At 43.9% G+C, this 68,892-nt stretch overlaps 8 protein-coding genes and 1 long non-coding RNA gene across 11 annotated transcripts; 5 read left to right on the top strand and 4 right to left on the bottom strand.

Moving 5' to 3' along the window:
• The first annotated feature begins 1,230 nt into the window (after positions 1-1,230).
• Positions 1,231-1,569, top strand: LOC136449796 (L-type lectin-domain containing receptor kinase VIII.2-like). Its single transcript, XM_066449994.1, has one exon. It carries the CDS (start codon positions 1,284-1,286, stop codon positions 1,557-1,559), a length of 276 nt encoding a protein of 91 aa, XP_066306091.1. The 5' UTR covers positions 1,231-1,283; the 3' UTR covers positions 1,560-1,569.
• Positions 1,570-3,599: 2,030 nt separating this feature from the next.
• Positions 3,600-7,203, bottom strand: LOC136449786 (catalase isozyme C). The gene is made up of 6 exons (XM_066449976.1): positions 6,981-7,203; positions 6,803-6,899; positions 4,489-5,633; positions 4,297-4,364; positions 4,108-4,201; positions 3,600-3,981 (listed from the first exon to the last, which is right to left on the bottom strand). The coding sequence occupies exons 1-6, from the start codon at positions 6,993-6,995 to the stop codon at positions 3,922-3,924; spliced, it is 1,479 nt and encodes a 492-aa protein (XP_066306073.1). The 5' UTR covers positions 6,996-7,203; the 3' UTR covers positions 3,600-3,921.
• Positions 7,204-8,364: 1,161 nt separating this feature from the next.
• Positions 8,365-12,268, bottom strand: LOC136508648 (large ribosomal subunit protein uL18z). 2 transcript variants are annotated; one of them, XM_066503389.1, is made up of 9 exons: positions 12,175-12,267; positions 10,384-10,456; positions 10,202-10,293; positions 9,971-10,097; positions 9,800-9,879; positions 9,592-9,708; positions 9,126-9,260; positions 8,788-8,957; positions 8,365-8,641 (listed from the first exon to the last, which is right to left on the bottom strand). In XM_066503389.1, exons 1-9 carry the CDS (start codon positions 12,178-12,180, stop codon positions 8,530-8,532), a joined length of 912 nt encoding a protein of 303 aa, XP_066359486.1. In that variant the 5' UTR covers positions 12,181-12,267; the 3' UTR covers positions 8,365-8,529. The 2 variants fall into 2 exon arrangements, with proteins under 2 accessions (XP_066359486.1, XP_066359491.1); XM_066503394.1 differs by lacking the exons at positions 9,800-9,879; positions 9,971-10,097 and having other exon boundaries at positions 10,211-10,293; positions 12,175-12,268.
• A 1,346-nt stretch (positions 12,269-13,614) lies between these two features.
• LOC136449780 (ubiquitin domain-containing protein DSK2a-like) lies at positions 13,615-18,274 on the bottom strand. Its single transcript, XM_066449972.1, has 8 exons — positions 17,879-18,274; positions 15,605-16,336; positions 15,136-15,353; positions 14,924-15,037; positions 14,801-14,859; positions 14,619-14,647; positions 14,150-14,233; positions 13,615-14,022 (listed from the first exon to the last, which is right to left on the bottom strand). The coding sequence occupies exons 1-8, from the start codon at positions 18,102-18,104 to the stop codon at positions 13,874-13,876; spliced, it is 1,611 nt and encodes a 536-aa protein (XP_066306069.1). The 5' UTR covers positions 18,105-18,274; the 3' UTR covers positions 13,615-13,873.
• A 2,659-nt stretch (positions 18,275-20,933) lies between these two features.
• On the top strand, positions 20,934-27,495 carry LOC136508633 (uncharacterized). Of its 2 annotated transcripts, XM_066503370.1 has the most exons (14): positions 20,944-21,221; positions 21,347-21,440; positions 21,790-21,900; positions 23,660-23,757; positions 23,848-23,934; positions 24,012-24,148; positions 24,264-24,336; positions 24,441-24,486; positions 24,560-24,669; positions 24,770-24,877; positions 24,980-25,039; positions 25,713-25,774; positions 26,511-26,823; positions 26,944-27,495. In XM_066503370.1, the coding sequence occupies exons 1-14, from the start codon at positions 21,126-21,128 to the stop codon at positions 27,232-27,234; spliced, it is 1,686 nt and encodes a 561-aa protein (XP_066359467.1). In that variant the 5' UTR covers positions 20,944-21,125; the 3' UTR covers positions 27,235-27,495. The 2 variants fall into 2 exon arrangements, with proteins under 2 accessions (XP_066359473.1, XP_066359467.1); XM_066503376.1 differs by lacking the exon at positions 26,944-27,495 and having other exon boundaries at positions 20,934-21,221; positions 26,588-26,787.
• A 2,648-nt stretch (positions 27,496-30,143) lies between these two features.
• LOC136508629 (uncharacterized) lies at positions 30,144-33,333 on the top strand. The gene is made up of 10 exons (XM_066503356.1): positions 30,144-30,348; positions 30,444-30,502; positions 30,604-30,644; positions 30,729-30,760; positions 31,152-31,180; positions 31,562-31,598; positions 31,899-31,955; positions 32,539-32,615; positions 32,890-32,963; positions 33,078-33,333. The coding sequence occupies exons 1-10, from the start codon at positions 30,265-30,267 to the stop codon at positions 33,095-33,097; spliced, it is 510 nt and encodes a 169-aa protein (XP_066359453.1). The 5' UTR covers positions 30,144-30,264; the 3' UTR covers positions 33,098-33,333.
• A 2,809-nt stretch (positions 33,334-36,142) lies between these two features.
• On the top strand, positions 36,143-38,997 carry LOC136508620 (thiol-disulfide oxidoreductase LTO1-like). Its single transcript, XM_066503348.1, has 7 exons — positions 36,143-36,301; positions 36,418-36,694; positions 37,115-37,371; positions 37,464-37,576; positions 37,746-37,893; positions 38,143-38,280; positions 38,530-38,997. The coding sequence occupies exons 1-7, from the start codon at positions 36,206-36,208 to the stop codon at positions 38,623-38,625; spliced, it is 1,125 nt and encodes a 374-aa protein (XP_066359445.1). The 5' UTR covers positions 36,143-36,205; the 3' UTR covers positions 38,626-38,997.
• A 2,048-nt stretch (positions 38,998-41,045) lies between these two features.
• Positions 41,046-42,820, bottom strand: LOC136508614 (probable signal recognition particle 43 kDa protein, chloroplastic). Its single transcript, XM_066503335.1, has one exon. The coding sequence runs from the start codon at positions 42,504-42,506 to the stop codon at positions 41,322-41,324; it is 1,185 nt and encodes a 394-aa protein (XP_066359432.1). The 5' UTR covers positions 42,507-42,820; the 3' UTR covers positions 41,046-41,321.
• Positions 42,821-53,141: 10,321 nt separating this feature from the next.
• Positions 53,142-53,758, top strand: LOC136508608 (uncharacterized). Its single transcript, XR_010772057.1, has 3 exons — positions 53,142-53,247; positions 53,532-53,599; positions 53,686-53,758. It is a non-coding gene; the product is annotated as an uncharacterized lncRNA (long non-coding RNA).
• Positions 53,759-68,892: the final 15,134 nt, after the last annotated feature.

The raw sequence follows: 68,892 nt of genomic DNA, 5'->3' as shown, positions 1-68,892 counted from the left end.
GGCGTTTGGAAGCACATGCCAAGGGGCCGAACGGACCCGACCCATGCCATTTTCCGAGGCGGCGCTTCCCCATCTCTAGTGTCCGGGGGCGCAGCTTCCCCGTGCCGCGCGAGAGTGCGAGACGACGCTCGCTCGCCACCAACTCGCCACCACGAGCGTCCTACCTCCGTACCTCGGCCATGTCTCCAAATAACACAAGTAGCGCGAGGGTATGCGGCCTGGGAATAGATCATCTCCACTCGTTGATGTCTTCTTTATATCCTCTTCATCTCTCCTTTTTGCTTCCATCTCCTTTCGAGTGAGGTTGGTAAAATAAGTCGTTTTAGAAAATGTTTTGGTCAAACACTGTACACTAGGAATATAAATCATGAATAACTTTTAAGTTGCTTAGTTTGAAAATGTGAAAACCATATGAATATATTTGTATTGAAATGTACTTTCATAAAAATATGCATATATCGCTTTCCGATAAATATTTTTAGAGTAAAATGCACCGGATGTCTATTAACTTTCGTTGGGGTGTCATCTAGGTCCATTAACTTTGAAACTGCATTTTTTTGTCCATTAACTTTTAAAATGATTCCCTGTAAGTCCATATTAGACCATATTATTTATTTAACCTTAAATCCAACGTACATTTGCAGGAAACCCATACCTTCAGAACTCGCCGCCTCCTACTAGCGCAGGCGTGCAGCAGAGCAGAAACACTCACTGGTGTGGTGGCTGGCTGCAGTGCGGCCATCTATAAGCAAGCCGCGAGCGCGCGCTAAGCCGTCGAGCCATCACCACCACCGCAAGTCCGCAACCGACAGCTAGCCACACTCCTGCTCACCCCACCCATCTCCCGTCCATCTCTCCCATCTGCTGCAGCTATGGCGTCGCCTCCGCCCGACGTAGACCTGGGCAAGCCCAGCTATGAGATCTCCCTGCTAGAGAGCAAGTTCCTCTTCGGCGGCGCGCCAGGCGTGGGCTTCCCCCGACGCGACGGCGGCGGCCAGCACGATGGGGTACCTGGCGCCCGAGTACCTCCTGACGGGTCGCGCCACCGAGTGCATCGACGTGTTCAGCTTCGGCGCGCTCGCGCTGGAGGTGGCGTGCGGGTGACGGTCGATCGGCGCGACAAATGATGTTGGCAGGTGCTGCAACAACCTGGTGAAGTGGGTATGGAGCCTGCACTGGGAGGCGCGGCTGCTGGAGGCCATGGCCCTGCGGCTGGGTGGGGAGTTCGACGAGGACGAGGCGCGGCGCGTGCTGCTGGTGGGGCTGGCGTGCTGCGGCCCGGGATGCGCGGCGTGGTGCAGGTGCTGGGCGGCGAGGCGGACCCGCCGTTCGTCCCCGCGGCCAGGCCGTCCATGAGCCTCGGCAGCAGCGCCAACAACCAGCAGCCGCTGCTCAGCCTGCAGGACAGCGTGTCGGACTACAACGCCTTGCTGGGGCTCACCGGCCTGTCGGACGACTCGTCGTCCGCCGACTCGCTCAGCTCATCCTCGCTCACCAGCACGCTGCGCAGGGGCGGCCATGACATCGGGTTCAGCAGCACCGCCGGCGACGCTAGGTGACCGGTGGCCGGCGGTAGGTAGCTAGAGTTTGTCTTCTGAATCCTTGCCGATCTCGAACGCGAAAAGAAGAAACACCATATGTATTCATTGACGTACTGGCGGCACACTGCGCTCGAGGTGCAGCTGGAAAGCGTCACGGAGCCGCCAGTCTACGGCCGCCTCGACTCCCGCGGGTTCTTCAGCTTGTACCTCGAGGGCGGCGACCGGAGAGTCGACGTGCTCTCGTTCGACACGTTCGTGGACAACCTCACCGGCGCCTTCCGGCGGATGACGCTCGAAGACGACGGCAACCTCCGCGCGTACTACTGGACCAGCGGATCCAAGACGTGGACGTCGGACTACAGGGCCATCTCAGAGAGGTGCGAGCTGCCGACGCCGTGCGGCGCGTACGGCCTGTGCGTCCCCGGGAAGGCCGAGTGCCAGTGCCTCGACGACAACAGCATGAGTGCCCCCGCCGCCGCCGCACCATCGTGCCACGCCGAGGAGACCGTCGGGTGCGGGTGCTGGCGATCGACGGGTGCGGGCCGGGCCCCAGCGACGCACTGCTGGTGGCGGCCGCGCTCGCGAGGCTGGAGGCGGCGCTGCGGGCACGGGCGGGGGACCCCGACGCGCGCGTGTCCGACTTCTTCGACGCCGCGGCGGGCGTTGGCGCCGGGGGCGTGCTGGCCACGATGCTACTCCTGAAGGGCGACGACGGGCGGGACACCGTGGCGCCACTGCTGGTGCCCTGCTGCGACCTCGCCACTGCGGTCCGTGGACGGGCGGACGGCATGCTGACGCAGCGGAGCTGTTCCGGGGCCGTCGGCTGTCGGACAAGTCGAACCGGGAGAAGCTGGACGCGTTCGCGGCGGAGCTGGTGAAGTTAGGGGGTTTTCTGCAAATATACGTTGGATTTGAGGTTAAATAAATGGCATGGAGCTGCAGTGAACCATTTTAAAAGTTCATGGACCCAAAAATGCAGTTTCAAAGTTGATAGACCTAAATGACACCCCAACGAAAGTTAATGGACATCCGGTGCATTTTACTCATATTTTTATAAAAATGAGAAGTCAAAATTATGATTTAGAGAGTGTGTCGCTGTCAAAACAACTTATTTTACTAACCTGGAGGGAGTATCATATTTACACCAACAAGAAATTTCAACACTCCTGGGCCCTGGCTGACAGCTCCAAGGGTTCGTGCCTATGGATGTGTGCCTAATCCGTACAAACTCGCTTGGTGAAAAAAAAGGTGGTGACTGGTGAGATGATGTCGAAGAGACCAAATGGAGAAGAGGGTCACTGAGGATGACAATGGTGCAAGAGATGGTTCGGAAAGGACGTTATTATGCTTTGGAGAATGGTGGAACAACCAAATTTCAGAGATCGGAAGCGCATATCGCTCGGCCTACCTGATCCAGTTCCCAAGATCTTACAACAGCTTTGATGCCTGTCCGCGGTCCACAGATCTTACAACAGCTTTGATGTCCCGTTCGCTTCTCTTGTAATCCATATTTTTCAACTTATTTTTTCAGTTGAAACAGTATTTTTCTCTCACAATAAATCAGTCGGAACAATGTTTCAGCTTATTTTTTTAACGAAGTGAACGGGGCCTATGTGTCAGGAGCCGGAGACATCGGATCATTTAGGGGTGCATTGCGTCGTCAGTAGAGAGGCCGGTCTGAGAGTTCGGACGCAAAATGCAGTGCAGGTGCCGTCGATCCTGCATCATCAAACTTTCAGAGATTGCTGGGATGCTATGCAACTTTGGCTCCAGTGATCAGTGTAAATAAGACGGCCGGCAGCGCAGTCATCATGTACACAATGTGGAGCATCTGGAAGGAACAGAATACGATAATTTTGGATCACAAACACTCATCGCCAGCACAGGTTCTGGTGGTGAGGACTTAGACCATGGGAAGGCTGGCTTGCTGCCAACCGTCTGTAGAATGGTTTCCTTTTTCTGCATGATATGCTCTTTGAGGAGTTTTTTCCAGCTTGGTACGCTCCTGCCAGCGATTGGTATGTCATGATCCTATGCTACGGATATAACAAAGCAGAATCCTAACAAAGACATGCCATAATTTATTGTATGATGTGTTCTCAATTCAACAAGGTGCACTTACAATAATCCAGTGTAGTATCAGGTGGAGACACGTCTGCAAGTACAGATTATTACATGATGATGACTGATTGGTCGTACAGAAATGAGACAGAACCATATGTTATGTCCTCTTATACAAAGAAGAGACTCAGTATGCATGCAAGAATAATTGGAGCATCAGGTTGGGTGTTGCCGATCGATAAGAGGGATTCGGTTTCAGGCAGTCTTCCTTCCTTCCATGAGCGAAGCAGAGTTCGGTCCCCTGCGCCGTTGTCTGATCTTACATGCTCGGCTTGGCGCTGAGGCGGCTCGCAAGCTTCTGGCCCAGAGATCTGTCGGCCTGCATCCATTGATCAGGCAACCAACGATTCAGAAAACAACTCGGTGAATTCAGTAAGCAACTTATCGTCTGAAACTGAATAAGCTGCAGATTATATAAATTACTACATATATATAAGTACATTACCTGAGACCAGTTGGAGAGCCAGATGCTCCTGATCTCATGGGTGAGGCGGGGGTCAGAGAGCGCGTCGACCCATCTCTTGATGAACCGTTCTTGCCTGCAGATATGATGAGTACAGTCCGGTTCAGTTCAGTAAGCAAACATGCAGTTCAGTGATCAGTAAGAGAGCATTTGATGAATGGATTGCCATACCTGGCTGGGTCCATTGCGCGGTACCTCTCCCCAGGCTGCTTGAAGTTGTTCTCCTTGGCAATCACAGTCTGCACCGACAAACCAACAGGTGATCGAGGGATCATTCAGACTCAGTCAGTGATGGATCGAGTGGACATTACTACAGTCTACATTAGAGTAAAAATGAAATGATGATCACTGAGGATTGGGTACCTTGTCTCGGCGGCCGGTGATGTGGACGGTCGGGATTGGGTACCTGGGCGCGTTCTTGGCAGGGTCGTACCTGGAGGGGAAGTAGTCCACCTCCTCGTCGCGGTGCATGAAGTTCATGAAGCCGTCGTAGTGGTTGTTGTGGTGGGCGCACTTGGGCGCGTTGGCCGGGAGCAGCAGGTAGTTTGGTCCCAGGCGGTGGCGCTGCGTGTCGGAGTAGGAGAAGATCCTGGTCTGCAGCAGCTTGTCGTCGGAGTAGTAGATCCCGGGGACGATGAGTCCCGGGCAGAATGCCAGCTGCTCGTTCTCGGCGAAGAAGTTGTCGATGTTGCGGTTGAGCACCATCCGCCCCACGGGCTGCAGCGGGAACACGTCCTCGGGCCACGTCTTTGTCACGTCCAGCGGGTCGAAGTCGAAGCGGTCCTCGTGCTCGGGGTCCATCGTCTGGATGTAGAGCGTCCACTCCGGGAAGTTGCCCGCCGCGATGGCGTCGGTGAGGTCCTTGGTGGCGTGGCTGTGGTTGGCGCCGCCCACGGCGCCGGCCTCGTCGTCCAGCAGCGACCGGACGCCGCAGGTGGGGCGCCAGTGGAACTTGACGTAGGTGGCCTTGCCGGCGCGGTTGATGAGCGTGTAGGTGTGCACCCCGGAGCCGTCCATGTGGCGGTAGTCGGCGGGGATGCCGACGTCGTCGAAGAGGAAGGTGAACATGTGGAGGCTCTCCGGGTGGTGCGAGAAAAAGTCGAGGATGCGCCAGTTCTCCTGGATATGCGTCTTGGGGTTGGGCTTGAGCGCGTGCACCATGTCCGGGAACTTCATGCCGTCGCGGATGAAGAAGACGGGGAAGTTGTTGCCCACCAGGTCCCAGTTGCCCTCCCGGGTGTAGAACTTGACGGCGAACCCGCGCGGGTCCCGCAGCGTCTCGGGGCTCCCGCGCTCGTGGATCACCGTGGAGAAGCGCACGATCACCGGGGTCTGCACGCCCGGGGCGCGAAGGAAGTCGGCGCACGACAGGTGGGTGATGTCGTGGGTCACCTCGAAGAAGCCCTTGGCGCTGGCGCCCCGGGCGTGCACCACGCGCTCCGGGATCCGCTCACGGTCGAAGTTGGCCAGCTTCTCCACCAGGTGGTAGTCCTCAAGCAGGATGGGACCTGATGATGGTGAACAAATATAGTTAATTAATCCCACTCCCACAGCGCTTCTTCAATTGTTCTTGTTCACCTCAGCTCAGTTATAGTTACGAGACCACTGGACTGCTACATCCGACTGATTGATGATTTGATTCTAAACATGACAAGTACTAGTAGTAGTAGTCAGGACTAAGGTACCGTTTAATTCCCTCCCAAAATACCAAAATTTTTAAGATTCCCCGTCACATCGAATCTTTGGACGCATGCATAAAGTATTAAATATAAATAAAAAATAAAACTAATTACACAGTTTAGACGAAATCTACGAGACAAATCTTTTAAGTCTAATTAGACTATGATTGAACACTAATTGTCAAATAACAACGAAAACTGCTACAGTGTCATTTTGCTAAATTTTTCAGCATCTAAACAGGCGCTAAACTGACATAGTACTCCTGAACTCGAGAATTGGAGGTACAGTGACAATAGTTTACACGGTAAAATTAAAATTCTTCAGTAGAGTATATTCTCTGATTTTTTAATCTTTTCTTTACTGTCTGTCCTTATCAATTATCATAGGAGTAACCAGATACTACCTGGAGCTCAATTAATGATGTACTCAGTAGTACTGTAGCAACGGCTTGCGTCAGTTTGTTTAGGCTTATTTGACTTATAAGCCATGGTTGAAAGTACTATTGGCTAGTTTAGTGTGAGAAAAAAATATTGTTCGTTGACCGAGTGAACATGTGTTCATCTAGTGGTACCGTGCGTGCTCTGCTCTCTGCAGTGTTGCTGATCATTCCTCGTAGTACTCCTACTAAGGCCCCGTTTAGTTGCCAAAAAAATTTGTATAGTAACTGTCACATCGAATCTTACGGCACATGCATGAAGTACTAAATGTAGACGAAAAAAAAAACTAATTACACAGTTGATCGAGAAATCGCGAGACGAAACTTTTGAACCTAATTAGTCCATAATTAGACACTAATTACCAAATACAAATGAAATGCTACAGTGAGCCAAAATCCAAAAATTTTTGGATCTAAACGCACCCTAACTCCTACCGGAATTCCACTACTAGCACTCAGGTGCTACCGAAGTCGAGATTCCAACGCCGCATGCATAGCGACGGCAGCATCGCCAGGGAGCTCTAGCCGGTAGGAACAGACAGCAGCAGCTGCAGCAGTTACCTCGTGCGCCGACGGTGAGGGAGTTATCGTTGTTCCATACGGGCGCGCCGGAGTTGGTGGTCCAGTACGGGGCGTTGAAGGCGCTCGACGGGCGGTGCTGCACGCGACACATCATCAAGACATGAACGACGAACATAAGCAGCCGGTGTGGCTCTGGACTGTGAGGAGCACGGCGTACCTTGTACGGGTCCATGGCGGCGGCGGCGATGGCGAGCTGGGCGGGCGGCGGGGCGGCGTGCAGCGCGTGCGCCGTGCGGGCTACGTACGCGAGGTCAGCCACACACCGCCGGTTATATATCGCGGGAACCGCAGCGCAGCGAGTGGCTCTTGGGGTTTTTGCTCCCGATCCTTCCAGGGCTCGTGCTCGTGTGGGGCTACGGATGCCGACGCGCCTCCGGAGGGGTGGGTGGGTGCGTAGGTTTTTATGGGCCGCGCCTCATCTACACGCTCCCCGGCGAGCCCCGTCCTCCAGAAAAAAAAAAACGTTTTGTTGCCGGAGGTGCTGGGCGTCAAATAGATAAGACAAGCGTAGCCATGGAGCAAACTGCACTACGGCAGGAGCTGGACGTGCCCGGGCCGGGCGTGTGAACGCGATGGGCGCAGGGTATTTTCGCTAAAGCCTCCTGTAGATGCCGTTCACACGAGCGCAGCGCACGGCCACGGGCTGACGGCCCACGGCGACGGCGAGGGGGGGTGTGGGTGCACATGCGCACGGGACGTAAGTAGTAGAGTCTTGTGTGGCCGAACCGCCTACCCAAAAGCCGGAAAAGCACCCTCGGATTTTTCACGACCAAGGCCAATGTGCGGTACAAGTACAACACGGCGCTGTGTTACACGGCTACTTCGCTCAACCAGCGCACCCTTTGGGGGCGTTACCGCGATTTTTTCTCGTTCCGGGACGGTTCGGTGTCACGAATGAATAATGCGCCAAAAGGAGAGATAAAACAACAAAGGAAATACGAGCGTCGTCACACAAGCAACCACAGCTGAGGCCGTTCAGTCCTGCCCATGCTCAACAAGCCTATGCGTATCTCCTCGAACAATGCTTGCGAATTGCGATGTGGGCCGTTACGTGAAAAGAAGGGCTGCCTCCATCACCCCCATCCATCATAGGGTTGCGACTTGCGCGCAAGACGATGGTCATCGGTAAGCAATGCCCAGATTTTTGCACCAGATAAAATCTTCCGAACTCAGCCTCATCCAAACATATCACGCAACCAAAATGATCATTTCGATCGCACCTTGGCGTTGGCATGCGAAGAACAGGCCAAACGGATGAGATCGCCCTTACCTTAGACCCCTGGAAAAACATAACTTGCAAACTCGCCTAGTACATATGGCTCGCTGCATTGGGGGGCTAAACCATTGATAACAATCGAACATAATCTGAACCTGAAAGGCTGCAAGAGGCATTCGACTAAAATACGGAACAGCACATCAATCCACCAGAATACGAAAAGGAAAAAAAAAAAAACATGACAGAAAGCCACAGATTGAATTATCCTGATACTATAAACCAAGGAAGCCATTAAGGGCTGACAAAATCCAGGGGCAAAAAGAGCAACGTCAACAGACACCACATCTTTAGTTAAGATAATCCATCAACTCCATGTCTCCAGCTCCACTCAAACAAAAATGCTTGTTGCAGGACTACAGGGAACAATAAATGCAATTGCGCAAGTTCTGATCTCCAAATAAGATAGCACTACTGTGACGCGACTAGCACTTCACTCGTCATCCTCATCATCATCATCGGCACCGCCAGAGGAGTTGAGGGCGTTGAGCCTTTCCACGAGGCTGGCCTTCCTCTGCTCATAGGTCAACTTCTTGGGATTGTACCTAAAATAAACAAAAGATGTGCATGGGTCAGTGACTCAGTAGCAAGAAAATTATGGAATTAGGTTGGGCAGAAACATTCAATTAGGTTGGGCAGAAACATTCAGATGTAGGCTATATAGAATCATCACTCAGCTAGTAGGGCATACCTCTTGTGCTCCTTTGGTGGCTTCTTTGTTGACTTGGCCATGCTAGGATCAGCACGGATGGCAGCATGGACCTTCTTGTACAGAGCTTCCATTTCATCAGCCTCAATTCCCTTCTTGATGTACTCACTGAAGTGAGCCTGGTACTTCTCGGGCTCCTCATCAGCCAGATTCTGAATAATTCATAAGAATAATAGTACCAATGAGATTTAGTCAGCCCCACCAAATAGAGCACCTGATGTGGGACAGTTACATATTTTTATGAAATAAACTTACAAATTGATATCCAAATCATTACAAGGGAAAAAACTATAATCTGGCAAGCAACATGCACAACTTACCTTCATATACTCAGCAACATGGAGACCATAGATGTACTTGCGGTGGATATCAGCATCCAGCTGCTTATCATCCTTCTTGAAGCCAGCAAACCTCTTATCGCTGTGAGGAATATCCAGACCACCATCCAAAGCTCCCTGCAGCAACAACAAGCATTTTGCGTTAAAAACTTAAAATGCTCTCCATAAAAACATATTCCTTGTAAACATACAACAAAACTATAGTTCAATGAAAATTAGATAAATGGGAATGTCCATTCTTTCAGTGTGGACTCACATACATGTGGAGTTCATTGGAATATTGATGTTATTAAATTCAAGAAGAAAACGGACTAGCTGATAAACATTTATCAAGACTTAAGCAATACTGGGCTCATATAGAAAAACTTCACTTGATGAGCCACCTACAACCAAATCACAACGAAAACATCTCAAGTATACAATCATTCATAATACAGAAGGATTATACCTTCAGGGCACCAAAGACACGGTTTCCAGTGGTAGTCCTAATAAGGCCGACATCCAAGAGTGCACGGAAAGGCCTCCTCCCTTCGGCTGGCTCGACAGAGAAGTCCTCACCAGTGGCCTGAGAACAGAAGATCATCACAAAGTGTCACCCAACGCAATATCAGTAAAACAGCAAACAGAATAAATTTAAACATTTGTTTGAATTTTACCTCAACATTGCCCTCATACTCCTGATCCAAATCACGAATCTTGAGCACACGACGAGCCAAAAGAAGACCAGTGCAGTAGGCTACAAGATGGGGGCAAGGAGTTAACAATACAACATAAATGTGCTTAGTTACAAAAGAGAGTTTACACATTCTTTGCAGACAAAAATATACCTGCAGCATAGTTGGTCAGACCAACTTCTAGACCGTATCGTGGCAGCTCATGGGAATAGGCAGCAGCAAGAACCATATCACCCGCAATACTTGCAGATACGATTTGTGCAGTGATGTCCTTGTTGGTCTAAGGAGATTTATTAAGAGATACAACGCCTCCAATGTTCAATGTGCCAAAAATAATAAGCAGAAAGAAGATCAAAGCACAGAAATAATAAATTTGAAGGATACAAATCGCACAACAAATCGGTATTTGGGCGTATTGTACTTGTTCTTGTCTTGGTTAATCAACCTTATCCTTGCCCTGTAGTCTGTCTTACCAGCTGCAAACAAAAACAATAGAAATGTAGACTATCAAACACACAGCGAAAAGCAAATATAACAAAACCATTGAGAGAGCAAACAAAACATACCGCGCCTTCTCTTGAACTTCACTTGGAAACGCTTGGAGTAAGCATTGGTCTTCTGGGTCTTGACGAACCCCCCCTGGAGACCAGAAAGCACATGAATACACAGGTGCAATTGAATATGAGAAAAAAAAATTATCACTCATCCATACAAGAGAGTTCTCTAAGCTGCCATCAAACATATACAGTAAGTGACTGATAGTAGATCAAACACGCAAACCAAGCAGCAAACATGTCCTTATCAATAGTCACACAGCTAAGTTTACAATATAGATGGCAAAAGCATCCTAATGACATGTGTCTAGGAACCAGTGCCACCTTACTGAAGATAGGTCTAATGGCACTGCAATATGTCTATCAACAAACATTTAACAAAACATCAGCCAAAGTCATCACAGGCATATCAGTAATACTCACTCTAAGTGCTGAGGACCTACTAAACCTAACAATTTAAGCAATTCGAATCCTAGTCAAACCAGGAATGAGACTCATAAACACTCATGGACAGTTAAAATAAATGGTGTAACATGCATTCAACATTAGCTCCCCACCGCATGAACATGAAACCACAAATATACTAGATAGCAGATGCACTAATCACCTAATCAAATGACCTAGCCAGAAGCAGCACGTGCTTTGGCTGGAAGGGTCAGATGCCCTCCCTTCGCCCAAACAATACTTTTGCAAACATCCATTTTAATCCCATAAAGCCTGCAAGCACTTTAGTGCATTTGAGAAGAAAATATAAAGCATACCAAATCTAGTGCCATCAATCTCAGTACAATACAAACAACGGCACTAGGTCACAAATTGCCACAAGGCTCGCCTTGTCACAGTGTTCAGTCAACTCAGCGGCGAACTAATGCTAGTGAAAATTTGAGCACAATTATTTGCTACCATTCAATGCCTAGGACACCTTGTCTTCCTCTCCAGGTGGATCAATGGTGGAACAAGGGTGGCTCTAGATTAGAAAATGGTAAGACAGGCTGCCTTTAGCAGAGGAAACAGTGGATACTTATAGACTAAGTAGCTGTACAATATGTTACTCATCCTAAGGCTAACAGGTCCACATGTCGAGAAGACAGTGGTGAGACATATAAAGATTTGCGTCAAACTTAGAAGCCCAAATTTTGTCGCCCTGTCAGTTTTTTTTTTTTTTTTGAGCCACAAAGAACATGCCACATTCTCTCCTATTGCAATATGTTTGCTTTAGAGCAGAGATCAGCTTGATGTAATCATATTGCACTGTCACCCTACTGAATTTCATTCCATGAATAAGCTGATGGATGCAACCCCAAGGTGCCATGAATTTTCACTTGTTTAGTGCTATCAACATTACAGAATAACTGAATAAGAGTGCAAGCAGAAAGGGAGTGTGTTGGCATTCAGTCTGTTTCCGCTTGTTATGTGCCAAATCCCACATCTGGGATACTGCGCCTCGTCAGCAGCAGAGGCACAGGCACAGGCACCGCACCATACATGGCTTCCACCACCGCTTCTCTCAGCCTCGCCTTCCCTTCCCTCTCCTCCCCCGCTTCCACTGCCCTCCGCTTCTCTCTCCGACGCCGTCGCCGCCTTCAATAAGCTCCACGAGGCTTCCACCGTGCCCATCCCTCAAGATCCCACCTAGCCCCTGGTCGACGAGGACGCCCTACCCCAAAAAGGCTTGCCTAGATTCCCCCACTCTCCCCTAGTGATTAGTGAACAAATCCATCCAACCATACGCTAGATGCAAAGGCACAGACGCAGCAATCTACTGGAGAAGCACGAACGGAGAGGAAGGTTTGGGGCTCTTACCGCCATCTCGGTCGCCTGCTGTGGCTGCGGACGCGGACGCAGCTGCGGCGTCGGCGGCTTCTCCTGGCGGCCGCGAGAGGGTGAGGGCGAAAGGAGGAGAGAAGGGTTTATATGGGCAGCTCCTCGGGCACTTTTACTGGGCCGAGTGGACGGATGGATCGCATGACATCATCGCAGTGGACGGCCAGGATCGGTTGGAGGGTGTAGCGGGGAACATATTCACAGCCATCCAAGCTGTCAATTCTCAAAAGCACCCAACACCAGCAGAAGAAAATCACCTTCAGTCACATTCAAAGGAAAACTGTATTTTGGACCATGATCCCCTAGCTTTATTCTCGAATTGTTAATTATCCTGTTCGCAGATCGGTTTCTGGGCTGATAAGCCCGACTGATGCTGGTTTGTTGTGAGAGAAAAATATTGTACCATGACTGATAAACCCTGTCTAAAACCAACATGTGAACAGGCTGAATGAATAATATAACTATCCTCAAACAATAAAGTTCGCTGTTTGGTTTGTCACTAAAAAAAACTTCAGTCAGCATTAGCGTGATCCCATTAATGAACGTATTCCGTCCAAATTATAAACAAAAATAAATTGCTCTTTCTAGATATATTGCTTTTACGATGACATAGGTCATGTTCGCTGGTCTGAAACTTGGTTGAAACTGACTGAAAACACTGTTCTAGCTGAATTGTCGTGAGAGAAAAATACTGTTCTGGCTGAAAAAAGAAGCCGAACAAATCGAATATGGGGTAAGCCGAACCGAGCCATAATGTGTATCTAAATGTATAGGCGAAAATATAAAATCAAAACATCTCATAATTTGGAATAGCAAAAGCTAGACATATTACTTTTATTCTGTATCTAAACATAATCTATATCTAAGTGCATAGTCATTATCTAAAAAAAGTGTATAGTAAAAATTATTGTATCTAAAAACACAAATCGTCTTATAATCTAGTAGGAAAGAAGTAATTAACAAACATGACACACCATGATTTTGATGAACCAGAACTTTGGCCATCTCCAGTAGGCAGTAGGTGGTGACTAGGTGAAATAAGGGGAAAATATGTAGAGCGAACCTATCTCTTTGGTGCAAACATGCAACGTCAATAAAAAATCATCTCTCTCTGGCTCAAAAAAAAAAAATTGAAGCGGTGCACATTCAAAAAGCGTAGATGTACTTTTGCCGTAATAGTTAGAATTCAAACTCATTTTATAAAAAATCATATGAAAATAACAAAATTCACTGAATTTTATTATTTTATATCTTCTAAAATTGAGGAAATCCCAACTATTGCAACAAAATACATCTATGGGGTATGGATGCGTCTCATATTTTCTTGAGCAATCGAAAGATACATTTTTTTATGAGTTCTCATGGTTTGCACTACATATTCCTTCTCCCTCCGCCACCCCCACCCTCTTGTACAGAAGACATTGTCCATGTACATTGCAAATAAGATTCCAAGAGATCAAAATGTATGTACAACAACCCAATGTACCAACAACAACAATTTTAACCATGACACCAGACCACATGTATATGAAAGGTTCTACCGGTACACTCTTTATTCATCCTTAAACACCGAATCTAGATGCCGCCTCTCAATCTCAGGTGTAAAACTAATGAACCAGACATGATCTCACAATGCCAACTACAGATCACATGATCAGAGTACAGTTATGATCATATTCTATTGGCCCATATTTCCAAGAAGTCGCTCCACTGCAGCATGAACATTTCCAGCGGTAGCGGCCAAGGCTCGGATGTTCTCCTGTGTGTCAAAGAAACCCATTTCTTGGAGCTGAGCTAATTGTGTTGCATACAGTTCTTCTGGCGGCACTGCAAATTTTGACATTACTGATGAGAAGACTTCAAAAAATCATCCAAAGAGAAAAGCTTCAAGAGATCATACTTAGTTGAACTGCAGGATTAATTTCTTCATTAACAGAACAGATTATGTACTAACCATTAGGAGCATTTGGAACACCTAGGCCACCACCAGCACCAAGCCCGCTGAACATGTTCATCAAGGTGTTGAGGTTGACATTGCCTAGGATTCAAGTTTTCCAAAAGTTATTAAATAAGCAAGGTCATATGTAAATCCACTTAGAAAGGCAGTCGACTGTCTAAACAAGTTTAATTAAATCAAGTTCTGGCAAAGATTTGGGACCCCAACAGAGCTGAATTAGCTCCAAAAATCAGGAAAACCACACATGCTTCTTCCTAGTATAGTCACTTGGTCAAAGAATATTACTATTCTCGTGTGGAAATTTTCACTCAAGATAAATATTTAAATGACCTTTGGAAGCAATGCTCAAACTGATCTTGTGGTTTATCCAAACAGAATGTAAAGAAACAAACATCAATAAGTCCTAGTGCAAATAAATTCTGGGTAAGTCCATTTCGAAACTGCAGATAGTAAATTCAGGAGATACCTGCACCAGAGCCTGATTGTGTCCGCTCCCTGGATCAAACAACAAAAAGAATTCAAAAGGCAGTTGGTGCAAAAAGTTGGAGATTGCGATACAAGAACAAATGAAAAAAATCCCTTTCTCTAGGCTAAATAAGCATATAGTATCTCATAAAAAAAGGTGAAATCAAAAGTTGAAATGCTCACTGTCCAGCTTGTTGTTGGCCAAGTTGTGACATCAAAGACTGCTGGAATGAAATTAATTGCTGCAAAAGAAATAACATTTAGTATTTTTTATGCACATGTAGCTAGAGCAGTATGATTGATCACCTGCAATGTTTCAGGAGACGTCAACTGGCGAAGAAATTCTGGATTCTGAATCATTTCTCTCATTTGAGTATTAGATTCCATCATGTTACGTACATTTGGATTCATATTAAGCAGCTGCATCAACGGAGTATCAGAACTCTATGTATATAAGCAGGACAAGAAATATGCACTTTATTAAATATTTGACAACAGAAGTACTTCAAGCATCATACCTGATTCATGGACTGAGGATTAGACATAATGTTCTGCATCATCTGCATCATAGTTGGGTTTTGCAAAACTTGAGTCAAGAAGGTAGCATCAGAGCCACCACCACTGGCACCAAGCATACTTCCCAAATCTGCTGAACCCAACCCTCCTAGGCCACCTGCTGTAGTACTCCTAGTGTTGCTAGCAGGAGGGGACCTTGCTGCTCCTTGGGCAGAGCCAGCTGTTGATTTTAAGACTTAGAACAAAGATACACACAACTACCAACCCAGTGCAGAGAGCTCCCGCTCTGTGCGGGGTCTGGGGAAGGGTGTTAGTGGCAAGCCTTACCCTCGCCTGTGCAAAGCGAGGAGACCGCGACTCGAACCCAGGACCTTCCGGTCACAGGCGGTAAGACTCTACCGCTTGCACCAGGCCCGCCCTTCAATACACACAGCTACCAACATGGGAAAAAAATGAATATCCAAAACTTACCATTTGGGCCCCAAGGATTCGGAAGTGGATTAGTATTTGGAGCTGGAGAACCTGATGTGGGGTCTGAAGCTGTAGTTGTTCCATTTGCAGCTGAGTCTCTTGCTTGGTTAGACCCCTGGTTTCCTAGAAGAGCAGCAAATGGATTCGAGTTTCGATCACCCTCGCTACCCATTGTTGTTGCATTCAGAAAAGGCTCTTGGACAGTTTCATACATGCGACGGAGCATGTTGAATCCTTCTGGAGAAGATTCAATGTTGCTCATGGCTCTGTCTGTGTTCCGCATCATCTCCCTCATGAGTTCAGGATTCCGAACTGCTTCAAAAGTCTGGCGCATGATGCTTGGATCATTGAGGACATGAGCAAGATCTGGATTGCGATCAATGAGCTCACGCATTTGAGGATTGTTCATTAGTATACTGCGTATGAGTTCAGGACTGTTCATCAAATTCTGCATGAGTGGCATATTCATTATTTCCCTCATCAAGTTCGGATTTTCCGCTAGCTGTTGTTGCATCTGGTCTAACTCAGGGAGGCCAGATCCAAACAAACCCGACCCCCCACTGTTAGCAGCAGCCCCTGTAGCACCCAGACTTTGCAACAAGCCACCCAATCCTGCTGCTGGGGAACTGGCAGGAGCAGCAGTGGTAGGTTCCTGGTTGGCTGCAGGTGCAGTAGATGCTGGTGGTGGCGCAGCACCACGTACCATGTGGATTGTATGGTCTGTCTCCACACCTTCATAAAGAGACAATATAAGGTTACAAGAGAGAACGGAAACAGAATAAGGGAACACACTGATAGGTGAAGTTCCTAAATCAGGCAACAGCTTGCCAAATCAAAATAAAAAAAATGCTACAATTCAGACACGAAAGTGTTTCCATCACCAAAATAAACAAAATTCAGAATGTCCTGGATTTCTAATTGGTGATAACTGGTAGCATAAAGTTCCTTTGTAAGTGAGATCAAAATTGAATAGGCATAAATAAAAACACAAAAAAGGTCTCCTCCATAAAATCCCCATGGGCTCTCACTATTGATATTTGATGTTCTACCAAAGAACTCAGTTATGCATCATAAACAAATTTAAGTTTCACGTTTGGCTAGTACTATTTGACAAGTGGCAACAGTCTACCTCAGCTTTGACAAATGAGAATTCTACATAACATCCAAACTGCTGGTTTATTGAACTTATACAGCCGCATGGATTGTTGGTGAATCAGAAACGCAACATGAAACCCCTACATTATCTATTGTGTTAGCAAAAAAACAAAACAACAATATGTCTGATGTAATGTACAAGATCAAACGCTTCTAAACCTGCTGTATGAAAAATAGACAAGTTCTCTCTTCTTAAGTTTTAAATGTTGCCATAAAGAGCGCAATGTATAAAGGTAACATCAAAGATAAACCATTTAAATATGATCAGGTAATTGCCGGTGCAGATAAAAATAGGTTGTGTGCAAAAAAAAATCGATGGGCATGGATCAAATCTATAAAGCACTGAGACTCTGTGATATCTTTTAGACATATCTTTCCATTTCATCTAGAACCATTCTGTAACGGAGATTGAACACGTGGACAATGCCCCCTAAATAGAAAGGATGGTTCATGTTGACATCTAAAAGACGACAAAAGTAACTGCTAATGCTTACGGCTGACACGTGGATCACAATAAAAACGGTTGACAAGATGCGTCCGTTACCAACGAACTTAAACTATTGGTAAGAACTCAAAATGGAAATGATGATCCTTCCAAGTCACAGATCACTAAGATACGATCGTGATATCAGCATATATACAATATGAAATGCAAAAGTTCCACTGACCTGCTGATAAACTCTACTACCCTAACCACGCAGCAAGGGGTGCAGTACACACAAGGCTTGCATGGCTTCAGCATATTCAGAACTACATTCACGTCAAGGCATCAAAGCAGCATGTATTTCTCTCCTGCTGCATATTTGCTACCGTAGAACTATCAACGAACCTGCAAGTCTCCTTGCGTTAAGCCTACATGCTGCACCTACCACGGAGCATTCCGAATGTACGGAATCATCCATGACCATCATCGCCAAGGAATAAACCTCCTTGTCCTGCCGGCAGCAAATATATTAACAGACATTGCAACTAGCACACCAGCAAGGGAGAATCGAGAGTGCAACATCGCAGCTCGCACGCATGACTAACCAAATCGACCGCAGTCCACAGCGTAACAGGGGAAACCACGCACCACCAAGGGTAGAGCGATCCCAGGAGAGGATAGGGGAAAGCACGCACCGTAGCTGGCTAGGGTTTGCTCGTCCTTCAAGATCCGGCCCTTGTAGATCAGCCGCTGCTGCGGCGCTGGCACGTCGCAGCTCTCGGCGACGATCGCCTTGAACGCCCCGACGGTGGTGCCCAGGTCGGCCCGCACGGCGAACTTGGAGCCGTTGGTGCACCGGATGTGCAGCGTGGCCTGCGCGGCCGCGGGCTCGCCGCCGGCGTCGGCGTCCCCTCCGCCCATGCCCTGGCCCTAGGGTCGATCCGGCCGGGGCGGCTGCCTCGCGGCTCCGATTCGGCTCTCGGCGCGCGTGAAGCGCGAGCGACGCGGCGGAGGAGAGGTGGACGACTCGTGGCCTGCTATTTGGAGTGCGTGCGCTGGGGGTGTTGTTGGTCTCGTGCCTGGCGTGTGCGAGGAGGAAGAAGGCAACGCACCACACACACCCACGGGGGAATTCCACCTGTGTCGTTAGAAAAAATCGCAATCTAATTTTAAAAAAGTTCAACGATCTTCAACGTAACTATTCTAATTTTTTTTCCTTCATATCACTATCGTCAGTTTGAGCTCTAACGCCATCAAACTGCATGTGTGAAAAGTCAGAAATATCTTCAGGGTGTTTAAATCATATCTTCATTTAATGACATATTTAAATTTAAGGGTATTTTCAATTTTTCACACCTACAGTTTGATGATGTTAGAGTCCGAACTGATGGTAATGATACGAAGGATAAAAAAAAAGAATAATAACGCTAAAGATCGCTAAATTTTTTCTAGAGACACGAGACATTAAGATCTTTTTGAATTCCCCCCACACCCATACGGCCAGACGGGATGGGAGTAATAATGATGACTTTGGCTCTTGTTTAGTTCTCTAAAAGTGCACTATGTAAAAAGAAAATTTCTCGTCACATCAAATTTATGGTACATACATGGAGTACTAAATGTAGATGAAATCAAAAACTAATTGCACAGTTTGCTTTAACTTTGCGAGACGAATCTTTTAAGCCTAATTAGTCAATGTTTGGACAATAATTCATAAATACAAATGAAATACTACAATAGAGAATCATGCACTATACAAAATTTACAGGTGCCAACTTTGCCGAACTAAACGCGCCCTTAGTGGGGAAGACGCGATTTAACGGCGGACATGACTGTGCGACAGGGATGGATGGCCGTGATTCCTTGCGTGCCGTGGGGTCACAGCGGCCTGGGGTCGGGATGGGGCCGCCATGTCAGGACTGTGAGCCTGCAAGAGCCAGTAGAATGTTCTAGACTTCTTGCCGCTAGCTACCGGTCCGGTCCGGTCGGTCCTGTTGTGTCCGTCTTCGTGAAGCGTGTACTGCGTTTGTGACTTGTCGGATACGGAACACAGGTAGTGTACTGCTGTAATACTCCAAATCCAAGTCGATCAGGAAGATTATATTCCTTTTATTTATCCTGTCTATTTAAGAACCCGAGAGAGGTCTCTTGTTTTTCCAAAAAATATATATACAACTTCATATAAAACTATATATATATAAACTTCCATCTGTCAAGGGTGCAAAATTGCAAATAATGTCGTCAAGCTGTAAGGAGGCGTCGAAACATGTACTGCCCATGGTGCCGTTCCTCGTCGCCACCGATCCCAATGCGATTATTGAAGATGGACACACCATTTTGCTAGACTCCAATGGCGATCGCCTCACACACAACTTTGAGGCGCTAAGGGGTAGCATGAGATTTGCAGCCACCTGTCAAGGGTGGATATTGTCTCTAGGTTCAGAACAAGAAGATAATTGCCGAGCCTTTCTCAACGATCCTTACACCTGTGATAAGATCGAGCTGCCACGTTTCGATGACAATCATCAACTCCCAATAAATTCCAGGGCCGCATTGTCGTCGGACAAACCTACGACAAACGACGGATGCACAATAGTGGCCGTGCTTCATCCTGACCAGACGACACTGTGGTACGGCCGTGGCGGCGGCGGCGAGAACGAGAAAGATCATGTGGTATAAGATAGAAGACGACACTGTGGAATAAATATGAATATTCTTTGAAAAAAGATAAAAAAAAATAAAAAATTCAGGCTTTTTGTTCGCATAAAAGCAAAATATGTATATTAAGATGGAAGAAAATCGGTGCGTAATGCCATGACTGTTTATTTTCTTCATGAGATCAGATTAATTACTTCACAGGACAGAGGCTCTATTTTTAGTTCTAGAGTTTAGCACCAAATCATTTTTTTTAACTTGTAGCTAGGGAGGGTTTGCTAACTAGTTTGTTCCCCCAAGTTGGCATGGAGCTCACTACCGTAGACAGACAAGAAAGATCATGTGTTGATTTTTGTAAAAAAAAAAAAGATCATGTGATGATTCATTTTTTTGCAAGTCTGTATGAATGCTTCTTGCCACATGAAAAAATCATGTGATGATTTATCAGTGCATTCTGTTACCATTCAGAATATATAATTTACAAATAAGAGTTTATCAATGCATCTTTTTGCATCCCATTCTCACATACACAAAGCTTGACACTCTTTTGTTATGCTGAAGCATCTCTTTTACCATTCAGAGTTTACAAATCGACATAATAGTTACAGGAACCTAGATGTCTTGGAATTCATATACAATAATCAAACCCTCAAATTGACAGATATTCAATCATCACACGCTGAGTTAGAGAAAATTAGCTATTTGCCATTGCTAAAAGTCAGCTTCGCAAAAATGTCATTTTTTATCACGGGCTTCATAAAACTGCCATGTATAGTACGTTGACACATTGATTTCTATACCATTTGTCCTCTTTTTCTTAATTTCCTAAATTCATGCACCCAAAACCAAAAACACCAGATTGCCCTTGAGAAGGCGTCGGGTCGGCTTGAGCAGTGTCGGTCGGGCGGCGGCGCAGGGAGCAGTTGTTGCAGCACCTTGCGACGCCCCTTGGTGACCTTGCCGTGTAGTCCTCGCTCGCATAGCTCGAGAGATCAGGAACCGGCCGCGGCAGCGACGGCGACGGCGGCGGCGCGGCCCACCTCGTCGGGGAAGACATCGGCGGCGCGTGCTCTTGCGAGGTGTACTGGGCTACTGGCCTCGTGGGCTTAGTTGGGCCGCTGGGCTGGTATTTTTATCACCTGATGCGTGCCAAACGAGCTGGGCGCTTGGACGCTGAGGGCCGGCCGCAGATCGAGTGACTGCCGACAACAGTCGAGTCGAGTCGCCCGGCGTCAGGCGACCTGGTTCCGCGCCGCCCCGCCGCCCGCCCCGCGCCGCACCCATGTCATGACGCCGCCGCGTCAGCGCGCTGACCCGTCGCCCTCGCCCTCTTCCCCGCCTCCCCTCCTCTCCCGCCTCCGCTCGGCTGCCTCCAGTTTCCTGGTCAGTCGCCGTGCCACCTCCCTGCCACGCACCGTCTCTCAAGAATTTCGTCGAGCACCACGCCGGCCTGGCGCTTGGTTGAAGCGCTACTCTTCTTTCCGGTGACGCCGTCGTGTTTCTCTCAGGCGCGGCAGTACAGCACGAAGAAGGGAGGCGACGGAACCGGTCCTCCGAAGCCGAAAGGTGGTGGCTCCTGCGCGCCAAGGCACCTCAGGCCAGGTGATACTTCTTCATTGGCACTGCACTAGCTACAGGGGTATATTCTTCTGCTCCCCCGTGTAAATCATATCTGTCACTTGCGTTTCTCTGGCTACAGGGGGCGTATTCTTCTGCCCCCCTGTGTAAATCATATCTGTCACTTGCGTTTGCGTCCTATGTCGTGGATATAGTACTATTGGGTAACATTCAATTTCGATGGGTGTTCGCCTACCGGTGTGTATGGCTCTGTTCAGTAACAATCGCTCTTTTTAAGTAAAGGGTGCATGTAAAGTTTTGTGATCGAAAGATAGTCCTACAATGTTGCTACGCCGACTTGTTTGGTGAAGCTGAAAGGTTTCAATTTGTGCAGGATTCGTGGATCCTTCATCATGGAGGCATTTTGACTCAAGGGCTGTTGGCATTAAACCAGATGCTATACATACGGATGCATGGGCAGTTTTAAAAAAGCTCAGACGAGAAGGTACACAACTATTCTATTGACCATTTCCATTTGTGAGTTAATAGTTTCAACATGTCATAAATATTCTCTTGACCATGCATTTTCTTCTTGATACTCCTTTGATCCATGAATGTAAGATGCACACACCTTTTAGAATTCAATCTTGGTAACTTTTGACCAACATCTAGGCTTATTATATATGAGTTTAGGGCCTGCTTAACATGTCATAACTATTCTCTTGACCATACATTTTCTTCTTAACACTCCTTTGATCCATGAATGTAAGGTGCACGCACCTTTCAGAATTCAATCTTGGTAACTTTTGACAACATCTAGGCTTATCATATATGAGTTTAGGGCCTGTTTGCACAGCTCTAGCTCCAGAAAATCTTGGTGCTCGAGCTGTGGGCACATTGAAGGTATTTGGTTTAGCAATTTATTATTATTTGGACCAAGCATATATTTAAATAACTTTATTTTTTTACAAACTCCAAATCCTGCATAGATCTTGGAGCTGGAGCTGTTGCACACAAGGCCATGATACAGAAGTGGTACAACTGGATACGTATCTGAGATACGTTCCTTTGGTTAGAATTTTGCAAATAGTAACAATATACATTCTTTAGCTCATAATATAGGTCCATCCAGCAATACTTCCAATTCAACAAATATAAATCCATCTACAACTTCAAGACACAATTTACCATTCACTTCCCTATTTTGCACTTATTTAAGTACAACCATATAGATGTTTCACACATGCCAAGTTCTCCCTCCGTCCCAAAATAAGTTTTGCTATGGTATTCGTGCCGGTCAAACTTTCTTAAGTTTGACTATATTTGTAGAAAATATTAACAACATTTGTATCTCCAAATAAGTTTATTATGAAAATAAATTCAACGATCTATCTAATGATACTAATTATGTACTATAAATATGAATATTTTCTTGCATATATTTGGTCAAATTTAAAAGTGTTTGACTACTCGAGAAGCGAGAACGGCACTTATTTTGGGCGGAGGGAGTACTAGCTACCGCAATTATGCTAATCATTGATGGGTACCAGAGTTTCTACAATCTACCTTAAATTCCCATGCACTAGTCCTGATGGACTGGAACCAGAGGGAGTATTTCAAGGAAACTTGCAGCCAAAAAAGTTCAATTTATGAAAGTGTACAGAGGGTGTACTATATTGCATAGATTATGAATTGGTGAAATCTGGCAACATGCTAGTTTTTATTTAGTTCTGTTCTGTTTTTTAAGTACATAAGAACAACTCCAACATCACAAGGGAAAATAAAAGGAGGCAACCCTGTATTACATGTCCCTACAATGCATGATATTACATATTGTTTCATCACAATTCAGTCGTCATTACCATCCATTCATGTATATCCATTGATTTGAAATCTATGGTTGAGATGAAGGCAGCAAGTGTTTCAAAATTTCCGTAAGATGTTTTTGAAACTCTGTCTCGGCCTTCTTGTTTTTTCTGGACTCTGAGCCTGTAGTGTAGTGGTTACAGTGCTTTAGTAGCAGCTCCAGGTCCTAGGTTCAACTCCTCGTGGGAGTGAATTTAGGCTCGTTATAAAAAAAATCCCCTCGCCGACAAAGCCAGGGTCCGGGGATTTTTCTTGGCCAGCAAGGTTGAGTTCTTCTGGCTACTCGAGTTTTTTCTTGTGAGGGCGTTACTTTTCTTATTTAACTCATAAAATATTGTTTTTGCTAGTTGATTGCGAATAAGAATGTATGCAGTATTCAAGGCAAAAGTTTATTACAGGTTTTCAAGCTTACCTTGTTGGGGGGTGTGTGAGAGATTTGCTACTCAAAAGGGTACCTAAAGATTTTGACGTGATTACCACTGCAAGTCTCGAACAGGTTTTGGTCCATTCAAACAACATGATTATTTTTTCTTTTCCTGAAAGTTTTGATGTCCTTATTCCATTGACATATTTTTGTCCGTTACAGCTTAAGAAAAATATATTCAGGCGATCTATGATTGTAGGCAAACGCTTTCCAATATGTCTTCTTAAAATGCGTGACTCTGTAATTGAGGTTTGTTCTTCATATCATCATCATGGCCACATGAGTTTTCTAGCAATGCACTCACTGTTTTTTATTTGTTCTAACAGATTTCGAGCTTTCGAACAGTTGCTAAGTATGGGAATAGAAGTGAAGCAGTAGATTATGTGGAAGAGTTGAATGGCTCTGATGTTAGGGATATTCTTCGCTGGAAGGATTCTATGAGAAGAGACTTCACAATAAATGGGTAATCTTTGAAACTCCACAGTAACTCTAGTGCTTCAAATCATCAACAAATGGTCTTGTTTTTTTATGTATCACAGGAGATATTTCATAACAATGTTGTAATACTTGTTTGGCAGTCTTTTCTTTAACCCGATGAACTTCAAAATTTATGATTACGTGAATGGAGCAAGGGATATGAGAAAAAACAAAGTAACACTCACTGAGCTCCATCTTTATTTAAGCATAGGTTCATCAGTGTCCTGGTTTTCTCTTCCTCTTTCTTTTCTATTTGCTAACTTCTTAATGGAAATCAGGTGTGTACAGTGATTCCTGCTCATATTTCTTTCATGGAGGACCCCGGTAGGTGCTTGAGGAATGGTTTTATTGAAATTGCTTTATCTCGCCGAGTTAAATTTATATCAGTATATTTCAGCAAGGATTTTACGTGGCTTCAGAATTGCTGCTCGCCTTGGTTTCCAGTTTTCCAGTGAAACTTCTAATGCAATACATGATCTTTCTTCGTCTATAATTAATATCGACAAGGTTTACTTTCTTGGTACCTCTGAAAATAAACTAACAATTGTATGCACGTTCTCATATGGTTTTCTTCTTAGTTCTGCTTTTTGCCTCATTTACTGTGTAGGCAAGATTGATGATGGAAATGAATTATATAATGTCTTATGGGGCAGCAGCGCCTTCTGTTTGGTTGCTTAGAAAATATGGACTACTTGATATTTTACTGCCTTTCCAGGTAATTTTAACAATGCCTGTTGCTAAAAAAGTACATTCCTTGTTGTAGCCCTGCCAACATTTCAGCCCACTCATCAACATTGAATGCCAATTTGTGTTTCAGGCAGCATATTTGTCTGATCAGATGAAGGGTGGTTCAAGTGACAGACATCTGATGCTCATGGTGAGTAACTCTGAAAATGTTTCACCTTGCTTTAGAGATCATTTTTTGTTTGGTACTTCTTTAAAAAGAAGTTACGGAAATACTGCATTCTTTTTGTGGTGTACAGTGGGTAAAGTTTTCCTTTTTTTTGGGTAAGCATAGGGTGTCCTAATCTTTCACTCTGAACTAAAGGGTTTGTTATCTTTTTCTTGACCTACTGTTCAAAGATTTTCGTGATTATAAAATTTTATTATGGTCTATAGTTTCTGTACGGTTTATGAACAATATGATATTTATGGGCGTGCTTGGTTTCTCCAGCAAGGTTAGCCTTGCCTTGCAGAGCAAGGATCTAGAGCTGGCGATGCGTTTGGTTGGCTTGCTCGATCACCTTGGAGCCTGTGTTGGCTAGCTTTGTGAGTCATTTTCCTTGCCACCGCGAGTGAGCCAAAACGGCTTGCCTGGTTTGGCAAGGTTTGGCTTGCCTGAGCCAGTGCGGCGAGGCCAGCTCGCCTGGGAACCAAGCAGGTCCTATGTTGCTTCAGAGTTTACCTCCTATTGATACCCTTTTAGAATTTTTATTGCCATAATGCCATGTGTAAGTAGAGGTTCTATGGTTATCTTTCAGGTTAGTTTAATGTGACAATAAACTTAAGGCTTATTATGTAATCTTATGCTGTTGACTTCACATCTGCAGAAACTACTGGCTAATCTTGATAGGTTACTCTCTGCAGACCGGCCATGCCATAGCTCTTTGTGGTAAGAAACCTTAAATACCTACTTGGCGCATAACATTTTTATTGCTGTACTTACAGTTATTAAATGCGTATTCCCCAGGAAATCATGAGCACTGTGTATGCTAACTTGCTAAACCGGCAATTTAGCTTATTGGGTTCCATTGAACTGGCTCATATATTGGTTCCTTTATTTCTGTAATCTTGCTCTTGATATTTTTTCCACCACAGTAAAACCGAATTTCATTACCAAAAAGCAATGAAATGACAGAGTTGTAATCTTTCTCTTGACAACTAGTGACACTGATTTATGTTATTCTTTAGGGACTGTTCCAGTAGATTTGGATGTGTTTATTTATGTAGTCCAGTGGTTGTTCTGATTTTTATCATCAGCTCATGCTCATGCAACAAATATCTCCTTCATTTCTAGACTACCTTTAAAACATATGCATGGCTTTGCAGCTGTATCAGACTTTACCTTGTATTTTTGTGGAGAATGCTTGTGTACTCTAAAGTACCTTATGATTTTCCCATGGTGGACTGGGCACACAGTTTATTCATATCTAAACTGACATGCTCCTATAGTCCTATTCCATACCACTTTCAGTCTGAGTGTTCCTCTTTTGTGCCTATCAATCCTCTTATTTGATCAAACAGGCTAACTGTTTCATTCATTCAGTTTATGTGGTAACCAAGTAACATCGCAATGAGTATGAGCGTTTTTGTCTGCCACACCCATGCCATTTCGTATTTTTCTGCAGGCTGGCGTTGTTGGTATTTCACAGTACATTGGTTATATCTCCACAAGACACGCTGGTAATAAGAGCTTTTGCTGCAGTGTTGTATTTCGGAACATGGGAAACCACAGTCAAATTTCTGGAAGAAGAAGTTGGACCTGAAGTTACATTTGCCCCAGAGACAATGGGGCCTTCTCGGACTAAACTGGATGATCTTATGGAACACACATCACATCTTGCATCACTAGTCAATTCTTCAGTGGATACATTGACATGTGTACATGGTCTGGAGCAATCGCTAGCCAGATTCTCCGAACCTCCGCAAATTTCAGGAGTAGTAAGTATCTCGTTGTATATGCCACCCCCATGATCTGTGCTTGTTAAATTTCACCACATCTTCTCTGTTAATTGTGATTTTGTACGGTAGATCATATACGTACTGGTGTTTTGTTTCCAGGTACTCACATCTAACAATGATAGGAAAAGGTTATCAGTCATATTTGAGGGCCTTGCTTCTGACCTGCCTTCATATGACGAGAGAAGAGGGATGCGTGGGATTGATTACTGGTCGCTGAAAGATGGGGATCCTGCCGAGGTCCGATTTGTTCTCGGTAAAGTGATCATGGACACCATGTATGACAAGCTACCATGTGAATCTACTGAGGACGAGGATGCTGCTGCAACGGTAGAGCCAGCTGCTGATCTTGCTGATGGAAGAAGCCTACCTCCACTGTCCTCATTGTTTTAATCATAGTGAAGCAGAGGTTGTCACTCGAAACAAACTAGGCAGACTTTTCTGGTTTTAGTCAGTGCTGCAAAGCAGTCGACTTGTTCAGATTTTTCTTGTGTTGCAAGATGACCGCAACGACAGCTGTAGACGTATTTCAGATTTTTTATTGAGGAATTCACTTGTGCAGTTGTAGCTAAACTTCCTTGAATACCTTTGTTGAACATAGGGTGTGCATGTACCAATCTCTTTACTACTTGGGAAAAATTAGGCCTGTGTCACCATTTCGATTCTTTTTTTCTTTAGTTACCATTGCTTTTGCAATATTTTAGACTCATGCCACTCGTACGGCAAATGTCCAAACCACAATTGACAGAGTGGCACAAACATGGTTCTGTTTATTTTTAATTATACTAAAGATGCAAGTGACCAAAAAGATTTGGGTGTGCCGTCAGCCTTTGTGGTTCTGATTGACCATGTGATCGAAGATCCAAGCAGAAAGTTTTGTACCCTGGAGGGGCGGGGCTATAGATGGCCATCGGGCCGTGCCGGCCTGACGCGGCGTCGTGCCTCACCGGGCCATCGTGCCGGCCGGGCCGTGCCTATGGCGTGCTCGTGCCTGGCCTTCGGCCCAAGGCACGGCCCGTGGGCCGTTTGACCGTGCCGTGGTGCCCGTTGGGCACGACCATTTTTACCGGGCCGTGCCGGCTCATAGCCCGGCTGCAAAAATAACTAAGTTTTTAAGGACTTGATCATTTTCAACATGATTTTACCACCAGATTCACAACTCAGAGATTCAAAACCACTAGATTCACATCAGATTCACATCAGATTCAAAACTCATATTCTCATAATTCTAAACCACAGGATTCACATTTCACAATCACAATTCAAACTCACGAGACACAACTCTTAAACTCACAACTCAGAACACAAGGACAAGGGACAAAAGACAAGATTATATCATTATATGAATATGAGCTATTTTGTGCAATGCCGCCTCATTAAAAACCTTATTAGGTAAAACTCACCCATGTGAGAAACTCTAGAAAGGAAAAAAGAGTACAACCAACTCTAAAGTGTCAAAGTCTTAGTTCTTCTATCCTATTACAATAGCCAACATCAGTGGCAAAGTCATTGTGACAATGTGACTTAGTGAGTTCGCAGCAGCAAAAGTTCTATCCTATTACAATAGCCAACTGCCAACATCAGTGGCAACATTCATAGTGACTCACTGTCTCACTCTGTCACACCAAAAGTACCTGCAAAATTGTACAGAAGCAAGCAATGTTAGTGAACTTGAATGTAAAGAAGCAATATGGAAGTTTCAGTTGAGTGAGTGACTACCTCTCCTCTTCTCTTCTTCTTCTTCTATCCACCACCAGCAGTACCGCCGCTGCCGCTGCCGGTGCCGATGCCTAGAAACCTTCTCGAATAGAGGATTATGAGCACGCTTAATGTAATCCTCCTAAGCCTGTGTCTCACCTATCCCTAAAGGAAGGTCTAGCCTAGCAATCAAACGGCACAACTCAGTGCGAGCAAGCATAGGATCATACACCCAATTTTTCAAAGCATCAGGATTCAGAGCAAGCTTAGACTGGACCATACTAGCATGATTACGTTTTCTCATACAGGAATACATGTGCTGTCTCAAATGGCCAGTGCCAGCGGACGATCTAGCAGTGTATCGCGCCCGACAATGTTTACAGATGGCAGCAATTCAAATTTTATTCTCCTTAATCTCATGGAAGTAATCCCAAACAGCAGAAACTTTCTTACCAGAGGTGGTTGAGGTACCATAAGTGTCAGTGGAGACCTCAACTCCACCATCACTGTCGTCGCCATCGAGATCGATGGGCTGGTTGCCGTCACCGAGGTCGATGCCGAACAGACCGGTTGCATCATCACGTAGGTCGTTGTCGTCCTCGACTTCCAGCTCGTCGTCCGAGTGCGGCGCCTGGTCCTCGCCGTCGCCAAGGGGATGTTGATCCTCCCCCCGCGTTGCGAGGCCGGAATCGCAACCGCCCGCGGACGAGCCGGACAGCTGTCCACGTCCTCGACCTCCAGCAGCTCCAGCACCGTCCCTCAACGGGCGCTTTGGTGTCCTGGCCATGTCTACTCCAGAGGAGGAAGACACGGCGTCAAGCACTAACCTGCACGCAAAGAAGAAAAAGAGTGAGAGATGACACTTGAGAGACAGAGATCAGAGAGAGACAAAGCAGAGAAGAGCAGATCTAGGGTTAGGGAAAGTGACGAACCTGCTTTCCCGGAGCCCGGTGCCGGAGATGAAGAAGCCAGCGAGCCAGCCAGAGGATGAGACAGACACCGATTAGAATCGACGGCGAGGTGGGGAGGAGGGAGTGACATGAACACGAACTCACATGGTTCACCGATTCCGAGCGAGAGCGAGAGGAAACAGGAGAGGAAAAGGAGGGAGGAGACGGGGTTAGCGAACTCAGTGCGAGGTGGAGGAGCGCCGGCGAGGTCACCGGTGCAAGAGAGGACGGACGACGATGATCGATGGAGAGCGGCGGCGGCGGTGGATCGCGAATGCGAGAGCGAGGCAGCGAGCGAGAGCAGACAGCGCGGCAGGGGAGGAATGGGGATTAGGGACTTAGGGTTAGGGATGGAGAGGGAGGCAGCGGGCAACAGCTTATATATGCAGCGGGGTAGACTGGCTTCGTGGGATGCCTCCCTTGCTGGGCCAAATGAAGCCGTTGGGGCACCGGGCCGCCTCTTTGCACCGGGTCGTGCCCGTGCCGTGCCACGGGCCGGGTGGCGGCCCAAGCACGGCCTGGTGCCTCGGGCCGTGCCCTGCCCGTGCTGGGCCAAAACGCTGGGCCACGGGTCGGGCCGGCGAGCCGCGGGCTGCATGGCCAACTTTAGGCGGGGCTAGCGTCGCTTCATTTCTACTCTTCAGCCCGCCCTCTACTTCCTCTACTAGCGCCCACGTGCAATATCCCCGTCGCCCAGCTTTAGCATAGGCGCATAGCCCCGGTCGTCGTCGTCGTCGTCCTCGCGGTCGCGGGTTCCCCACGCCGGAGGCAAGAGATGGAGAACGCGGTGGTTCTCCGGGAGTGGTTCGACCGCGTCGACGCCGGCCGCACCGGCAACATCACCGCTGCCCAACTCCAGGTTCGCTTCCCTCTTCGCCATAGCCTTCGCCCGATTCGTTCTACAGCTAGAGGTGCTGACCGCTTACGCGCTCCAACCGGCTGGCTTCCCACCAGGGCGCGCTCGCTGTCGGCAACCTCAACTTCCCCATCTCCGTCGTGCAGCAGATGATTAGGTCCTCTTCCCCAGTTCCCCCGCCCTGGCTTCTGCTTTGTTGCCTCTGTTTTTTCGGGTTTGGTCCTTGACTTAGTGGAGTTGGGACGGCTTTTTGTGCAGGATGTATGACTTCGATCGGAATGGCACCATGAGCTTTGAAGGTTAGCGCACCATTTTTCCTAAGTAAATGAAGAGAGCTGATGAGCTCTAGTCTTAACATTGCGACTTTTTTTTTTCCTTCGCAGAGTTTCTGGCTCTTAACAAATTCCTTCAGAAGGTGTGTGGCTTCTCTACTCTGGATGTGTTGCGGATTTAGGAATTAGGATTTACTCACTCAGACAAGCATCTTTTGCAACATTTTTTTTTTCTTCTCGAATACACAAAAGGTCTTTTGCAACATTATTGAATAATCCAAGGTAATGCTAACAGTGCCCGGTATGTCTCATATCCTATGAATGCCTAATGGCCCATGAGAATGTTATTTACGCTTAAGTTATACAAAGAAAATTCTGTTATGATAATGAACCAAAGTTATGGTTTACAATGAAAGGCAGGAGTATATTTGAGAGTAATAGAAATAGATTTGTTGTGCGGCATCCCTAACTGCAAGTTTCTTGTGTGCGACTCATTGTGATCGCTGCTATTTCCCTATTGTTTCCAATTTGCAGGTGCAAAGTGTATTCTCCACCCTGGAAAGGTGCTGTATTTCCCTTATTCTCTTTGTTTCCTGAACTGGCTTTTCTTTGTGCCCCCCTTTTAATTCATTTTTTATAATATATATAACATACAGCAGGGGCAACCCCTCATGTTTCCTAAAAAAATTGCTGTAATCTCTAGCATCAAGAACAGAAATTGTTCCAGTGCTTCCTGTAGTTTCTTGGTCATGATCTGCATTTTCATGAGTGTCCTCTTACTGATCTTCTTAAGGACCCACAAATGTTGTTTCTGTATGTGATAGATTGTAGCCAGGAGCTTCTTAAGGACTGACACCATAGGTTTCATTTATATGTTTTTAAATATGCTGTGTCCGTGCACAAATTTATCTTATTAATATTCTTGGTTTTCTTGTTAACTTCAGGGGTCGTGGATTTCTAAGTCTTGAGGAGGTGTATGAGGTAATATGTTAGTTTCTCCAGTTAGGTGGCCTGTGTGTCTTCAGCTGTTTCAGGTCCTTTTTGTATCAGCTAAAATAAGTTGCAAGCTACTAAAAAAAGCTCTAGCTGATCCAAACAGCCTGCTTATAGTCTAGCTTATAGCTCATTTTGAACTATTCAACCACCCAGCTTATAAAAAGCTATTAGCTAACTCTCTCTAGCTACTGCAGCTTATAAAAAGTTTAGCTGAAGCTGATCCAAATGGAGCCTTAGTTCCTTGTGGTTGCTACACCCCTTTTCTCACCTCCATGTTTATTACAGGCATTAATCAAACTTGGTTTCTCGTTGGATTCACCAGCCTTCTACACAGTTTGTGAGGTAAGGAAAAGGATTCATCTGCCTTCTACAGTTCTACTGTAAATTTGGCCCATGATTAATCCTGTCTTGCTTAAGAGAATTCATCCTAAGCCTGTTTAAACTGAAATCTTAACACAAAGAAGTTATCTGTCCTAAGCTGTCTTTTCTTGCAATCATTTGGGTTAAACCAGTGTTGCTTTGGTTGCAACCTCCTAGTTGAGTTGTTGTTCCATTAACATTCTATGGGAGGTTAAAATAGGTAATACGATTTAGCTGACTGAGCCAAGGTGTATGTCAATCTGGGTAGTTTACCACCTTATTCACTTTCTTCCAGAAGAAGAATACTAGTACTCTAGCACGTTTTTCTTTCTCTGTGTATTGCACTATCACATTAATTTCCTTGCACACAGCTTAAACATTGTAGTGAGGCAATTTTTTTCTCCTTCGAAGATTTCATTCCTGTATGACTGCTTTTTTTTTTTTGGAATCGAGACATCCCCCATTTCCATTAACAGAGTAACGGAAATACAGCAGTTTAGGAATGTTCTGTATGACTGCTTTCGAGCACCATTATTTATTCAATACCATACTTGGGTGTTCTCAGAGCTTCGACAAGAGCAAGAAGGGGATGATTCAATTGGATGAGTTTATATCACTCTGCATTTTTGTGCAGTCAGCTCTGTATGTTCTCCCTGACACCTAGAATCCTTGTGCTTTCTAGTTATATTGGTTGTGGATAAGTATCGTTCTACCTGTGCAGTTTATATCTGTAGTCTTAACTTTTTATAAATTTTTTACTTGTAAGTTGTTAGCATTTCATGATTTATATTAATCTCTATGTGATGAGGAGTATTTTCTTGGATTCTGTCCATGATCTTCATTCTTAAAGCAGTATTTTCCATGTGTTCTGTGGTAAAGTTTTGTGGTTAACTAATCTACTACTTCATTTATGTAGTAACCTGTTCAATTCGTTTGATACAAGCAAGCAAGGAAGAGTGACTTTCGATTTTAACCAATTCGTGTACTGCAGTGAGTTCCTATTTCCCGTGTCTCTGTCACAGCTGCTCTATTCAGTTTTCATATGAAAATATTTCTTGTGCACATAGAAAATGATATTTTGTGTCTTTATGCATCATCCTACAGCGGCAAACTGTAGGATATAACGTGGTTGTACATGCCCACATGGACGCCCAAACAAAAAGTTAGCAGTGTGAAGTGGAACCGTTCGCCAATCAAACTTCATTTCTGAACCGGCAGCTGGATGGTATTGCATTTCATTGTTTGCCATCTAAGGCTTGTTGTATGAATTCGTGTCCAGTTTTCTAACATCCTGGGCTGTATATACAGAATAATTTGTGGTTGTATTTGTATCAAATATATCAAGTAATCCAGACATTCACTCCTTTGTATTGTGATTTTCCTTTTTTTTCCTCTTGGAGTTTTTTAGACTTCTCTGAATTTGAAGGCTGCTTTACAAGGTTTTAAATACTGGGATAAACATCTAGCAACGCCCTTTCTCCAGGAGCTATAAAAAAACTATAGCGGGTTATAGTGAAAACTATTCCATTTAGCATTTTTTATATAAAACATGAAAATTATTTATTAGTTATGTATGAAATATAACTAACGAAATTTCATGAATAAAAATACTCAAATACATGTCCATTAGGTCCTGTTTCGCATGGCTTTTGGCTCCTTGCTATAGTACACGGAGCAGCTGAAGCTAAAGATAATGATTTCACCGGCTCTGAGTTCATTTTGAAAAGAGAGATAAAAACTGTTCCTTGCTATATTGTATACGCTCCACCAAACGAGGTCTACTTGACATTCACTAAATCAATCAACATACTTACAACTACAATCATACATCAATTCAACATTCAAGAAACAACAATTCAAATACTGTTTGATGGTTCATTACATCATTTAGTAAGTAAAAAACACAACGAACAGGGACATATTACAGTTATTTTAAGTAAGGAATGAATATTTACTTCGACAGGATTAACAACGCTAAAATATTTCGCAGCTAAGCCAATTAGTGGAGTTTATTGAAGCTATGATGTCATTAGCAACAGTAGACCTATGGGAAAGATAAGAGGCACTCTGCATGACTTTTTATCATGAAATTTAGAAAACAAAGAAAAAAAAATCAGGCCACCATCTGTCCGCTCTCTCTAAAACCACCATCATCGCTCTCCATTAATAGAGATGCTATATCACTTTATAAATTCATTTTTTTACAAGTTAAGTGCATTAAGGATGAAAGGGAGCATCTCTTGGTGAAGGAGGATGAGATCCGACATCGATGGCAAGAGTATTTTGACAAATTGTTCAATGGCGAGAATACGGACACAACCTTTCAGTTGGATGACTCTTTTGATGACACCAATAGGCGCTTTGTGCCGAGAATCCAAAAATCTGAGGTCAGAGATGCGTTGAAAAGGATGAAAGGAGGTAAGGTAATGGGACCGGATGGTATCCCAATCGAGGTGTGGAGATGCCTCGGGGACATAGCTATATTATGGCTAACCAAGCTGTTCAACCATATTTTTCGATCGAACCAGATGCCTAATAAATGGAGGAGAAGTATATTGGTACCGATCTACAAGAATAAAGGGGATATTCAAAGTTGTACTAATTACCAAGGAATTAAGTTGATGAGCCATACTATAAAGCTATAGGAGAGAGTTATCGAGCATCGCTTGAGAGCAATAACACGGGTCTCTATAAACCAATTTGGTTTCATGCCCGGAAGGTAAGTCATTTTCTTAATAAGACAAGTTAGAGCGGTATAGGGAGAAGAAGGACCTACACATGGTTTTTATTGACTTGGAGAAGGCTTATGATAAAATATCAATGAATGTTATGTGGTGGGCTTTGGACAAACATAAAGTCTCAACAAAGTACGTCGGGATCATTAAGGACATGTACAACAATGTTGTGACTAGAGTTCGAACAAGTGATGGAGGCACGGATGACTTCCTGATTAGGATAGGACTACATCAAGGGTCAGCTTTGAGCCCTTATTTGTTTGCCTTAGTGATGGATGAGGTCACAAGGGACATACAAGGGGACATCCCTTGGTGTATGCTTTTCACGGACGATGTAGTGCTAGTTGATGAAAGCCGGACAGGAGTGAATCAGAAACTAGAGCTATGGCGGGAGACTTTGGAGTCCAAAGGTTTTAGACTCAGTAGAACTAAAACTGAGTATATGAGATGTGACTTCGGCACTACTACACGGAAGGAGGAAGATATTAGTTTGGAAGATCAAGTAGTGCCTAGGAAGGATACATTTCGATATTTAGGATCAATGCTATAGAGAGACGGGGATATTGATGAAGATGTTAGCCATAGAATCAAAGCATAGTGGATGAAGTGACGACAAGCATGTGGTGTCCTATGTGACAAAAGGGTACCATAGAAGTTAAAAGGCAAGTTTTATAGGACGGCGATTAGACCTACTATGTTGTATGGTGCAGAATGTTGGCCTACAAAAAGACGACATGTTCAACAGATAAGTGTCGCGGAAATACGTATGTTGCGTTGGATTTGCGGTCATACAAGAAGGGATCGAGTTCGGAACGATGATATACGTGGTAGATTAGGGGTAGCACCAATTGAAGAACAGCTTGTCCAACACCGATTGAGATGGTTTGGACATGTCCAACGGAGACCTCCAGAGGCACCGGTGCGTAGTGGAATCCTAAGCCAGGATAGTAACGTGAAGAGAGGCAGAGGAAGACCGAAGTTGATTTGGGTAGAGGCAATAAAAGGAGACTTAAAAGGATGGAATATACCCAAAGACTTAGCCTTAGATAGGAGTGTTCGGAAGACAGCTATCCACGTGCCTGAACCTTGATTGCTTCTGCTGGGTTTCAACTCTACCCCAATTTATTTGAGACTTAAAGGCTTTGTCGTTGTTGTTGTTGTTGTATAGTTCTCTCATGATTTTTTCACATATGATAAACTATGAGAGTGTAGAAAACGAAACTTAGTCCATTGAAGACACGAGAGATATATACAGAGAATATTCATAGAATAACTCTGTAAATATAGGGATTGAAATTTAGAACCATATACTGCCTTAGAATTCTGTACTGTATTTATGGGCCAGGCTGTTTATGGATCAAACGATAGGCCCACTAAAAGGTAGGCAGGCCCATCCTTTGCTAATCCATGTGGACTAGAGTCTAGAGAGAGCTCTCAGAGGTGGAGGCGTGGAGTCAGCTCGCCTCGCCTCTCACCGGTCACCGCTCAGTTCTGCCCATGGCGACCATCTCTGCAGCCCTCGCCATCTCCTTCTTCCCATCCCCAACTCGCTTCGCCGTCGCCACTACGTTCTCTGCTTCCTCGCGCATCAAGGTACAGGCCCATGACCCCTCCCCTCCGCCCTCCTAGCTTCACCCCCCTTCCCTCTTCCTGTTTGGTTCGACAATTCCGTGGCGTTATCCATTTTCGTGTTGTCCATCTTCGCGCAGAGAGCCGCGCGCTTCAGGTGCTGCGCGGAGTCTTCTTCCCAGGAGCAGGAGACCTCCGCCGCCCCTCCCACCCCGCCGCCGGAGAAGCCCGCAAGATCTCCCCCTTCGTCTCTGCTGGGCATTTCCACGAGCACCTGGTCTGCAGGTGTCGCTGGGCTGGGGTTCCTGGAGACTGGCTACCTCACTTACCTCAAGCTCACGGGCTCCGAGGCGTTCTGCCCCATCACTGGCGCAGGCTGCGGCGACGTCCTCGACAGCGACTACTCCGTCGTCTTTGGTAATCTCTTGGTGTTGTTGCTGACAGATTATTGGTAAATGTGCACTAAACTGTGGCATTAGGTTCATGAGATTTAGACCGATTTTGTATAAACAATCTCGTTGTGCTTTGCTCCTCGGTATATAGGACTGTGTATACAAAGTTAGCTGCATTTTAGTTCAAAAAAATGTTTTTTTGTGAACCAGTTCCATGGAGTGGTTGATTATGGTATTCCCGCATTTTAGTTCTATTTTTTTGGGGGTGAACTAGGAGTAGTTCGAAGTAGTGGTTGATTAGGGTAATCCTTTTGCAAATCAACTATATGATTGATTTTACTAAACTACAGCAGTCTAATTTGATAAAACACGTAATCACAAACGCACAATGCTATGCCTTTTCATCTCTAAATACTTAATGATTGGTCTCTCTTCAATTTTACAGGAATACCTCTTCCCTTATTTGGTCTGGTGACTTATGGTTTAGTTACTGCACTTTCTCTGCAAGAAAATGGAAAGGACTTGCTCCCGGGATCGGATGACCTGGATATTAGATTAATATTGCTTCTGACTGCTACTTCTATGGCGACTGCGAGTGCTTATTTTCTTTACATTCTAAGCACTAAATTTGTTGGGGTATCTTGTTCGTACTGTTTGCTGTCAGCATTTCTCTCGTTCACTCTACTCTTCATCAGAGTTAAGGTATGTGGTCACTGATAAAACTGTGTGTTCTTCATTTGAACCTGTGACCATGTAGTCCAGTTAAGTAACCATGATCACTATTGAACTTCCAGGACTTCGGTTTTGAACGTATCCAGAAGTTTGCTGGTATTCAGTTAGCTGTAGCTGTCATTATAGCTCTTGCTTTGACAAACTCATACAGTTCTGCTACTACTCAATTGAAAGGGTGAGGCTTCCTTTTTGATGTCTCAAATATTCTGCTCCTTAGATTGCTCTGTTCCTTTGCTCTATTTTGTTGTTGTTCTGCTTAACACACTATGTGAACTTGCTATATGTTTCCTTTTCTTTGATACCACTGGAAATGACTTTAAGATTCTCCTGTTCATTTTATGCAGTACAGATGACTTTGTGTTAGAACCATATGAAACAGAGATAACAACCGAATCATCCCCATTTGCTATTGCACTGGCTAGACATTTGCACTCTATAGGTGCTAAGATGTACGGAGCATTCTGGTGTTCTCATTGCAATGAACAAAAACAGGTACGCGCTCTTTCACCTTATCCTAACCGAATACCAAATGATTTCACTGCTGTAGAACATTATTCTGTTGCGAGGGATTGATATACCAAACTTGCTTGAAAAACTCTATTATAGTGATTGTAATATAATGATAATACGGTATGAACTTATTTGCTGATGCTGCACCGACCAAAAGTACAAAATGGAAGTATAAATGTCACCAAAAAGTCAGCTAAGAACCACTTTTCAATCTAACTACTGTTCATGCAGCTGTTTGGTCGTGAAGCTACAAAAATTCTGGACTACGTGGAATGTTTCCCAAATGGAGCTGGTAAGGGAAAGAAAATGACTGCAGAATGTGCAGCTTCTGGTCTTGAAGGTTTTCCAACATGGTTCATCAATGGAAAGGTAGTTCCCTGAAGTTTTGATGTTCTCGCGAAGACATGATGTGTTCCTTCCGTAGATACTGTTATGTTGAAACATATTTTCTTGCCCGCAATGCCTCTACTTCAGTTTTTGTATAGGACAAATTGAATGATGCTAAACTTGGGTCACTGCCAGGGTGGCCTTACAGTTGAAACACACCTACCGGCATTCACTCTGCCTTCACATTTGATTCTTCCGGTTTGTTTACAAGTTGATTATGTACCTATTCAGGTTCTGAGCGGTGACCAGGAGCTTGAAGTTCTGGCAGAAGCATCAGGCTTCGTTGCTGAGGGCACAGAACAATCCACGGAAATATTGCCAAATTGATATTTAGCATTCTGAACTGAAGTTGGGAGGTTCCTGAACCAATGATCTGGATGCAGTCTTTAGATAGCAATATCCCAAAATGTTCACTAGCACAGTTGCATCCGAAGATTGCTTACTCTACTTACAACTAACCACTGTAATTTGTAGCAACTCTACTTGCTCAAAGAGAAGAGAGAACAAACCCCAAGGCAGCGTGTTGTACAACCATTTGTACAACCCCAAGGCCTTGTTCGTTTGGTCTGGTTTAGCTTATAATTTATAGTTTGTACTGTAAATGTGTAATAGTACGAAAACGCACTTGTTCATTTGACCATATACAATGTATTGCTATTTAATGATATACAAAAGCTTGGGCCTTGGTGGATCATTATACCCGCGTATATGAAGTTTTAGCTCACAACGTCACTTGGAATACATGTGATAGCCTCTTAACGTCGAAATACTCGGTATTTTAAATGAATTATGTTAATTACTCCAGTTCCTAACATGTTGTCTTCAGAGTTACAGCAGATCTTTTAACCGCAGCAAGAAGAAGGTGCTAGTTCCCCTCGACATTCCTATAGTGATTTCCTAGTGTTCATTGCAAGTGTCAGAATCGGTGCCATCCAACAGTTTTTCCTCTCTGTTTGTTCGGATTTTAAATGTTAATGCTGTGCAACCTTAGAGCCAGTGGCGGAGAGTGGAGAGAAAACAAGCAGGGCTAAAAAATTTTCAATGACAATCAAACGCCATGTTCGCTTGGCTTATAAGCCGTATTTTTTCAGCCAACGAACAGTATTTTTCTCACAACAAACCAGCCAACAATACTTTTAGCCATGGCAGCCAAGCGAACAGGGCACATCCTAGTCCCATCCAATCGCATTGCAACATGACTCAAAGGGTTTAAATCTGTTACAGCGCTGCTCCCAATGTCCCCCAAAAAATTGCAGCCACTCCCTAGGTCCTAAAAAGAATGCAATTTTATGTTTGGAACACGTAAATTTATTTTAAGTTTGATCAAATTTATAGAAAATAGTACAAACATTTACGTCTCCAAATAGTTTGCTATAAAATATTTCATAATGAATGCAATTTTATGTTTGGAACAAGTAGAATTTTCGTAAGCAAACATCCCGCCAGGAAACACGTTCCTACTGAAGATTAGCGAATCTAATTTAAACTCCAGTACAATGATCAGAATGCGCACCGTAAACTCTACTAGCAATCTCACAATTCTGGAGAGGGCCAGAGGGGTAATGTGGGCAGGTCAGGTTGAAAACATAAGCTATAGCTGGCAAATTGGAGGTAGGAAACAAGTTAGTGTCGTGAGGCGTATGTGTGGTTCATGAACGACAGCTACAGTACAGAGCTGTGGGATAGGCAAACTTTGAAGTGCACGTACGAGAATGCTTAACTGCAGACGCGCAGTCGAGCTACGGACTGCACACCGTCGTTGCCGTCCGATCCCATCATATAACGTAACATGTGGTTAGATGGGTTCAACCACCTTATTAACACAACATGCATTAAACATCGGTGGTACCTTAAACATGTTATCCATCATCAAAGCATCATATCAGGTGCTATGGTGAAAACGTTTTTTTTTTCTTACAAACGTTTTTTTTTTCTTACTAAGCATCTCTAAACATCCTAGTGTACGTGTGCTATTGCATGTATTGTACAAAGTAAAGTGTTTAGACACAAATGCTTAAGGAGAGAAAATATTATCATATCATATCGCTAAGCATTAGTAAAAAAAAAAGGCAGACCCAGTGCTGGAGGTTCCCACATGAGTGGGGTCTGGGGAAGAGATAAACCGAGACAAGCCTTTCACCCGCAAAATTTGCGGAGAGGTTGCTTCGAACCCACGACCTGGTGACTTAGTGAGACAGCTCTCGCTAAGCATCAGAGTATAGAAGTTAATTCCTACAAAGTAAACAAGTGCCTAGATAGGCTCAACCTCCAGTCCACCACCATTTAACAAATTAAGCATTGGTGCTAACTTAAGTATCCTATCCACCTTCTAAACCTGGTCTTAGGCTCCGTTTGCGTGCCCTTAAACCCGGTTTGATCCGCTTCTTTTTTCATCCGGAACAGTGTTTTCTTCTCACAAATTTCTCCAAATTCCTCCGAGCGAACGGGGCTAACTTCTAAGGGTCATGTGCTAATGTTATGGTGAAGAAAAACCATTATTTTTTCACTAAGCACCCCATTGTACACGTTCGAAGACGTCTTCCTTCGTTTTGCGCAGCTGATGCTCTGCAGTTCGAGTATTGTGTGTTAGGGTCGTTCACTGATCCTGCAAGATCTGCGATGATGTTCATTTGTACCATAGCAAGAATGATACACGCTGGCTTTGTGAAAGACATGTCAAGAAAACTAAGGGCTTCTACCGCTAAAGGTATTGTACTGACACTGTTGCACGAGGTTATTTTTCTCTCTTTTTACAAAAAAAACAATAAGGAACAAAGAGAGCTGATAAAGACATATTAGCTTCATCGGCTCCAACTTCTTGGGGGCAAGAATGCTGCGAGCCCAGTGGTCTTGCCAAACAGACCCCAGAGAATTTCCAAGTGGGATGGCTGAAACTGCAAATTCCGGTCGAAATATGGTACTCACAAAAAAGGTTTCCATCCTAAAATACCACCCGGACATTGATTGAATCCAACATCTCAAGAGTACCCGGAGGAATAAAACAAAAAACGCAACCACCTTCATCAAGCAATCGCCTCCGACGGCGGTGGCGCAGTGCTGCCGCCATCACCACCTGCAGACCCCGACTGCCGCTGCTCGAACTCCTGCACGAGCTCGGCGTCCACGTTCTCGGCGGGCTCCCACGTGGCCTCCTCAATGTCCACCCACTTGACAAGGTACTCCCATCTATCCTCCCCTTCCGCCGTCGCCGTCGACGCCTGCCTCTTGTCGACCACGGCCTCGGCCACGGCGTACTCCAGCCCGGCCTCGAAGTCGCTCACCAGGTCCTCCGCCACCCACGCCGCCTTCACCCACTCCCTCTCGCCGCCGTCGCGCCACTCCACCAGGTATTCCCGCCACTTGCCCTCGCCGCGGCCATCGATCACCTTCTCCACCTCGGCCCACTCGTACACGGCCTTCTCCAGCTCCTTCTGCGCCGCCTCCAGCCCCTGCCTCAGCTGGAACGCCGCCGGGTTGCCCTTGGGCGTCCTGGCGAGCACCTCCTGGACCAGCTCCAGCGGCGTGCGGCCCTGCCCGTCGGGGGCCTCCGGGTCGGCGCCCAGCTCCAGCAGTGCGCGCACGGCGCCCGCGCGGCCGTACCCGACCGCGATGTGCAGCGGCGTGAGCCCGCCCCCTGCGCGCTCCCGGTGGCCCAGGTCCGCCCCGGCCGTCGCGAGCGCGCGCAGGCACTCCTCGGACCCCAGCCCCGCGGCGAAGTGCGCCGCGGTGCGCCCCTGCGCATCCTCCGCGTCGGGGTCCCGCCGCAGCGTCTCGTCCGCGAGCAGCGCCGCCAGCGCCTCCGCGTCCGCCTTCTTGGCCGCCGTCCACCACGGCGTCTCGTACTCGGCCACCACGTCCGCGGCTATGGCCTCCGCGGGTACCCACGACGGCTCGTGCCCGTCCTTCCACTCCACCAGGTACTCCGTGGCGACGGCGGCGCTGGCCGAGCCGTCCTCCGCGAACACAGGGCTGCTGACGGTGCGGCTGGAGACGATACGGTCCACCTCGCCGTACGCCTCCTCGTCATCACCTCCCTTGCTTGCTGGCTCCTTCGGCTTCTGGTCCTGGAACACCGCGGCGGAGATGAGCCGGTGCGCGCGGAGGCGGAGGAAAGATGGGGGAGTAAGGGATGGCGATGGCGTTCTGGGAATGTTCGGGTTCGGAGGCTTGAGGCGGGAGAGCGATGGATGCCGTAGGACGGCCTCCATTGGTGTAACCGGCGGGGAGGTCTCTGGTAGTCTGGTGGTGGCGCGTGTGGAGCGAACACGAACACGGTGATGTGTTTGCTGTGGTGATGTACTAGTGGATAAGGCGATGGGGTTCTGCCGTTCTGGATACTAGCCAAGAACAAATTTAACCGATAACTGAAAATCAAACCGAAAGAATTCGAACCAAAACTAAAAAAACCGGAACTAAAAAATTTGATTCCTTATTCGATTACTGATACGAGGAACCAAAATAACCGAATAAAATTTGGTTCTTGCTCTTGATTAACCGAATTAACCGAAAAAACCGAACTACATGAATTATACTTCACTTACTTGTATTTTGTAAGATTATGTTTGATTTATGTGTAGTGTTTTATATTTGAACTGTTATATATTTGTGTTACTATATTGCTATTGTTTTCTTATACATTATTATTATTCAAAATGAATATAGTGTTGTATAAATTTGCCTTAGAACACGTATATTTATTGTTGTCTTGAGGTCTTCTTAAAAAATTCGGTTAGTTTGGTTAGAACTCGAACCGAACCAAAATAACCGAGAACCGAAATTCTTGGTTCCTAAAAATTTTTGGAACCGATCGGTTCCCATTTTTTAGAATCGAATTTCATCAATAACCGAGGGAACCGAACCGAGAACCGAACGCTCACCCTGACTGGATACTGGGGCATCACGGGCCGTCCGATTTGGATTTGGACGGTGGCAATGGATAGACTCATGTTTCAGACCCGTAGGCCATTATTTATCAGAAAAAGTCCACATTGCCTTCTCAACTTTCGCGAAAGTCCATTTTTTCTCCCTGAACTTCAAAACCGGACAAAACATCTCCCTCAACTTTTAAAACCATTCATCTTATCTCCCTGGCCCGGTTATAAGAGGTTTTGAAGGCGGTTTTATCTTTTTCTTTTTTATTTTTTTAGTTGAATCTTTGAAAAATCATAGTAAATCACAGAAAAATCATAAAATGAAAAATCTAATTTTGTTGGACTTCACATGAGTACATCTACACAGTGAACCTATAATATGGTATGCTTTAGTACAAAATTTTGGCTGTAATTTTGGATCTATTCTCTTTTGTAATTAAATGAAATAATTTATAGCTGTAGTTTCTATGGTTCAATTGTGATGAAATTTTTATGGTGGACTAATTATTGTATGTTTAAACTGTAGTAAAAATTTCATACTTATTGGATCATGTATAACTTAGTTATAGATTTTTTTTTGTTTATGCTTGTTAAATATAAATAAATCTATAACTAAGTTATACATGATCCAATGAGTATGAAATTTTTACTATAGTTCAATCATATAATTGTTAGACCACCATAAAATTTTTATCACAATTAGACCATAAAAACTGCAGTTATGAATTATTCCAATTAATTACAGAAAAGCTTAGATCTAAAGCCACAACAAAAACTTTGTACTAAATCATACCATATTATATGTTCACTATGTAGATCTACTTATGTGGAATTCAACAAAATTAGATTTTCTATTTTATGATTTTTCTATGATTTACTATTATTTTTTAAAGATTCAACCAAAATAAATAAAAAAAAGACAAAACTGACTTCAAAATTGCTTATAACAGGGCCAGGGAGGTAAGATGAACGGTTTTAAAAGTTGAGGGAGGTATTTTGCCCGGTTTTAGAGTTCAGAGAGAAAAAACGAACTTTTACAAAAATTGAGGAAGATAATGTGGACTTTTTCCTTATTTATCACACCGGGCTTAATACAACACAGAGTTTTCAAATAGGCCATTTGGCCCAAACAAGTTTCCTTCTTTGTTTTCGAATGAAAAAAAATCTACATAACCCCCAACTATTTAGGGCGGGCTACTTAACCCCAAAACTATAAAACCAGATTTTCTACCGCCTGAACTTTCCAAAATCCATTATACAAATAACCCCAAGCAGTTTTGGACTGTGGTTTTACTACAGTGACGGTGGTTTTGTCTTTTTTCTTTTTATTTATTTCTGCTGTTTTTAAAAAAAATCATAGTAAATCCCAAAAAATCATAAAATAGAAAATTTAATTTTGTTGGACTTCACATGAGTAGATCTACACAATGAACATATAATATGGTATTCTTTAGTACAAATTTTTTGCTGTAGTTTTAGATATATGTTTTTCTGTAATTAAATGGAATAATTTATAGCTGTAGCTTCTATGGTCCAATTATGGTGAAATTTTTATGGTGGGATAATTATTGTATGCTTGAATTATAGTAAAACTTTCATACTCGTTGGATACATCATTGGATCATGTATCCAATGAGTATAAAATTTTTACTACAGTTCAAGCATACAATAATTAGCTCACCATAAAATTTTCATCATAATTGGACTATAGAAGCTGCAGCTATGAATTATTCCAATTAATTATAGAAAAACATAGATCTAAAGCTATAACAAAAACTTTGTATTAAAGCATACCATGTTATATGTTCATTGTGTAGATCTACTCATGTGGAGTACAATAAAATTAGATTTTTTATTTTATGATTTTTCTGTGATGTACTGTGATTTTTCAAAGATTCAACGAAAATAATAAAAAAAAAAAAGACAAAACCACCGGCACGGTAGCAAAACCACCGTCCAAAACCGCTTGGGGAGTTATTTGACTCGTTTTGAAAAATTTAGGGGGTAGAAAATTCGGTTTTATAGTTTAGGGGTGAAGTAGTCCAACCTGAATAGTTGAGGGGGTTATTTAGACTTTTTTTCTTTTCCAATAGGGTGTTTGCTACATTTCCTTGCGCTCAGCGTCCCACGGTCCCACCACCTAACCCAACCGAGCAACCCAACCGAGCACAATCAACGGCCTTTAGCTAGAAACACTGTTACTGTAGAAATGATAAACACTTTTACAAAATGTCTGACGGATTGTTTGGAACGGTTTTCTCTAATCTGTATTGTCATATCATTCAAGGTTTTCTAAATTTCCCATAAATCACTGCAAATGTAAAGAAACCCATGTCTTGGGATGGGAATGGGTCGACCCATTTCACCAAAAGACTCACCCTGTTCGCTTGTTGGTTTTAACCAGTCCAAACCAGCCAACCAACGGTATTTTTCTCTCACATAAAACTAGCACCAGTCAGCTTAAACCAGTTCAGAAACCAACCAGCGAACAGGCCGACTGTTATCTCATTGATACGATCAAGAGTTTAATACTTCTAGAAAAAGATGAGATACTTCATTGAGCTTTAGCTCATGCATGATGTGCATCTAGAGTTTGTGTACGGAGAGGCTAGAGCGTGTGTATATATGTAGTACACACCTAAGACTATACTCCATCCGTTCCAAAATATCTGTCATTTTCGTTTCCCGAGAAACAACTTTGATAAAATATATATTACAAAAATATTAATATTTATGATACATAATTAGTATCATCGGAAAGATCTTTGAATCTAGTTTTTTTAATAAATTTATTTGGAGATACAAATGTTGTACGCATTTTCTATAAATCGAGTCAAACTTGTGGCACGAAAACCGGAAACGACAGATAATATGTGACAGAGAGAGTATATAGTAGTATATGTTTATATACGGTAAAAGTGTGCGTGGTGTACATAGATTATGGAACCATTGAATATATCTGATCGTATTTCATCCTAGCGGTACGATGGGGGGCATGTGCCCGTGGGCATCACATTCGCGTTCATCCGTACCCTCAAATGTGTCGCTCTCCTCTTGCGATGGAGGAGGCGTCGCCACGTGAAGGGCGCGGAAGAAGACGACACGGTAGCTGCCACGATCGAGGCCATGATCGCCGCCGCGATCGGCGAAGATTGTCGTGCTCCAAGCCTCCAAGGCACATGTATCCTCCCTGTAAATTTCTGAGCCAACAGCAGCTCTTGCACTGCCAGAGCCACCATCTGCTGATCCAGCAGCAGCTCTGGCACCATCGGAGCCAGAAGCAGCTATGGTGGCGCACGATCGTCGACAATGCTGGCAAACAGCATAACGCATGCTAACGCCATGGCGGCGACTGCTGCAACTCTCATGGTGAGAGGCAGCGACTCTGGGGAGGGGCTGGGGTTGCTTAGGCTTAAGACTTGATCTGGTGGCTTGCGAAGTTGCGCTGCAGCGCTGGGGTTGTACTCGCTGGCAAGTACTGTACTATTTTATCGGTCGGGTGACGGCAAATACTAAGGCCCCGAAGCCATTTTTTTTTTCTTCAGCTCCACGAACAGTTTCACTAATGGAGCTGAAGCGGTTTTGGTAAACCGTTTGACAAAATGGCTTTCCTGTGAGAGCATGTTTTTAGGGGCCTGGAGGAGGAGCCGGAAGAAGCCACTTTTTTTGCTTCATCCCACCCCAAATCACTGTGAGAGCATGTTTTTAGGGGCTTCACAAGTGAAACTATTTTAATTTACCTCGTTTGGTAGAAAACGGCTCCAAACAGCTTCTGAAGCCAGTGGAGAAGCCCTGTCAAACGGGGCCTAAGGCGTGTTTGGTTGCTTCTCCTAAATTTTAGTCGTTGTCTTATCGGATATTTGGACATATGCATTGAGTATTAAATATAGACTAATTACGAAACTAATTACATAGTTTGTGATTAATTTACGAGATAAATCTTTTAAGCCTAATAAGTCCATAATTTAATAATATTTTGCTACAGTAAACATGTGGTAATGATGAATTAATTAGTCTTAAAAAATTCGTCTCGTAGAGTACTGATGGATTATGTAATTTGTTTTTTTTATTAGTATTCGAACACCATATGCAACATTCTCCTAACACACCTCCTAAATTTAGTAGCTGGATCAAACAGCCTCTAAGAATGGACGCCGATAACGCGCCACAGGTCACGCTACTAACAAGCACGTGACCTCGTCGCTTTCCCAATCGGGTGGGCGCGATTGACCGAATAGTTTCTTGATATGGCTACATACGCGAGTGCGAGTGCGAGTGCGAGTGCGAGTGCGAGTGCGTGATGCACGCCCAGCTCTATTATTTTATCAATTTTTTTCCTCTTCTCTATCTCTATTTCTACAACTAAAATATACGGATTGTCAACATCTACCCAGCAGGACCAAAACACTCTTAGAGGAATATCCAGCAAATAAAATATATGGCAAATAATCACCACATCTCATATGATCCATATTCGGCAGGCAAATAATCACTATATGAAGACATTGGAAGACAAGTAAAAAAATAGAATAAAACTCACGGAATCACCGACAGACAAATAATCACCGCATGGAGACACTGGAAGGCAAGTAAATAAAATAGAATAAAACGGAAAGAGAATTATGAGAAGAGAAAGGAATTTATTGGAATATCACCACGCAATGATCATGATCGTGATCCAAATCTCGTTCATCGTCGCATTGTGTGTTGACAACAAATATTTTTTTCTCAAAAAATAAATTATTGTCATGCCTCATACAAGCTAGGATATTGTAAGTCCGAGTATACATGTTTTGGCAAGGCAGAGCAAGGATAAATTCAATTCAATGCCTAGCAATAAATTTTCAGCCTTTAAGGCAACTGATGTTTGTCGTAACTTTCAGATAACAAGCTCCAAGCCTAGCTTTTATTTCAGATTTATTACGATAATGAATGTGTTTCTAGACATTATCATGGTATAATATACGTGAAAAATTGAATTGATATATTCTTGATTTTGACTTGACTAACAAACATCTCATTCAATTTATGTTGCACCCGTTGCAACGCACGGGCACTCATCTATAATCACAAAAGTATAAAATTTGCATGTTTCTTTTAGAGTTTATTATTTGCACCTGTCGCTTTTTCCAAACACATTGTCAAAGTGACGTCAACAACAACAAAATGGTCCTGATTTCTTTTAATTGATCATAATTGTCTCATCAAGCATCCGTTTGTACCATTATGTTACAAAACAAGATCTATATTTGAATTGTTTCAAGATTGTTTTATGCAAATGATAATTTATTTTGAATGTATAATAGTAATTTATGTGCAAACCACGTAGCAAATTTGCATATTACAACTTCCCTTGTGTATCATCTGGCAACCTACAAAAGCAAAAGGCTGTCAATTAGGGGCCAAACTGGCGTCCGCTTCAAATAAGTTTGGAGCATTGCGTTCTCTGTAACAAGATCTACAGAACACCTATATTCGAATGATAAAATATGTTAAATTACAATATATTAACTAATACAGAAACTAAGAAGCAACTTATATAGTCATTTTCATAATACAAGTTACCTAAACATAAAACTGGGGAGGGGACGAAATGTGTTGCAATTGCAAACTAGGGGGCAAACAAGATGCAAACTTGGGGGAGGGGGCATGTTGAAAACTCGTGGACAAACAACAGTCCTAACCTAGCTCAGTTCATAATTTATTCGTCCCCAATGAAAACCAGTTCTCGAGGAAGCCTTTCAGAGAGATCGGCACCTTGTTCCCAGCCTAGAAGCCCTCTGAAAGAGAACCAGACGAAGTTAGGTAAAACCACACTTGAAAAAGCACATGATCTGTATTATCAGAAACACCAGAAAGTATGTAGTTATTGTTTCCTTTCGGATTTTTCCTCTGTAAGGTTACCCCTGCTTGTATTCTGTAGTGTAGAACTGGACGCATGATGAACAGTTTTAGTTTCATGTTCTGCGGGATCTTTTGTAATCTTCTATCTTTTTTAACACCCCTAAAAGAAAGCATTTTGTACATGGACTTGGTTGTGTACCATTAGCATCTGAATCTTTCAAGCACTGGTGATCTTGGTTTGATTCAGTTTCGCTGTGTTCCAGTAAACCCAGCTTGTGAGCTCCCTTTGCCCAAACGCTCTTGGAAGTTGATGGTATGTTCCTCTCCGTCCCACCAGTCAGCTACCACTACTCTTTGGTCTTCACAGCCGACTAATGAACATTGTAGCTGCAGCCGCAGTAGCGGCTTTTTTGCGCAACGGAACACCCCCAAGATATAAAATCTAGAAATAACATCTTAAGAGACACTTTCTGTAATCCAAATGTCACCCCAAAGGAGTGTATTTGACCAATTGTTTCAGACCGACCCAAAACTAAGATAGTGAGATCCCCCTTTACCCGAGCAAGTTGGCAAATTTGTGTTCTTCAGGTACGTTCTCTTTAACAAAGAACAAACTGGAATCCTCTTCACCACTATAGTTCAATCTCCATACCCATTTCTTTCTTTCTTTTTTGAAACAAATCAGGCAGGAGAGTTGAGCAGTGCAACGTATACAACCACCCCGAAGGAACAAACCACAAAGCAACAGAGCTAAGGAACTACAACAACTACTGAAAGCAACTATCTATCGATAACATAGCAGCCGGTTGGAAAAAGACCTCATCGCGCACTGGACAACACCTCCTCACCACTAAAGCACACTACCAGCAAATGCCAATCCAACGCCAGCCGGTTGCCACAATGCGACACTGTTACTGGGCGATCAAGGCAGCAAGTTGGAATGCCATCGTCACGGCTTGCGCCATCTTTATTGACGATGCCCCATACCGAGCCAACCACTGCCATGTAGGGTTGGCCACCATAGGTCGCTACAAGATGTGTAGTTGCCATACCATTGCAACTGCTTGCGCCGTGACTTGACGTTGTCCCATGCCAGACTAGCCCATGCCACGCATGGCTAGCCGCCACAGTCTGCTGTAAGCCGCCACCCTGACACATGAGCAACTGCCTTTGGTCATCCACATGTAGCCCATTTCCACCGAGATCCGGCGCATACACTGTAGCTCCTGGCAACCAAGTTGCTTCCCCAGGGTCTCCTTGCGTCGAAACGGCCACTGCTATGCGGAGTCGCTCGCCGCCAAACCACGGAGGCCACTTCAGCAAAACATCTCTGTTGGCCACCTCCCGCGCCGGCCTGCTTGCCAACTTCGCGGACACCACTGGCGCACGGTCCACCAAACCGTCGCCCTCCCTCCAATCGCTGCGCCAACGCCCTCTACCTGCAGCGTTCCGCAACCATGAACACCCACACCTCGAGCCCTCAACATGGCCTCCACCCTCCTCGACTCAATTCCCGCCTCCATTGAGACCGCCATCGCCACCGCAGCAGCACAACCGCTGCCTGACTGGCCAGCCCGTCATTACCATACCAACTTGCAACAGTTGCCATCGCAGCCACCACGCTGCGCCACCACGAGGCCTTCGTGCCTGCGGCCACCACGCACCGGTGCGCAGCAATCCCAGCCACTCGTCGGCCCTCCGGTCCAGCATCGTGAGGCCCTCCACGCCGCACCATGCCGTTGTGCCGTCACTACCCGCGCTCTCGTCACGCGGCAGTCCACGTCGCTCACGCAATAGTCCGCACCGCCGCTGCGCACGGCCTCTGAGCCGCCACCAGGCTGATAGGGCCGGAATCGGGCTCCGACCCACCGCATTCGGCCTTCCTTCGTAGATCCAGCCGGGGGGGAACGAATCCGCCCGCCGGAGCTGAGGGAGCCGCCACACCTCCACACGCGCACGGCCCACATGTGGGACCTCCGAGCCATCACGCCGTCGTCGCATAACTGCAGAAACTCCTCGCGCCCGCCCGCATATGAGCCGTCCCGACGGCGCCTCCACAGCTGCCGTCTGAGCCGCCTCCATACCAATTTCAGTAACAAGGCTGTGTCTATCAGCCTTTTGTTTAGTAAACCCAGTGTCCCATAGTCTTTGGGAATGCAAAGTTCCTTTCTTTTAATAATCTGCCTCTATTGCCTTGTACTATGGAATTAGCTACTCCCATCATTTCAAACTATATGCCACTTTAACTTTTTTTAAATCAAATTTCTCTAACTTTAAATAAAGATTTAGAAAACTATATTACTTCCCTCCGTTTGTGTGTACTTGTCAGCAACTTTTTACTGTAGCAAATTTGACTATCTGTTTTTTCTTCTAAAAAAATCTTAGATACTTCAATGTATATAACACTAAAGAAGTATGTTCAATAAAAAATCATATATGTGAAAACTTGATGTATCTAAATATCTTTTGCAGAAAAAACGTATGGTCAAAATCACTACAGTAAAAATCTGATGATAAGTAAACGAAAACGAAGGTAGTATTATTCACAAGTTCAACTGAATGTACTATCAATCCGTATTTTATAGTTTTTTTTATGAAACCAATTTGATGTTATAGAAGTGGTGTTTCTTTCTATAAATTTGGTCGGAGCTAGTAAAGTTTGAATCAAGAAAAAATTAAGGTGACGTATTAAATGGATGTGGTATTCTCTCAAGTTTTAACCGCTACCATGTTCTCTCTTCAAGCTGCTTTCGGAGCTGAGCGACTGTGTATGAACCTTTTCGGGCAGCAAACACCAAACAAGCAGCAGCACCAGCGAGAAGCCAGCAGCGGCAACGGCTTAACAAATGTGAAGCGGACAGGTCCTTTATTTGTCACGGTGGATGCAAGCGCTGTTATCGTTCTGCCACTCTTGCGAACAAGTGTAGAATAGGTCCATCTGACATGAGAAGTGACGCAGTCGGTGAACAAGTGTAGGAGCATTTTCGGAAGCTTAACTAAATGTTTATACATTGTGGATTGACTGCCACCACACTAGTTGTAAGATTTCAAGTGTTGACTTTGTTCTGTCCCGAACATGCATTAGATTGAGCATGTATGAGATTTGCTTCTACTGCCGCCTCAGTTGTTTCATTTCAGCAATCTAATTGCAGTTTGATGTTCTCCATTCTCCAGTATGTCAGTAAGATGGATTAGCTGTGCTCAACTGTGATCGAGTAACCCACAGTTTGTGTCCCCTGGAATCCTTTAGCACAGTCCCACCCTTTAAGCGTAGTTCAGGAACTGATTCCAACCATTTTATAGAGTAGGACACAACATGCACAACTCAGAAGTACCAGAATTGCTGCCTCCAGTGCTTAGACAACAAAGTTCCTATGTATTTTGCATGAATTTCACGGTATGCTCATTTCGTTCCACACCGCTAAATATTTACTGTACTCAAGTGAGCTCATCTCACAAATAGACAATCCGTTTATACAGTTAGGATGAGTTTTCAGGTAATTGCCCCTGAAATGTACTAGTAGCATCTAATGTAACCTGTCTAACAATGCTCAGGAAAAGAGCATCATTTTATATGTTATTGATTATGTTTAATCACAGATAAGTTAATTTCGTCTGGGAAAAAAAAGAAATTGTTTTAAAAAAAACTTTGATGGTTAAATTATTTTGATCTTGAACAAGTGCTCAGGGTTTGGCTTTCTGAAAAAGGCAGAAGCATAAGCAGATAGCAAGGCACGTACAAAACAGATATATTTAACTGAAATGTTCATACTCTCTGGATGACTTTCACCCTACACTGGGTTGCTGTGAAGCAGTGTTGACTCTGTTCTGTCCCGAACGTGTATTAGAATGTTCAGAAATTCGGGTTGTCAACACTTGATGTTACTTTCTGTTGATTCAGTAACCAGAATATAGTTTCATTTTCATTTTTGAACCTTAACGGGAAGTGTGGTCTGGGTATCACAAACAGTCATAGATAAGTAGTGGCCTCTGGTAACATGAATTCCGTAGTAGTACAAGTTGGTAGATTTAATCTTTTAAAACAGGTTGGTCAGTACCTTATGAACATGCAACTTTGATCTTCCCAGGGTATTTCAAGAACACGGAGGCAACACAGTCAACGTTGACACCTGACGGATGGCTCAAAACTGGGGATCTCTGCTACATAGATGAGGATGGGTATCTCTTCGTTGTGGATCGGCTGAAGGAGTTGATCAAATACAAAGGGTATCAGGTAAACATCGCTGACCTCTGATATCTTGCCTTGAAATGCCTCTCTACAGTTGTCACCTTGTTGGACAAGGCCTGGCTGAACCTCTGCTGTAAACACTAAAACTCTGAACACTTGGTCCTGCTGCAATCCCATAGCAGCCGCGGTTCCGTCCCTAGAATTCGAAGAAAAAAAGATAAAAAAATGCTTCTTCTGTAGTCTGAACCATTATTTTTTTGGAGAATAGTAGTCTGAACTGAACTATTAAGTGTTCCTTGGCATCTGAAATATAACTTGTATATGGACAGGTGCCTCCGGCAGAGTTGGAAGCTCTTTTGCTAACACACCCAGAAATCCAAGATGTCGCCGTTATACCGTGAGCGTCGGTAAACTCCTTATGGCATCTTAACTGTACCAGGTCTGTATTTAATAAATTAGTGGATGTGCTGGTGCTTTCGGCAGGTTTCCTGATCGGGAGGTCGGCCAGTTCCCAATGGCCTACGTGGTGAGGAAGAAGGGGAGCAATTTGTCAGAGCGCGAGGTGATGGAGTTTGTGGTGAAACAGGTACAAGGAACCGAAACATCACGTTCACTGTATATACATAATGCATGCATTCCTCCGACTGAATTTCTGCATTTTCTCTGACCTGCTGTGGTGCATGTAACGTTCACAGGTAGCGCCTTATAAGAAGGTCAGAAAGGTGGCGTTTGTGACAGAAATTCCCAAGAACGCGTCCGGCAAGATACTGAGGAACGATCTCATCAAGCTCGCGACATCCAAACTATGAAATGTCCGAGTTTACTGTTGTCATCCACGAGCAGCGAGCCATTCTCTACGCTGCTCCAGTATTGTAGGATGCTTGTAATTGAAGATCCCATCGGCTGTGTGTGCCTGTATAGACTTCTCATACAAGATTTGGAGGCAAACGCCCTGTTCGCTTGGCTTATAAGTCATACTTTTTCAGCTAACGAATAGTATTTTTCTCTCATAATAAATCAGCCAACAGTACTTTCATTCATGGCTTATCAGCCAAGCGGCAAAATAGTGCGTCTGTACCCTTTATTTAAGAAAGGAGTTTCCTCTGCTGTTAAGAAAGCTGTAAAGTTTACTAGTGCGTCTGTACCTAGGCTTGAATAATCAGCATATAGGAAATAATTTCCGATAATTTTCAGTGTTCTATCACAAGAATTTTTATTTTCATGCACGGATCATCACAGGTCATTGCCCTAGCTCCTGTTCTGATCCTTTTACCTCACCCAGACACCCTGCCCCTGTGTGTTCAGTCAGTGTTGAGCATCTTTTCGCTTGATGGAGTCTGCTGTCTAGTGGGCCGCGGCCCACGGAGTGCCCATCTCCGAAACGTGTATGACATGTAGAATCCACTGCTGCTTTTCAGTCAAGCAAACGTGAAAATGAACATAAGCATCCAACAAGCAGCCTCGTTCTTTTGAGGGTAAAATGGTAAATACAGTACTTATAGCAACATCTCTGTCACTGTCAGCCTGGTGATGCGTTCTAAGGGTTCGTGCGATCTGTCTACGCGATGACCCTGCCGTGACACGAACAACTTCAACTTTATCATCGGGTTCACTCGCAGCAGCCCGTTCGGTCAGGGTCAGTCCACCAGTGGCATCCGCCCTTGGAAAAGCATGCGAGGTGATCGGGGGCTCGCGGCAGGCAGGCAGGCAGGTGCGTGCGTCTGGTTCTTCGGCATCCACGAATCACCAAGTGAAGTCTCGCACCGTGACCTAAGCATGGCCGCGCGGGCCGCACGGCGTTACGTGTGGAAGGAAATATATATTTTGCCGGCTCTCGCGCGCGGTCCCGATTCTTTGCTGCATCGACGCAAACACGCAAGTCCCACTCACTGCGCGGCCCAAGTATCCTGGACGGACGCCGCCACCCGCCGAGACGGTCTCGCGCTCGGCGCGGCGCAGGATCAGAGGAGTGCACGCACGCTTGGCCGCCCGTGGCTTTTGGAGCTTTTTCTCCGATGCGATCTCCGACAGAATGAAGGAGAAACCGACCGATGGAAGGCGGTTACAAACGTCCTATAGCTAGCTCGCTGCACGACGTCGACGACCGCGAATGGATTTGGAGTAAAAGGAACGGGGAGCTAGCAAGGAAAATGAGAACGACTCGCGCAAAAGCAGAGGAAGAACCGGGAAGGCAGACGAGAGCAAACCGCAGACGGCAGTGGCAGTGGCAGTGGCACCAGAGACCCTGCAACTGCAAGGCAGCAATCCCGGCTTGGTTTCCCGGGGGAAGCACGACGTGCCGCCGGACCACGGCTCCGGTGGTGAGACCACAGACCAGCAGCATCGGCATTCGGCCGCTAGTACGTGGCGGAAACGGATCAGAGAAAGCTGGAGAAGAATCCGCGTGGTGAGGTGAGGCCGGGGACGGCACGCTCGCACAGCAAGGCGACGACGGGCCGCTTCTCGGCCGGCGACCCCAGACGTCCAAATCAGGGTGGTCGCGCGAGTCAATGCAGGCACGAGGCACTGCGCGATCCGTCGTCCTGAATCGACGACCGATGCCAGGACGACGACGTGAACAGAAGGGGACAAGGCGGGAGCAGCGGGCCGTGCAGGCATAGCATTGCGCGTTACACGGGCAGGAGCTAGCCCGGTTTGGGGTGGGGCAGTCAGACTCAGACGGCGGCACGGCGCTTGGGCCTTGAGTTGAGAAGAGCCGCCTTCAAGCGCGCGGTCGCTGGGGGCTGGGGTGGGTCGGCCTGGGTCGCCGTTAGCCGACCTGCAGCATGTTTGGTTGGCTGGTTCGTTTCGTGGTTGGATCGTGAAAAAATATGGTTAACTGATTTATATAAGAAAAAAATACTGTTATAGCTAAAAATTTATAATCCTTTACCACAAGCCACAGCTATACAAACAGGCTGCCGCCTGCCGGGTGGCCGGGCGGCCCTTTGTTTGTTCCGTAGCGTCACGGGCAGGAGTCGGGAGAGACCGGCGCGTCCTGTCACGAATTGACAGCCTAGCCGCCGCTCGGGGGTCGAACGGACCCGGCGGCCGCCCCGCACGCACACGTAGCCTGCCAGCGCTGCGCGTCTGTGCGCGCGCGCTACCTGTCTACACAAAGGGGAGGGACACCGTGCAAGTGGAGCAGTTCGCTGCCCGTGCCGTCGCGGTTCAGAATATGGGGCATCGGATCGGTGGCGCGAATCGTCGCCTCTGCCGCCGTCCGTCCTGCGTCGTATGCGGGTTCAAATTCTCTAAGCGCGTGTTTAGTTTTCACCTTAAATTCTTAAAAAGTAGCCGTTACATCGAATCTTGCGATACATGCATGGAGCATTAAATGTAAACGAAAAAAACTAATTACACAGTTTGGTTGGAAATTACGAGACGAACGTTTTAAGTCTAATTAGTCCATGATTGAACACTATTTGTCAAATAAAAACGAAAGTGCTACAGTAGCTCAAATTCTCAAATTCAGGGGACTAAACACGCTGAAGGAAAGTCACGGGTGACTTACTCCATGCCCGATGCCCTCCATTCCATGACCAACGGCTGATGGAAGATGCAACTTTTCCACCCAAGCAGCAAAGCCCAGCTATGGTTTCGGCCCAAATATAGCCCAACTAGGGATTATTATATATGAAACAGAGAAATAACAGATAGTTTTACTAAGTATTTTCATAGCAAAATTAAGTGGGCATTTTACTAAGTATTTTTAATGAGCAATACTATGGTAACCTCTTTACTTACTAGGAGGTAGTACCTCAAATAAATCTAATCCCTTGATTTTTTATAGTTTTTTGAATTAATTATTAATTAATCTATGAAAAGAAAAAGAGATATAGTCAAATCCTCCTAATCAGAACCTTCCTTGCCGCACCTTTTCTTGTTCTCGCCTTTCCCTTTTCCGTTCTGTGACTGCATAAATATTTTATCCTACTAAAATAACTGATAAAGCATACAGTATATGCTCACAATATCCGGCATGTTCGCTTATTGGTTTCAAGCAGCTCAAACCAGCCAGATAACAGTGTTTTCCTCTCATAACAAACTAGCACCAGCCAGCCCAAATCAGCCCAGAATCCAACCAGCGAACAGGTCTGAAAATCTTAATTAATTCGTCATTAGCATATGTGTTACCGTAGCACTTTTTTGTCAAATTATGAACTAATTAGATTTAAAAGATTCGTCTCACAAATTAGTTATAAATTATGTAATTAGTTATTTTTTTAATCTATATTTAATATTCTATGCACGTATCTAAATATTCGATGTCTAAAGTTTTGAGGTGGGACTAAACCAGGCCTATATCATGCGTGTTGCAGAATAGTACTACGTGACAGTGGAATAGTGCGTGTAAGCGACGTGCAAGATGGATGAGATGATGCTCTCTCAAGACAGCGCATACGACATCCTGGTATCTGAAGAAACCGGGGGCACCCGTCGCCAGGCATCTATACCGCAAAGATTTGTCAATTGGGCCGGCCGGCTACCTGCGTGTCTGTGAGGTCACAACGCTTATCGTGTTGGTGCCTGTTTAGTTCTCAAAATTTTACAAAAGTTTTTAAAGCATTAAATATAAATAAAAAATAAAACTAATTATACAGTTTAGATAAAATTCACGAGACGAATTTTTTAAGCTTAATTAGACTATGATTAGACACTAATTACTAAATAACAACGAAAATGCTACAGTATTATTTTTCAAAAAAAATCGTCAACTAAACAAGGCCCTGGTATTAGGAAGCTGAAGCACCCTCATGTGCGCTCAATGCAACATATTTCTAAGGATGGGTTTTCGTTGCGCACACACACGAAAATGGGGAAATTTATTTCCCAGAAAATAGCCTACTGCGATCTTTAATCTTTGCTCTATCAATACAAGCCGTGCGGAGACTCTCATGAGACTATGAGAGAGTACTTTCGATTTCTTTTCCTTATTATTAATTACACTATTTTATATTTTATACCATTCGCGAATCAATGGACCCGTGATGTAATCCTGTCATATTGCGATACATGCACAAATGCATGCCACCCCGGCCGTTTCAGTATCATTCCACAATGGCTTATGAGGTTCGCTTCCAAAATTTGCCATGTTAATGATTTAACGAGCCATAATTTTGTCTAGTATTTGGTTTGCTATCGAAACTTGTCAAACTTTTATATTTGGCTTGTCAAATCTATGGCAATATTTTTATCTAACTTTTAGCTTGTCAAATCTTTAACATGGTAAATTTTAGATGTAAACCAAGCATGCCCATGGTCACCAGACACTCGAAACCAAGCGATCGCTATAACACCCAAACAAAGACAGGAGAATAATTCTTCCATAGGCTTGGGAGAAACTTTCAAGAGTTTCAGAAATTCCATTTCCATCTTGATCCATGCACCATAGCTCTTTGTAGGTCTGTACAATATGCTGGAACGGAGACTGCTACTGCATTTAAGAAATTAGTCCATGAACTTATCAGTTATAATACAGTGTTTTTTTCTGGTAACAAACCAGTGAATAATATTTTTCAGTCTATCTTTTCAGCGAAACAAACACAATGCATTGCAAGAGAAGATATATAAACCAGCAGGCCCCCAACAGATTCAAATGATTAGTACGTGATGCACCGATGCTGATGCATCGTCACTAAACAAAACGGTTGCATCCTTTATCTATTCTGTTTGCTTGGCTGATAAGTCATGACTGAAAGTACCGTTGGTTGATTTTGTTGCACTACTACAGAATGGACTTGTTGTCCCGGACGGTAACGGCCTTTAGTCCCGGTTACCGCGCCGAGACAACGATCCCGGGACTAAAGGTGGAACCTTCAGTCCCGGGTCATTCAGCCAGGACTAAAGAGGGACCTTTAGTCCCGGTTGTTGTTACCAACTGGGACTAAAGGCCCTCCAGCCGAGCAACCCTGGCCGCACCCTTTAGTCCCGGTTGGTAACCTCAACCGGGACTAAAGGTTCCTTTTCTTTTTCTTTTTTTTTTGTTTAATTTGTTTTCAGTTCAGTTACACATATTTGTTTAATATATAATATGTTTTTATGTACGTATTCTACGCTGCTAATATAAATACAAGCACATATATAATTACATCTAATTCTCATCTCGAGCATTATTATATTCGAATAAAGTATGAAACTATATATATTATAGATATATATGTATATATACAACACTTTCATAATCTTGTTCTCGAAAATAACGATATCAATAAACATTTAATTTACATCTTTAGTTCGTTAGATCAAAGTAGAACTCGCCGTTGGGATTTAGCACTTTTTCTAGAAGATATCTTGCTATTGACTCTTGAACTGCTTTCAGATGGTCTTTTTGCATGACCCTTCGTTTCAACCATTCAGTCTTGCATTTGAAATAAAAGGAAAAGTATTAATACATATATATATATATATATATATTCATTTAAAAATAAATAAAAATTGATATATACGTACTCTGAGGACATCTCCAGGAGTTCTTCTTATGTATGCAGTGATAAATTCACAAACGTAGTATCCACACAAGTTATTACCTGGTTCCTGCCGCAAACACCACTGTACGAGAAGAAGATTATTCTCATCATCTCACACGTAAATTGAAGTACGATATAATAATTAAACACGTGGGGAAGTATATATAGTACAACTTACTGGTATTTCAACTACATTAAGTGGTGCCTTGCAATCCTTGCGGTGTTGTCGAATAAACTCTTTTCAAACCCTGTGCGACTAATAATGTACGATCGTTAATAAATTATGGCAAAGTCTATTCAATAATAGTTGTGCACGAGAGATCGAAATTACCCCTGGATAATGTCTATCATATCTTGGTATAGTGCTCGCTCTTTTCTCAATGAGTCCAAGATTACTAACTGACTTGAGTTTAACTCAATGACAATGAGTATCCAGTGAAACCTGCATTGGTTTATACACACACGTACATGCATATAAGTTGTATTGATATTACATAAAATGTGTAGACTACATTATTATTAACACTTACTCAAAGTTGTACGGGAAAAGTATTGTTGTCTTGTCGTGCTGCTTCACGAAGAACTTTAGATATTCGTCTGTGCTTCAGATACCCAGTGGTCCTTGATAATAATATCGGTTTTGAATACGATATAAGGATCAATGAAGCCAACACTGGTGTCTTGTATTCTTTGGAGCTCTGATATCTGGAATCTGTATATAAATATAAGTTACATGTGAGGATAATTATATACACGTATGCATGGAAGTGAGTTTATTAAATAAAAGTAAAAATCACTTACAAACAAAAGAAGCTAATGATTGATTTGTTCAGAGCGTCCAAGTGAAATAGTTGATGCAATTCTTCGAAACTAATATGTAAGATGTCATCTCCACGAAAGTAATGATGGTTTCTAAATCTGAAAAAGATCCACTGCTCACCCCTGCCACACGCCTGCATGTACCACTTGTTGAGCAAGTATATTTACGTACCCAATTCATTCAAAGCCATAGGGTTGTACAGACTTTTGCTAAATTTATAAGTCTTCCAGGTTCTAGATTGGAGCTTTGCTCATCACTTGATCCAAGGTAAAACCAGTTTGTTCAAAAAAATCATTAAGGTCTTGAACCGATACTTCTCCAGAGTTGTCTGGTCGATAGACTTCTATGTTGGAACCATATTGATTAGCAACAACAAGATTTTGCATTGGTTGCTTCTGTTGTCCGAGCTGTGGGACATCCTTTCCTGATGCTCTTTTCCTTTTCTTATGTGCATCATGTGACTTCACGAGGGAGCGGTCATAGTCTGATAGTGGCGGTGGCTTACGAACTTTAAGCATCTTTTTCTTGTGAGCTTCGACCTTCTGCCTCAGCTGATCTCGTGGTATGTAAAAGTATGACTTCTCCTTAAGCTTCGCTTGTCTCTGCTTTTGAATATCTATAAAAAATCTTTCACTTTTTTGCCTTCTTCAGCTGCTATTTGCTCATCAGTCTTTTTAGGAAGTATTTCTTGAGAAATAACTCTTTTTTTTAGGGTCTTCTTTGCCGTCGGGACCTTAGACGTCTTTGTAGTGCGTCGCTGTGGAGGTGGTGGGGGCGGTGTTGGAGACCGGCGTGGAGGCGATGAGGCTGGTGTTGAAGTCCGGCGTGGAGGCATTGGAGATCATTGTGGAGGCGGTGGGGCCGGTGTAGGAGTTGAAGATCGTTGTGGAGGCGATGGGGCCGGTGTAGGAGTTGGAGATCGCCGTGGGGATGAAGTCATCTCGCCCCCCGTGACGCTGTGATGGGATGGGGAATGAATGATTGGGCTAGGCTGGGGGGAGACCCTGCTACAAAAACAAGTTGTGGGTCAATTATTTTTGAAGCCAATATAAAATTAATGGAAAAATAATATTTCATTCACTATCATTCGTACCTAGGGTGAGATAGGGAAAGCGGTGGCGCCCTAGGAATGATGATGAAGCGTTTGCGTCATTGAATAAATGTCTTCTCTGCTTCTCCTAGTGTCTTCTCCTCATCATCGCCTTCAATGTCAAGAGGAACATTGCTATAACCTTTGAGCACTCTATCGACCGAGACGCTAGCATATCTAGGTTGAATAACTGACCTATAGATTCTTGGTGTCTTCGTTTGGTCTATTGGAGATACAACCCCGACAGCCACCATGATTGATGCATTATTACCATCTGGAATGTGCAGCTCACATGTTGTTAGAGGCTCGGTAATGTCATCAACAGGGAAGCGCAACCCAGCATCACCTTGAATAACTGGCAGCTCCATAGAAGCACACCTGCTTTTCATCTGACCAACGGAGCTAATGGTGACTCCCGGCGTTGATTGCGATTGCATTTAACTTATTGCTAGCTGCAAGCCTGGGCGTTCGGGTTACCCGATTTTTTCGAGTCGGGTAATTCGGGTAATTCAAAATTCGGGTAATAAAAATTGCTACCCGATATTACTCCTGAAAAAACACTACCCGTAAATTCGGGTATCCGATAATTCAGGTTCGGGTTCGGGTATTACCCGATATACCCAAATTTACAGAAAACAACAAACTACACTAAATTTCAGTAGCGATCTATACATAATTTCAGTAGCAATTTGTATAGAATTTCAATAGCAATTTGTAGAGAATAATATATTACAGTCACTCATTCAAATAGAGAGAATTATATTCTAATAAAGTGATAAGTTAAATGGTTCAGCTAACAACACATGATGAATACAAACACAAAACAAATCTTTGGGTAGTTCTGGTAGTTTGGGTACCGGGGGATATTACCTGAATTACCCAAACTAATTTCGGGTAATTAAAATCGCTATCCGAATTTGAGATCGGGTACCTCGGGTTCAGGTAATTCGGGTCCGGGTTCGGGTAATTCGGGTACGGGTAATGGGTATCGGGTATTTTGCCCAGGCTTAGCTAGCTGCACTTGCCTCTTGATCTCCTCCTGCATTCTTGCCTCAAGAGATTTTTCTCATTCACGTGATTCAAGCAATGCTTGTCGTGACTCATTAACAAATTGCTCCAATACACGGATTCGATCTGCCTCCTTATCCTTCTTTCTCTGGCGGCTTCTGTAGGTATCCTTGTTTGCTAGGAATGCTTGTAGCCACAGAACCGCTCCATAACCTCTTGTTCGACCACCGTGTTTGGGGTTCTCTAGTGCATATGTCAATTCATCCTTTTCTCTATTGGGCTTGAAAACACCACTATCAGCTTCTTCCCTAGCACGAGCTAGTCTCTGTGTTGCTCTCTCAATTTTTTGGCCGAAAATTAGCTTACCAGTGTTTGGGTCTAGGCTTCCCCCATGAGCGTAGAACCAATTCTTCACGCGTTGAGGCCAGTTCTTCTCTATTGTTTTAGGTATGATTCCCTTCAGTAATCTCTGCTTCTAGGTTCTGTCACTTGGGAATAGCACTCCTATAACCACCTGATCCCATGCGATGATGGTATTGCTTATATCGGGTATTCTGCTGATTCCTCATCACATATTCCTCACTCTCTTGAGATGTCTTGTATTATACGAAGTCATCCCAATGGGACTCCAACTTGACAAACGCCTTAGCATTGAAATTCGGCATTTTATTCTTCAAGATAAACTTTTTATACAATGTCTTCTTCCAACTCTAGAACAATGTTACCATCTTTTTCATTGTCCAATCCCTCACTAGCTCCTTCAAAGCATCATTTGCTTGTAATGTGAAATGCTGAGTGATATCTCTCCAAGCTAGGTTCTTGTCACGATCAGATACAAAACTAATATTAGGAGCGGATATCTTCTACTTCCATTCACGAGCACTAACTGGGATCCTATCCCTTATAATGAACCCACATTGATTGACATATGTCTGAGCATGTGGTCCTAATGGTTTGTTAGTGTCGGTGTCAAATTCTAATATTATGAAACGGCCCTCTAATGGCTTTTTTGGCCCTCGGACTTTCCTACTCTTATCGGTGGTTGATGTAGATCTAGAGACTAGCTACATGAGTAGAAACACAACGATTAACAACAAATATACATACGCATGCATCTATAAGAGATGATAGATAATCGAATATACCTCGCCAGTATTTTCTTGCGCCACAATTTATGGATCTTCAACCACCGGCATATTCAGGATATCCTCATAATCAACAAAGTACTGACTCGTGTCATCTACATCCACATTGGTGCCGGCGTTGATAATATTCGCCATTATGTCATCATTCAAGTTATCATCCGGAGCAGCCATTTGTATCTTCAAGATAACACATAGATAGAATTACTATGGCACATAACATAAGTACATGTGATAACACATATAGAATTACTAAATCCAATTAAATATAATAACACATGGAAATAATTAAGTACATGTATATATACACATAGAAATAATTAAGTACATATATATGTATACATATAGAATCTCTAGATAGAATTAATTACTAAATCTAATTAAACCTAACATATATACATAGATAGAATTACTAAATCAAAATTAAATCTAACACATATAGAGAGAGATAGAATAATAATTACTAAATATATCAAAAACTATAATAAAAACTATCTAAATAAAGTACTAATTAAATTTTAATACATTTAAATCTAATTAACATATATCAAAAACTATCTAAAAACTAAGAATAATAAACTACTAAGTAAATTTTAATACATTTAAATCTAACATATATATCAAACACTACCTAAAAAACTATCTAAAAAACTATCTAAAAAGTATCTAAAAAACTATCTAAAATAGCCTAGCCGGCCATGCATGGCGGCTGGGCGTGCTGGCCGGCCACGGGGCCGAGCAGAGCCGCGCGAGGACGACGTACGGCGGAGACTCGACGGCCGCCGGGTGGGGCTCGACGACGACGGTGGCGCGGGCGCGGCAGAGACGACGAGATCGAGGCCGGGCGGGGGTAGACGATCGACGACGGCGGCGCGGGCGCGGTAGAGACGACGAGGACATTGTAGATCGAAAAGTAGAAGATGAACCGGTCGATATATATAGGCCGGGACCCTTTAGTCCCGGCTGTTAACACCAACCGGGACTAAACCGCGACTAAAGGTCCAACCCTTTAGTCCCGGCTCGGCTTACCAGCCGGGACTAAAGGTATTTTTGGACGGGCAATTCCACCCACCCTTTAGTCCTAGTTCCTGGCCTAGGCCGGGACTGAAGGCCTAAAATTTTTGCAGCCCGCCAAAGTGTTGTTTTTTCATTAAGTATTGTAGATCTTGATGAGCTGCTCAAATGAGACACTAAATGACCTCAGATGAAAAATCTCTGAATACCAAGTTTGATCATCTTAGCAAGATCTATAATTGTTACATAGCTCATTTTCCCATTTGAGAAAGTTTTATCAAACACTAGTCACAAATTCTTGATTCTCATATAGACTTTCTAAAACTATGTCACACACTTGTGAAATTTGAACTACATTTTGTTCAAACTTTCTCAAATAAAAAAATGACCTATATAAAGATTGTATATCTTGATGAGCTGAACAAACTTGGTATTCAAAACTTTTCAATTGGAGACAATCTAGGGTTCCGAAAACTAGTTTGTAGGCGTCGAAATTTAAAAATCACAAATTTGAACCATCCAAACTATCTCAAATGGAAAGTTGACCAAAACAACAATTGTAGATCTTGATGATTTCCACAAACTTGGTACTCAAACTTTTCAATTTGAAGTTATTTAGAGTTCAGAATACTAGAGTCAAAGTATTGTTTTTTTTATTTGACCAAATTTGACTTGGTCAAACTTGCTCAAATGAGACACTAAATGACCTCAGATGAAAAATCTCTGAATACCAAGTTTGATCATCTTAGCAAGATCTACAATTGTTACATAGCTCATTTTCCCATTTGAGAAAGTTTTATCAAACACTAGTCACAAATTCTTGATTCTTATATAGACTTTTTAAAACTATGTCACACACTTGTGAAATTTGAACTACATTTTGTTCAAACTTTCTCAAATAAAAAAATGGCCTATATAAGGATTGTATATCTTGATGAGCTGAACCAACTTGGTATTCAAAACTTTTCAATTAGAGACAATCTAGGGTTCTGAAAACTAGTTTGTAGGCGTCGAAATTTAAAAATCATAAATTTGAACCGTCCAAACTATCTCAAATGGAAAGTTGACCAAAACAACAATTATAGATCTTGATGATTTTAACAAACTTGGTACTCAAAACTTTTCAATTTGAAGTCATTTAGAGTTCAGAATACTAGAGTCAAAGTGTTGTTTTTTTATTTGACCAAATTTGACTTGGTCAAACTTACTCAAATGAGACACTAAATGACCTCAGATAAAAAATCTCTGAATACCAAGTTTGATCATCTCAGCAAGATCTACAATTGTTACACTAGTCACAAATTCTTGATTCTCATATAGACTTTCTAAAACTATGCCATACTTGTGAAATTTGAACTATATTTTGTTCAAACTTTCTCAAATAAAAAATGGCCTATATAAGAATTGTATATCTTGATGAGCTGAACAAACTTGGTATTCAAAACTTTTCAATTGGAGATAATCTAGGATTCCAAAAACTAGTTTATAGGCATTGAAATTTAGAAATCATAAATTTGAACAGTCCAAACTATCTCAAATGGAAAGTTGACCAAAACAACAATTGTAGATCTTAATGATTTTAACAAACTTGGTACTTAAAACTTTTCAATTTGAAGTCATTTAGAGTTCAAAATACTAGAGTCAAAGTATTGTTTTTTTATTTGACCAAATTTGACTTGGTCAAACTTGCTCAAATGAGACACTAAATGACCTCAGATGAAAAATCTCTGAATACCAAGTTTGATCATCTCAGCAAGATCTACAATTGTTACACTAGTCACAAATTCTTGATTCTCATATAGACTTTCTAAAACTATGTCACACACTAGTGAAATTTGAACTACATTTTGTTCAAACTTTCTCAAATGAAAAAATGGCCTATATAAGGATTGTATATCTTAATGAGCTGAACAAACTTGGTATCATGCGGGCACCATAGTGAATTTTTTCTTGACGTATGACCCTTGGTTATGATCTTGTCATAACCATGGAGTGTCTTTATCATTTAACATGATGCTTGGATCTTTCTTCACTATGAAGGGTGGAATTCGGACATTTCTTTCATAATCTTCTAACATGTCTGACTTATCTTCAATTCCCACTATATTTATTTTCTCAGAAAGAACTATGTGGTGCTTTGGCTCATTGACCATTGAGTTGATGTCTTCATTTTTTCCTCTCTTTAATTTTGTAGACATGTCTTTCACATAGAACATCTGACTCACATCGGCAGCAAGGACGAATGGTTCGTCTTTGTACCCAATATTGTTGAGGTCCACTGTTGTCATTTCATACTCTTTGTTGACTGTTACCCCTCCTCTGGTCAGCTTCACCCATTGGCACCGGAACAAAGGGACTTTAAAATTAGGTGCGTAGTCTAGTTTCCATATATCTTCTATGCGGCCATAATATGTTTGTATATTCCCATTTGGATCTGTGCCATCTATATGAACATCACTATTTTGATTGGTGCTCCTTTTATCTTGGGCAACTATATAAAATATATTTTCATTTATCTCATACCCTTGGTACATGAGGATATGCCATGATGGTTGCCTAGCCAACAAATACAGTTGCTCATCAATATTGTCATTGGCTTGACATTCTTTTCGCAACCAACCATTGAAACTTTCCATGTGCTGACACCTAATCCAAGCTTCAGTCTTCCCTGAAAACTTGGATCGTAAGAACTCCTTATGTATCTCGATGTACGGATGCACCAATGATGAGTTCTGAAGAACTGTGTAGTGTGCTTTATTGAAATAATCGTCTTTCATGCCAATATATGTTTTCTTCCCTAAAGTTCCTTTACCACTGAGTCTCCCCTCGTGTCACGATTCGGGAACGCCAATCAGGGCAAGGTCAGGAATAAAGTCAACATAGAACTCAATGACCTCCTCTGTTCCATAGCCCTGGGCGATGCTTCCTTCAGGCTTAGAACGGACTTTCACATATTTCTTCAAGACTCTCATAAACCTCTCGAAGGGGAACATGTTATGTAAGAACACAGGTCCAAGAATACTAATCTCCTTCACCAAATGAACTAGGAGGTGTGTCATGATATTAAAGAAGGATGGAGGGAACACCAACTCAAAGCCGTCAAGACATTGAACCACATCATTCTGTAGAGTAGCTAGTTCCACTAGATTGATTACCTTCTGAGAAATTGCATTGAGGAATACACATAGCTTTATGGTGGCTAGACGTACATGTGGAGGTAGAATTCCTCTTAAAACAACTAGAAGCAATTGCGTCATAAGCACGTGGCAGTCGTGGGACTTTAAGTTTAGGAATTTCTTCTCTGGCACATTTATTATACCCTTTATATTGAAGGAGAATCCCGATGGGACCTTGATGCTGCTTAGACATTCGAACATGCTGTCCCTCTCTTCTTTGCTAAGCGTGTAGCTAGCAAGACTTAAGTAATGACGTCCATCATCTGTCTTCTCTGGATGAAGGTTGTCTCGTTCTTTCATGCCCTGCAAGTCCTGGCATGCTTCAAGTGAATCCTTTGGCTTCCCGTACACACCCATGAATCCTAACAGGTTCACACAAAGATTCTTTGTCAGATGCATCATGTCGATTGCGTTGTGGACCTCTAGGACTTTCCAATAGGGTAGCTCCCAAAAGATAGACTTCTTCTTCCACATGGGTGCGTGTCCCTTAGCATCTTTAGGAATAGATTCATTGCCTTGTCTCTTTCCAAATACTACTTTCACATCCTTGATCATTGCGAGTACATTTTCTCCGGTTCGGTTATGAGGCTTCTTCCGGTGGTCTGGCTTACCTTTAAAATGCTTACCTTTCTTTCTTACTTGGTGATTCAAAGGAAGGAATCGACGATGGCCAAGGTACACGACCTTTCGACATATTTTCAAATATATACTGTCAAGGTCATCAAAATAATGTGTGCATGTATTATATCCTTTGTTTGTCTGACCTAAAAGATTACTTAAAGCAGGTCAATCATTGATTGTTACGAACAACATTGCTCGTAGGTCAAAGTGTTCTTGTTTGTACTCATCCCAGACACATACACCTGGTTTGTTCCATAAAACTAGAAGTTCTTCAACTAATGGCTTCAGATAGACATCAATGTCGTTGCCAGGTTGCCTCGGACCTTAGATGAGGATCGGCATCATAATG

The sequence above is a fragment of the Miscanthus floridulus genome, chromosome 1 (genome assembly GCF_019320115.1).
Source record: "Miscanthus floridulus cultivar M001 chromosome 1, ASM1932011v1, whole genome shotgun sequence".
Lineage (NCBI taxonomy): Eukaryota > Viridiplantae > Streptophyta > Magnoliopsida > Poales > Poaceae > Miscanthus > Miscanthus floridulus.
The sequence above is the reverse complement of the archived record's forward strand: the minus strand, read 5'-3'. Positions and strand labels throughout refer to the sequence as shown.

Bases quoted from the DNA above. Each gene is read 5' to 3' on its own strand.
- LOC136449796 (XM_066449994.1), top strand. From the start codon at position 1,284: ATGCGCGGCGTGGTGCAGGTGCTGGGCGGCGAGGCGGACCCGCCGTTC.
- LOC136449786 (XM_066449976.1), bottom strand. The intron at 5,634-6,802 runs GTAACTGCTGCA...CACCATCATCAG, and splicing joins CCTCACCGTCGGCGCACGAG to GTCCCATCCTGCTTGAGGAC. The intron at 3,982-4,107 runs GTAATGTACTTA...CAATGGATGCAG, and splicing joins GGCTCTCCAACTGGTCTCAG to GCCGACAGATCTCTGGGCCA.
- LOC136508648 (XM_066503389.1), bottom strand. The intron at 9,880-9,970 runs GTATATTTTTGT...CCCATCTTGTAG, and splicing joins TCTGACCAACTATGCTGCAG to CCTACTGCACTGGTCTTCTT. The intron at 8,958-9,125 runs GTAAGTTGTGCA...TGAATTATTCAG, and splicing joins ATGTTGCTGAGTATATGAAG to AATCTGGCTGATGAGGAGCC.
- LOC136449780 (XM_066449972.1), bottom strand. From the start codon at position 18,104: ATGGGCGGAGGGGACGCCGACGCCGGCGGCGAGCCCGCGGCCGCGCAG. The intron at 15,038-15,135 runs GTATGATGCTTG...CCGTTGATGCAG, and splicing joins ATCCTCAGTCCATGAATCAG to CTGCTTAATATGAATCCAAA. The intron at 14,648-14,800 runs GTGAGCATTTCA...TGTTTGATCCAG, and splicing joins GGCCAACAACAAGCTGGACA to GGAGCGGACACAATCAGGCT.
- LOC136508633 (XM_066503370.1), top strand. From the start codon at position 21,126: ATGACGCCGCCGCGTCAGCGCGCTGACCCGTCGCCCTCGCCCTCTTCC. The intron at 23,758-23,847 runs GTTTTGGTCCAT...TGTCCGTTACAG, and splicing joins CCACTGCAAGTCTCGAACAG to CTTAAGAAAAATATATTCAG. The intron at 26,824-26,943 runs GTAAGTATCTCG...TTTTGTTTCCAG, and splicing joins CTCCGCAAATTTCAGGAGTA to GTACTCACATCTAACAATGA.
- LOC136508629 (XM_066503356.1), top strand. From the start codon at position 30,265: ATGGAGAACGCGGTGGTTCTCCGGGAGTGGTTCGACCGCGTCGACGCC. The intron at 30,761-31,151 runs GTGTGTGGCTTC...TCCAATTTGCAG, and splicing joins TTAACAAATTCCTTCAGAAG to GTGCAAAGTGTATTCTCCAC. The intron at 31,599-31,898 runs GTAATATGTTAG...TGTTTATTACAG, and splicing joins GTCTTGAGGAGGTGTATGAG to GCATTAATCAAACTTGGTTT.
- LOC136508620 (XM_066503348.1), top strand. From the start codon at position 36,206: ATGGCGACCATCTCTGCAGCCCTCGCCATCTCCTTCTTCCCATCCCCA. The intron at 36,302-36,417 runs GTACAGGCCCAT...ATCTTCGCGCAG, and splicing joins CTGCTTCCTCGCGCATCAAG to AGAGCCGCGCGCTTCAGGTG. The intron at 36,695-37,114 runs GTAATCTCTTGG...TCAATTTTACAG, and splicing joins CGACTACTCCGTCGTCTTTG to GAATACCTCTTCCCTTATTT.
- LOC136508614 (XM_066503335.1), bottom strand. From the start codon at position 42,506: ATGGAGGCCGTCCTACGGCATCCATCGCTCTCCCGCCTCAAGCCTCCG.